The following is a 72089-nucleotide window of genomic DNA, read 5'->3' on the forward strand; positions in this document are numbered from 1 at the left end:
TCCCTGTAGCTGGTCAAATAAATCATCGATCCTAGGCAGTAGATACTTGTTCTTAATGGTCAACTTGTTCAACTCCCTATAGTCAATACACATCCTAAGAGATCCATCCTTCTTCTTGACGAACAACACTGGAGCACCCCATGGCGAGAAACTCAGTCTGATGAACCCCAATCTAGTAACTCCTACAACTGAATCTTCAACTCCTTCAACTCTACTGGAGCCATTCTATAAGGTGTCCTAGATACTGGCTCCGCCCCTGGTGCCAACTCTATAACAAACTCAATCTCCCACTGCAGCGGCAACCCTGGCAGATCTACTGGAAATAAATCTGGAAACTCACATACCAATCTGGTCTCCCCCGGTCTAACCGACACAACCCTAGAGGTTTCCACAACATTCTCTAGGAATCCTTTGCAACCTTCCTGCATCAGGTCTCTAGCCTTTAGTGCTGAGATCATAGGTATTCACGGTCCACTAACTGTCCCCACTAATACAAAGGGTACCTCCCCTTCTGGTTCAAAAGTCACCATCATGTGCTTGCAGTTAATCGTCGCCCCATACTTCGATAAGCAATCCATCCCTAGGATCATATCGAAGTCATCCATCGCAAGCTCAATCAGATCAACAGACAACTCCCTACCATCTACCTCTACTGGTAAAGCTCTAATCCATCTCCTAGAGACTACCAGTTCCCCAGTTGGCAACAAAGTCTGAAAACCCCTAGCATACAAAACACTCGGTCTACATAATTTATCTATCACTGTAGCAGACACAAACAAATGAGTAGCTCCCGATCAATCAATGCAGTATAAGAAAACCCAGCACTAGAAATCTGACCTGTCACAACCGAGGGACTAGCCTCCGCCTCAGTCTGAGTCAAAGTAAACACTCTGGCAGGAGCGAGACTGTCGCCCTGCTTCGGCTCCTCTTTCCTGGCTTATGGGCAGTCCTTCTTCAGATGATTGGCACTCCCACAGACAAATTAGGCCCTAATCCTGTACTCACCCTTGTGTCATCATCTACACCAGGGACATACTTGAAAACTCCTCCAATTGTCACTTCTGCCCTGACGGCCACTAGAAGCACCCCATGCCCTCCTATCCGAACTGGGAGAAACAAAGGAATCTAGGGCCTTCCTCTTCTGCTCACTGGAACCACTACCCCGACTGGATCCAATAAAAGGAGGCACCATCCTCCTAGCATCGCGCCTAACAACGCTCTCTCTCCAAATCTGGTCCTCGGCCCCCTCAGCTGTAAGGGCCTTGTCTACAACCTGAGCATAGGTAGTAGTCTCTGGATCCAAGGTGATCTTTACATCACAGGCGATCATAACGTTCAATCCCCGCACAAATCTATCTCTTCTTGCTGCATCCGTCGGCACTAAATCCGACGCAAACTTCGCCAACCAGCCAAATCTCAAAGCATACTCAGTAACTATCAACCGGTTTTGCGTCAGGTTGATGAACTCGTCAAACTTTGCAGTTTGAAATACAACACTGTAATACTTCTCGTTGAATATGTTTTTGAACTCTTCCCAGTTCATAACTGCCACATTCCTCCTCTGAACTACTACATCCCACCAGATGCGGGCATCCTCTCTGAACCCTCATAAAATCCAGGATAGAGGAAATCATATTCATCCACTGCTCTGCCTGCAGTGGGTCTGATCCACCCTCAAAGGTGGGAGGATGTTGCTTACTGAATCTCTCATATAAAGGTTCCCACCTGTTCTCCACAACAGGTTGAACCGGCACTGGTGCCACAACCTGCTGAACTAGCAACCCAGTGACATGTGGAGGGGCTTGCTGCCTCAACTGTCGAAGTACTACCTCTGTTCATTGCAATCTTGCTTCCATTTCGGCAAACATCTGTTGCCAATTCTGTGGGGCAGGTGGAGGGTCCTGATCCTGGTTGTCATCTTCAGCCCTACTGCCATTGAGTCTCGATGATTGTCGAGGCATCACAACAATATGCCTGCAATCAACTACGCCGCTCATCAGGCAAGATAACAACATCCAAAACCACCTCCCAAATCATATCAGTCAACCTTAAACAACAATCCACATAACATACAAATAGCATATAACACTTAATGGGCCATGCCCTGACATCATGCATATGTTAACTCATTCATCATGCTCAATATGAAATAAGCTGGAAAACAGGGCATTTAAGCACATATTCAAGCATATAAGTCAATCATTACAAACCAACCCTGAGTCGAGCTTGTCACTGACAGCGAGCGTACATGTTCGGTCAATCTCAAGAAACCATAAACCTTGGCTCGCTCTGACACCAAGTTGCAATGCCCTACTTCTTTAGAGTCGTTACTAAGTGAGTTTAAAACGTGCAATCAACTCGCTAATCAAGGTTTTAAGACAAAAGTGTAGTAAAACCATAAACAGAGTCTTATACTTTGAAAATAATTCCATTTATTGAAAATCTTAAAACTTTTAACATTTGGGATCCCAAAATACTGTTTAGAAATATTTACAACTCAAAAATATAACCAGAGTCGGCTAAACGACAAAATCAAGGTTTAGTACAATCATCTCCCAAAATACCCTTAGTCATCGCAACCAGGCAGGCCAAACATGTACACACCGCTTCATGCTCTATGTACTCATGGTTGGTCAACTTTTCCCTTGCCCTTACCTGCACCACAGAGCACCCGTGAGCCGAGGCCCAACAAGAAAACCCCCACAAGCAGATACATATGCATATTTAACATTCAACATGTAATCAAGCCGCCAATAGGCTAAACATGTACGGCCATGTTGTCCCAGGCGCTTTACCGGGCCCTGGGTTCGCGGTCTGTACCATGAGGATATCCCAGGTATCCTTTAGGGTCTCGCCCTGGCAACTCGCACTCCGCGTGCTAAACACTGCTCTTGGCCCCTTGCCGTTCTCGGCCTTGCCGTTCTTGGCCTTTGCCGTTCTCGGCCATCGCCGTTCCCGACTCTTGCCGTTCATTTACATATATGCACACATATCATAATTAAGTAGATACTTAAACACGTATAAACTTAATCAAAGGGGCTACGCCCTACAACACAATCATATAGGGTCGTGCCCTGCAACACAAGCTCTATAGGAACAGCTTTTTTTTGCCTGTGTCCCGAGCTTTCCAAGCACCGATGTCCCGAGCACAGTCCCCTAGTCTGAGCCTCGCTGAAACCCTAGTCACAACGCACCAACAATATCCATCCATCAAGTTCTAATCCTTTAAATAACTTTGGGTCATAATTCTAGTCTCCGGGACCTTGAATTCTATCAATTCGGGTGATAAAATCCATCCCGAGCCTTAACTTTTCGATTCCCAAGCCTAAAACCTCTTTAAAGCCCAAAAATGCACTAAGCGTCGCGGACCCATTAGGCCATGCCGCGGCCCACCCCCAACCAGAGACCTCCAACCCCAGAACAGGGCAGGCGCGCCGCTGCCCGCCCCTCTTCCTGGCCTCCAATCTGTTCTAGAGGGCCACGGCTCAGCAAGAACAATGTCGCGGCCCGACCCTTCGAACCCAGAAAAATACTCCATTTTTACCATGAAAACCCAACCAATTTACCCAAAAATCAATTCAACAATTCAAACTAATCATCACAAAAGTTCAACCACCATCTCAGCAACAAAACCTAACAAGAGTTCATCCCAAATCCCATCTAAAACTCTAGAATGATCTTTCACCTATCCCACATGCAAACTTCTGAAATTCCAGTAGGAAACCAATATAATTCACTCAGTTAAGAGCTTACCTTGTGCTGAGTTGAATCCCTGAATTAGTTCCCTAAGCTCCAAGCTTCTAGCTCCCAAAATCTCAGCTTTAAATCCTTAGCTTCTGGTTAATTTTCACCAAACTCCCAAGAGAAAAGAGAGAACTGAGAGATAGAGAGAGAAAAGGGTCGATTCCTTAGTTTCTAAGTGTTTCCTCACTTTGTTTTATTTAACTTAAGTTTCTAAGGTTATCTCAAAGGCTCGGGGTGCCAAAAGCATCCCCGGGGGCAGAATTGTAAATTTCCCCAATATTCCCTCCTAAACATTCTATCTTCAAATATATCTCCAAATATTTATTTCCATAACCCGATAACCCCATAAAACGTCTAACACCTGAAATACCCCTCGACTCTCCCCGAGTCGGATTTTCGTCCCCGCTGTGACTTTCTGGCTAACAGCTCCCTAGGACTGTCTCGGATCGTGCAACACGGATATATCACAAGTATATCACAATTATTACAATTATCACATTTATGCCCTCAACGGGCTAAAATTACAAACATACCCCTAACAATCAAACGGGGCCCACATGCATATTTAATTCACCTAAACTTGCATCTTGAATCACATACTCATAAAAATTCACATATTATAATAATAAATCACTTATTGCCCTCCAGGCACGCTAATCAAGGCCCTAAGCCTTATTAGCAAATTTGGGACGCTACAAAACCAGAGTTTCGGTTTAGAAGTAAGGTTTAGCAATGGAATAAACAAGAGGTTATAGCTAATTTGAAAAAAGTATTCACCAAGAAGCAGAAGGCTATGTTTAGAAGAACTCATATTGGTCATTTTTTGGATTTGCCAAGTACTGCATGGCAAGCACAGCTTGTATGTAGTGTTTTAATGAGGGAAGTTCATCAAGAAAAAGAAGAATTTGAGTTTTGGTTTAAGCTTGGTGATAAGGTAGCGAGGTTTTCTATTAGTGAGTTTGTATTAATTACTGGGCTAGATTGTGATGGTAGTGTTGATTTAAGTATGTTTCGTGATTGTAAAAGAGGTCTTAGGAAATAATTTTTCCCTGGTGTTAAAGCCAATGACAAAGTTAGCAAAAATGAAGTTAGTAATATTTTTAATTCAAAGAATTTTAATGCTATGGAGGATGACCTTGTTGTGAAGTTGGGGATTGTTCACTTTTTGGCTGGGCTTTTGTTTGGGACCCAGAATGAGACAAGGGTAGACAACACGTTTTTTGGTATGGTTGATTGTGATATTTCCATGTTGAAAAATTTTGCATTTGGCAAACTTTTGTGGCAAAAAACTAGATGTTATATGCGCTCAACTTTAAAAGAGAAGGATGCTCTTTATATGAAGATTCCTAGAAAAACACATTAGTCTCTTGATAATTGGAGTTACAACTGTTTTGGTTTTCCTCTTGTATTTCTTATATGGATTTACGAGACACTTCCAATTTGTTCATCTTTTCTATGTCGGATGATTGGTTCTTCATTTCCAATGATATTGAATTGGCATAGCAAGGATAGTGTGAGTTATCAAGAAGTTCTTGAGAAAGTCTTTATAGATGGGAAGGTAATTTTTTTCCTCTTTTGTTTTGTGTTGTATTTTTGTATCTATTATATTTGTTTTATATTTGTAAGTAACTGGTTACTTGTCATTTTTATAGTTTTTTTTTTATTCCATTTTTAATTATTAAAGTTTTTTGTTGCTATTTATGTTCTTTTTATTTGATTCTCTTTGTTTTTTTTTTAATTTAATACAGTTTGATGTCAATATTGTCGTTCCTAATGTGGAGGAAAAGAAATTGGGTATTTTGAAAATTATATCATTTGAAAGTGTATTCTTCCCAACACCATCACCTATAGATAAAGACATTCCACTATCGGAGGACTTTTTCTGCCAAAGAAGCGTTTGGAGGTTTGTTTTTGTTTTTTTTTTTTCATTTTTTAATTTTTTTTAAAACACTTTGTATATGTGACTATGTTTTAATGTTTTTGTCTTCTTGTTTAATTGTATGTAGGATTATTATAACAAGGGTTCCAAGACCAAATCAAGGAGTTGCCTGTAAAGCTGATTAAAGTCCAAGCTTCCCAAAAGTTGATTCTTGGTGAAGTTGGTTCTTTGATGAAAAGTTTTGAAGCTGATTTTGCTACAGCAATCGGTTTGCTTGTAGACATTAAGTCTGTTGTGTCTGTCAAAACTGATGGTGGAGATTTAGATTCTCAAAATCAAATGGACTTTCACCATGTTTCTCAGGTAACAAGTTTCTTGTGTAATTGTCTTTTCGTATAATATATGTTGTCTATCTTGTTTAAATATTTTATTCCTTTCTTTAGGATTATTTTGATGATGTTTGTGTGGGAGGGTGCCAAGATGTTGAAGTTGGTGAAAAGTTGGGGGCTGATTTAGAGCATTCTGCGAAGATTGCTTTAGATTTTTTTACTCATATTAAGGTATATTGTTTTAATCATATATTGTATAAGGAAGTAGTTTGTTTTTTATATTTGTTATAAATTATATGTTTTTTCTCTTTTGTTTTTGCAGAGTTAATCTAAAGAAGCCTCATTGTTATGCTTGTAGATGTTGAAACCCACAATCAATTGAAGATGATCGTATGCGGGCACCAACAACGTGTAGAACAAAGAAGAGAGTAACTGGGAAACCTTGGGACACCGGGATGGTGCCGGCCGAAGGGACTCCGACAGTCAAGTCAGTAAGATTGTTAACAATGCAATAATGAAAAGGAAAATGAATGACTGAGCTAAGTTACCACCTATCTTGACTGTGAAAATAAGTATGTAATTTCAAAGAGAAAGAGATAATGGATTGTATGTGAGAAGAGTTGTGATGATTCAGATTGATCCCCCCCCCCCCCCCCCTCCCAGTGACTGAGAGTGGCTCTTATAGGCAGTTGTGGAAGAACTTTACTCATGACCCCTCCTTCTCCTTTGGAAGCGCTCTTCTCCCACTTTATGAGGGAGATCGTTATCCATGTGGTCAGTTTGACTAACCATTTCTTAGTCTGTTTGGATGAGTGATGAGACTTAGTCTCGGGTGTGGGTCGGACCATTAAGTTCAATGTCGGGTCATGGGTAATGTTAACTTATGACTTGACCATATTGTTTTGGGCCTATTGGGCTTGGTCTTGTGATCGTACCATTTAGGAGTCAGATAGCCCAATTCGGTCTTATTTGAGCATTCTTTGTCGATAACGTGTGTGCGGACATATGACATTGGACCTGAGCCCAATTTTGGCCTCTACAATTCTCGACTCCTTCAACTCCTACATTTCATGTGTCAAATGAAATGTGGAAGGTTATAAATGAGTCTGCTGAGAGACCATTAAAAGAGAGCAGTTATGTGGAGGATAAAAGTAATTGGTCGATTGTTGTTTATGATTATTTAAGGGTAGCTGATCCTATGGCTATTTTTCCTAAGACAAGAGAGGTGAAGTCGAGTGTTGTGGTCAAGTCTCCTTTCATGACAAAGTTTGGGTCTTCTGAAGATGAAGGTAAGAAAAAAAAAAGACTGTATTGGATAATATATGTCATTTTTCTAATGATCTTGGTCATAATCACACTGAAGAACAAGCTTCTGAGTTTCATAGTTGGATTGAAACTAAAGTCAAGCACAATAACAAGTATGTACAATTTGTTTTTTTTTTTTTAATTTACTCTTTGTTGAAATTGTTTGTTTGATTTTCTAAAACTTGTTTGGTTTATTTGTTTTTTAGGTTTAAGAAATATGATGATAACAAGGTTGAGCCATCAATTGATTTCACTTTCATTTTTATTAATAAGAAGACTTGGTTCTACCGTTTGTATTATCATGGGCAGTTTGTTGATTCATTAGTGAGTTTCTTTCCTTTTATGTTGTGTTTATCATTTTTCAAAAAAAAAATAAATAAATTACATTGATGTAGTTCAATTCTATGTTATGTTGTGATGGGGTAACTAGTCCCCAAGTCATTTTTTGTGTTGCAATGCTATGTGTAACTGGTTACCCCAATGTATACTGTAGTAGTTTAGCTGGAGTAACTAGTTACCACAGTCATTTTTTGTGTTGCAATGATCTGTGTGACTAGTTACCCAAATGCATAATTTTGATGTTTAGCTGATGATAACTTGTTACCCAAAATTTATAATTTGTTGTGTAGCTAATGAGAACTGGTTACCCTTTGTTTTTCAAATATGTTATGTTGTAAGTGGTAACAGGTTTCTTCATAGTTTGTCTTATAAACATTTTTTTTAAAATGCAGCATATTGATGTCATGCTGTATTATTTGAGGAGAAAGGTTAAGTTGTCCAAAGGTTTGAAGAGGAGAGTCTCTACTGCTGATAGTTGTTTTGGCCAAAATATTGTGTTCATGTATGAGAAGTTTAAGAAATCAGGCAATGCTACATTTAACATTGATGACAGTTGTGTTCCTTTGAAGATTATGAGGGGTGAGTCATTGTTTTGCAGCACTCACTGGAATCTACTTGATCATGTTCTTATGCCTGTTAATGTGAAGGATCTTGCTCATTGGCTTTTGCTGCATTTTGACATAAAGATGAGGTTGCTCATTGTTTATGATTCTATGTCGAGGCGAGGCATGAAAATTTGAGTTTACCTGTAATTGAAGCATTTGTTGTAATGCTTCCACTTCTATTGAAAAAGATTGGTTTTTATGATCGTCCTAATATAAATATTGATCTTAGTCCTTATGATATCACTAAGAATGATGCTTTGCAATTGACTATTGCTAGAGGCATTCCTCAACAAGTTGAGTGGTGAGTTTTTTTTTTTAAGTTTGTTTATCTTGTTTGTTTCTGGTTTTGTTTTTATGTTATTAGTTTTTGTTTATGTTTGCAATATTGCAGCGACTATGGGGTTTTTACAACTTATGCCGAGCAATTAATTCTTGGAAAGAAAAATGAGATGCCAAAAGAACTTGATGCTCAGTTGCTTCGCCAAGATATTGCTGTTAGCTTGTATTTTCATGGGAAGAAGAAACAAGAAGATGGATATTTGACTAGCGATGAGTTTAGTGAGAAGCTTTTGGATAGGAGGCAAAAGAGGAGGAAGATTGCTGCATAGGTTTACTTAAGACTGCTGCATAGGTTATTTAGGAAGCTTTAGGAAAGGATATTTGACTATTTTTATTTTGTCTATACTCTAGACTAGATCAGCTTTTGGAAATGATATTTGACTTTTGGAAATGATGACCAATAGTTAGTTGGATACTTGTCTATGTTAAATTGCTACTATTGTAAGACCATGGTTACTTAAGACTATTTTATATATCTTTAGATCTTTCTTGTGTTCTTTATCTATATATATTTACTTAGTTTTCAGGGATATTTTAATGGTCACCAGGTACTTTGTTTGGTCTTCATCTTATATACAAAAGGGTAGCTGGTTACCTATGGTGCTTGATATTTTTGTTATTTTTTGTGGCAATTGTTAGAGAAAAGTACCCAGTTTCTTGTTTTTTTTTTTTTTTTTTGTATTTCTTGTTTTTTTTAATAATTATATATTATACATATTCTATTTTTTAAAGCAACTGAGTTATTTTAATGGTAACCAAGTACTTAGTTTGGTCTTCATCATACACAAGGGGTAACTGGTTACCTTTGGTGCTTGATGATTTTGCTATTCTTTTTTTTGTGGCAATTGTTAGAGCAAAGTACATAGCTTATTGTTTATTTTTTATGTATTTCACGTTTAATAATTATATATAATAAATATACCACTTTTTAAAGCAACTAGGATATATTAAATGTAACCAGATACCCAGTTGGGTCCTCATGTTATATACAAAGTGGTAACTGGTTACCTTTGGTAACCAATTACCCAGAATGTTATGTTTAATTTTTAAAAAGCATGTTTTTTGGGTGTTGGTGGCATAAATATATAACAGGCAACAAAAAAACCAACAATTTATTCTAAAAGGAATTTTATATGTTTGTGTAATCATTCAATGTATTTGAATTTGTAACAAACTTATTATAATACTCAATAACAATTTATGAATATGAAAGTCACTCCTTTAATGAATAAAGCTATGATAGGGTTGTTTTGATGTAATATATCAAGCTATGTATCTTTTGCTCTTTCTGCTTGTTTGCCTTGTCAATTGGTGGATTCCTGCAAGTCTTCCTGTTATGTCCTGCTTGGCCACATTTCCCACAGATGATTATTACTTTTGGTTCCCCTCTTGATCTTATTCTTTTCTTTCTTGGTCTTCCTGCAGGGATTTTTGCCTTTGGAGGGAGCACCACCATGTCCAAGTGTTATGGGAGATTCCATTCATCTTTATGGGGCAAATGATGAACATTTTCTTGATACAATGCTTTCAACGTTTCTGTTTTGTACAACTTTGCACAATAATCATACACTCCCAAGTTTCTCTTTGCAATTACATCTATTGCATGCCCACATGGCATTTCATCTTCTTGAACCTATTACAAGTACATGTTCTATTGTGTACATTTACTGTGAAACTGGTCCCCTTTTCATCACGAACTTGATATTTTATTGGGTTGAAAAACAAGACCTGAAAATATTTTGGTCATGAATTAGAATAAAATAATAAACATTTTATGTACAATTAACATTGAAGGTAACTTGTTCCCCCTCTGTGTAGCTTATTATTATTTTTTGGGCTGTTACGCAAGGTAACTAGTTACCATCCACTGACAAATTAAAGAATAAGTTTAGTTGCATACCTCATACTTCATTTTCGAAATAATGTCATGTCTCAACTCATTTTCTGTTGTTGTAGAGACTTTTGTGAATGTTCCGTTTGCATTATTTGAGTTGTTCCAAACCCACTTTTGAACCAAACTTTTAAGGCATTCAACCAAGATATCAATAGGGAGATTTCTTGCAGCTTTTAGTGTAGCGTTGAGCGATTCTGCAATGTTGGGTGTCATCATGGTATATATTTTTGTTGGTGAGTATGATCTTGCCCAAGTTTCATACTTGCCTTTCTCTAAATAGGGTCTAATGCATCTGTCAAGTCTATCAAGGCCTCTCATGTAGTGTTCACATTTTGTTTTTGTGTATGCTTTTGCTGCAATGAAATTCATGTGTAGCTCTTCTCCATGGCTTCCATACTTGCTTTTCAAATTATTAAGCAAGTGAAACATGCAAGCTCCATGGAAAGCATTTGGGTACACCATATGTACTGCATTGTCCATGCTCTTGTGTCTTTTGGAAACAATAGTCAATCCTGTTAAGGTAACCAGTTACTTTAATAAGATACTAAAAGAAATAGCATGTATTTGTGTAATGGGTTTGGGTAACCAGTTCCTTTTTCTATGTAAACAAGAATATATAATTGAAGCTATCATACCTTCGGGTTCTCCATACGTGTCTCTCAGTTTGGAGAAGAACCAAATCCAAGAGTTATCATTTTCAGAGTCTGCTATTCCAAAAGCCAAGACAAAAATGTTGTTATTTGAATCTAACGTTGATGCTGAAAATAGGGTACCGCCATGTGCATTTTTCAAGAAAGTTCCATCAACAACAATTATAGGCCTCAAGTATCTCCAGCCCTTGATTGTGTTAGAGAAAGCCATGTATAGGTATTTGATTCTATCTTCTTTGTCTGTGAGTAGGTGTGTTGTTGTTCTTGGATTTGCTTACTTCAACATGTAAAGATACATTGACAAATTTTGATATGAATCATCGGGGTTCCCTCTTACTAGACGCAAATCTTTCTCTCTTGATCTCTATGCTTTTGTGTATCCCATGGTTACTCCAAAGTCATCATTCATGTCATTCATGATGTCATTTGGAGTATAATTTCTTTTGATTGACTTGTACTTATTATTTATTAATTCACCAATTATGATGCTTTTTACTTGCCTATGGTCCTCAATAACCATTTCAACAGAGCAAGTGTGACTTGGAATGCATTTTCGTACCTTGAATAAATCTTGATTTCTGTACTTAGATGCTCTCACAAATCAGTTGCACGTGTCATCTATGCAGGTAACCAGGTACTCTCTTGGTTTTGATCCTTTTGTTTTGAACTAGAAGTTATGTAGCATGACATAGTAGCTAAGAGTTGATTTGATTGTGTTCTTGTCCTTGCTCTATAGTGTTGACTCTATAATTAGATATTACTATTTGGATTTCCTCCAACTTCTTTTTTCTTTTTGTATTGTCTTCAATTATAAAATCGGCTACTTCTTCAGCAACGTGAGGTATGTATGCCACATTGATGCCCTCATTTGTTGTACGTAACATTCCTTCTTCAAGTAACTTTTGTTCATTGATGAAAATTTTGTTTGCTTGCATTAATAATGTCTCTACCTCCATTTCTTCTGCTGTAGCTTTCTAATTTGCTAGTCAAAGAAGGTTATTTTCATTGCTTGATTCTTGAACTATAGAGACACACAATTGTAAGTCTGTTATTTTTGCAGCAACTTTTTTCTTTATTTCCATGTAGAACAACACACAATATCACAATTAATTATCTAGAATTTATCAAAAAAATTCAAAATTAATTAAATTTTTACAAAAATAAGTCAATTTAAATGAAATTTATCAATAATTAACAATAGTTATGTAAATTTCACTTATCAACAATCAACTTGGTTTTAGGTTAATTTGTAAAAAAAAAATATTAATTTAATTTAAATAAGATTTATCAACAATTAACCAAAGTTAATTTAAATCCCATTTATTAAAAAATATATATTAATTGGCTGAAAAAAAATTGATATTTTTCAAAATTTAACAAATTTTAAATTTTAAAATCAATATCTAAACTGTTTTTCAAAAATATCTTATGTTGTTACAACTATAAGTAAATATTTTAACCATTTAAAAAAAATATTAATAGTTATAACAACTCTAAAATATCTTAAAACAGTTAATCAAATTCAAATATCCATAAAAATATCTAACTAACAATATTCAAATTTTAAATAATTTAAATATTAAAAACTATAGAATAAAAAAATATTTATATTTTCAAATAAAGATTTAATAAAAATATCAAGAATTTAAAAGAAAATATCTTAAATATCTGATATCTTAATTCTAATATTTTAATATATTAAAAGATTTAAAATTAAGTTGTTAGTATATTTTTAAATTTGAATTTGAATCTTTATAGAAAATATCTAATTATTTAAATCTAACAAAAATATCTTATTAAAAAAAATTAAATGATAAAACAAAAAATATATTTTTGGTTTTGATTATAAATAATTTATTTCCACAAATTTTATTTTTCTTTAATTTAAAAAAAAATAAAAATTTGGATGAATAGTACCCGTGGGTACTGTTCACCGTGTTGGTGGCTGCTGCACGTGCGCGTGCACATGGGCAGCCAGGCGAAATTTTTCCAAAAAAGTTTTTTTTGAGTAATTTTTCAAACCAAAATCATTTTCTAATTAATTTTTAAAATGTTTTACACAAAATAAAACATATATAAAAATTAATAGCAAAGAAAACACTACAAAATAACCTAAAAATTGCTAATAATCACATAAAATCAATATGTTTCATAAAAACATGAAAATCCATCCAATTATTCAAACACATCAAATAATCTAATTTGTAACATGTTCATGCATGAAAATAAAGATTACCAAAGGCTCTGATACAAGTTGTTAGGAAAACTTATACATGATCTTTATTTATTTTCATGTAGATTTAATATTAAACAAATTAATATGAGATAACCTAGAACATGCTTCCAAAATTGAATTCAAAGAAAAACAAAGATAAGAATACTTACAGTATACGCAACGGAATGAGTGAGTCTTTCCTTTAGTTTCTCTAGCTCTTGTATCCTTTCTGTCGCAGAGTATTATCAAGAAACTGAACCGTTCTTCTAATTTCTTCACAGTCTTCCAATGTATCCTTAGAATCACCTAGACTAGTGTGGGTAATTCTCAACACATGAGATAGATACAGAGAGAAGAAGAGAAAATAACAATGAGGCTTAGAAAATGACTTGTGTTGAGAGAGAATATAAAAATATCAGAAAATCTTACTTGTGACTTATCAAACTTATGTTTTGACTTCTCTCTAAGTACTCTTTTTATAGACTCAATTAGGCCATTTAATTTAATTAAAAAATCAATAAAATAATAGTCAATTTGAAGCCCTAGGTCAAAATTATCATGGGCTTTAGGCCCTTGAAATTTCTCATTTGATTATAAGTGTAACGCCCTACTACCTTAGAGCCGTTACTACGTGAGTTTAAAATGTGCATTTACTCGCTAATCGAGGTTTAAAACAAAAGTGTAATTAAATCATAATCAGAGTCATAAACTTGAGAATAAACCTTTTATTGAAAATTATAAGACATATAACATTCGGGATCCCAAAATCATTGTTTAGAAATATTTACAACTCAAAATTTAGTTAGAGTCGACTGAATGACAAAATCCAGGTTTTGTACAAACATCTCCCAAAAACACTCCTGGCTATGGCAGCCAGACAGACCGGACATGTATGCGCCGCCCATAAACTCAAGCCAACACCAGGTCATACAAGTACGGCCATGCCGTCCCAGGCACTTTACCAGGCCCTGGGTTCGCGGTCTCACCCTGGCAACTCGCACTCCGCGTGCTAATGCTGCACCCGGCCCCTTGCCGTTCTTGGCCTTCGCCGTTCCCGGCCCTCGCCGTTCCATTATTTACATACACATATGATATAGCTAAGCAGAAATCTAAACACATATAAATTCAATCAAAGGGCCATGCCCTGCAACACATTCATATAGGGCCGAGCTGTAACGCCCTGGATAGCCAAGACCGTTACACTGTGTGTTTATTAAGCGCCAGACTTGCTAGTCAAGTCATTTAGTTAAAATCGTGTTACTGAAACTATAAAAGAGCAAGGGTTAAAAATGGTTTGGTCTCAAAAGCCACATTTTCATTAAGAAGCATCATTTGTTTACACGGGATCCCAAAAATATTAAGTTTAAAGACTGTTTACAAAAGACACAAGGTTTATGTACAATATCAGGCCATATTAAGGCAAAACAGATAGTTCGGCAATCCCTGTCCTGACCCACTCCTCGACCATGGCAGTCGAACAGCTGGCTATGTACATTCAACCCCGCAGCTCTCCACCTCAGGATTGGTCCAACTTGCCCTTGCCTTTACCTGCACCACGTAGCACCCGTGAGCCAAGGCCCAGCAAGAAAACACAACAACAGAGCATAAGCAATCAACAGATAAATCAATATCCCACACGGCATCACATAATCTCATCCATATAATCATCCAGTATAATCAAGTATTCAACATACTAAACATATCAACTCATATCATATATCACTTCACAAATGATAACTAGGGCTAGCGCTCTCAGGCTGCTCCCTCCGTTATCCCACTGACTCCGGCCCGCTTAAACCGAGTTCAGTGAATATTAAGCTGTCCTCGGCTACCAGTGGCCAAGCCGCGCCCATTGCGCAAATATTATGTACGGCACTCTTAGGCCGCTTTTACATGTCCCATGGTGTAATACCATCATTGACACGATACAAGTATCGGGAGCACTTAGTCCCGTCACAAACTTATAACCGAGTGCAGTTCTCTTACCTTTCAATTCACTAGCTTTGATCCCTCGACTCCTTGAGCACGATCCCCCTCGAGCCCTAGCGCTCACCTAAACACAATCATGGCCCAAAGTCATCATCAATCCTCAAGTCCAAAACCTAGCCTCGGGGCCAATCCCGAGCCCTCGGGAAGTCCTAGTTCCACCAAACAAGGTGGTGGAATCAAACCCCAAACCCTAGGTAAAAAACCCTTGCAAACAACCCTAAAATCCCCTTCAGAAAGCAGGGTAGCGCTATAGCGCTCATGGGAGGGCGCTACAGTGCTACAAACATAAGCAAAATCCCCTCAGCAAACTTGGCCTAGCGCTACAGCGCCCAAAGGCTAGCGTTGTAGCGCTAGTCACAGACAGATACCACCCCCAGTTCTCCTTCTTGTGATTTCCTCGAACCAACCTCAACCAAAACTCTTCCAAATCTTACCCAACCTCAAAATCAACCTTATAACCATGCTCCACTCATCCCAAGCACCCCAAATACCTAAAACTCAAGCACATGCATCCCCAAACTCAAAATTCACCATAGCCACTCCTAAACACTAAAACTCAGCAGAAACCAGTTGAACAGCAAAGTTAGAGCTTAGAATTTATACCTTTGATGGGATTTCGACCACAAGTTGCCTCTAGACTTCCTTGGCATGCTCCTCCTCAGCCTTAAGCCTGAATTCCCTAAGGTTTCCATCCAATTCAACTTAAACACCATAGCTCAAAAACCAGAAACTGAAACTGAAGAACTCTAAAGTCTTACCTCAAGTGTTAGTGAATCCTTGCTAAACCTCTGCCAATTCCCCAAACTTAGCTTAGAATCCTTGATGCTTAGTTTATCCCAGCTCTCCTCTGAGCTTTGTTCCAGAAACCCTCAAGAAACAGATGAAGGAAATATAAACCGACCTAGGAAACTCTCTCTGTTTTCCCCCTTTCTTTTTCCCTTCCTTTTCCTTCTTTTTCAGACTTCTACACTTCTCTACAATTCCCACTAACATAAAGTCTCAGTAATTCCCATATTTAGAAAGCCAAATGACCTTAATGCCCTGCCCTTTATTTCTAACCCTTTAATTCACTTAGGGGCATTCTAGTCATTTTACCCCAATTCCCGCTAACTCCTCGAGTGTCTCTAATATTTCCCGCTTAACTCTCGATGCCTAATTAATCACCAATAACATTCTTCAATGTCAAGATAAAATCCAGTATATTCGCTAAATTCCCATTTATACCCCTAAGCTCACCCCGAGCCGGGTATAAATCCCTGCCATGACTTTTTCGCTACTTTGCTCACTAGGATCGTCTCGAGTCACAGATCACAGATATATCCACATAATAATGTGGTCTCGAAAATTATCAAATATATCAAAGAAGTTATGCCCATAATGGCCAAAATTACGATTATGCCCCTCTAACCTAATCAGGGCCTACATGCATACTAATACACATATTCATGCATCTCAAATATTCAAATAATCATATAACATGCTTTAAATCATAATCATGCATCTTAATCATTAAAACCACACATAATTCCCATTATGCCCTTCAGGCACACTAATCAAGGTCCTTAAGCCTTATTAGCGAATTTGGGTCCCGAGCTTTCTAAGCATCGATGTCCCGAGCACAGTTCCCTAGTCTGAGCCTCGCCGAAACCCTAGTCACAACGCATTAACAATTTCATCCATCAAGTTCTAATTCACTAAATAACTTCGAGCCATAATTCTAATCTCCGGGACCTTGAATTCTATCAATCCGGATGATAAAATCCATCCCGAGCCTTAGCAATTAAGTTCCTAAGTCAAAACCCACAAGTCACCCTGCACCTTGAGCTAGGGCTGCGGCCCAACCCCTCAAGGGTCGCGACTAGCCTCAAAACAGAGGCTAACACCTCCCTAGAAACACACACGGGCTGCGGCATGCTTGGCCAAGCGCCGCGGCGCGCCTCAAGCTCCATGGCCTCCCCAGGCCTCGCGTGCACACGGGTCGCAGCATGCCCCTCCTAGGGCCGCGACCCTCGCCTCCAAACCCAGAAAAACACCATTTTCCCCTACATTTCCTTCGAGCCAACACTTCCAAAATCACCTCAACCCAACACTTAAACCAAAAATTCACACTTAAGCAACCTAAACATACCAACAAACTCAAGAACCAATTCCTACACCCATCAAGAAATCAAAACCAATCTTTGAATCCAAACCATGCACATCCTAAGAAAACCAGCAGGAATTCAAGCAAAATACTTATAATTTGAAGCTTACCCTTGCTGAATTATGCTTCTGTGTTAATCCTCTAGGTTCCAAGCTTTAATTCCTCAAGACTACCAGCCCAATTCCTTAGCTTCTAGTTGGTTTCACCAAAATTTCCTTTGATATGCCTTAGAGAAGAATGGAGAGAGAGATGAGAAGACAACTCCAAGAGAGAGGGAAAGAAAGAGTCAGTTTCTGAGAAGTTTGGGAGTTTCCTATTTTTGTTTTTGTTTTATTTAACTTAAGTCTATGTGGGTTCCTCAAGGCTCGGGGTACCAAAACGTCCCCGATGGCAAAATGGTAAATTTTCCCAATATTCCCTCCTAGAAATTCTAACCTCAAATATATCTCCAAATATTTATTTCCATAACTCGGTAACCCCGTAAAATATCTCATACCCGGTATACCCCTCGATTCGCCCCGGGTCGAATTCTCAACCCCGTTGTGACTTTCTGACTAACGGCTCCCTAGAACTGTCTCAGATCGTGCTAAACAGATATATCACAAACATATCACATTTATCGTATTTATGCCCTCAACGGGCTAACATCACAAACATGCCCCTAATATCCAAACGGGGCCCACATGCATATTTAATTCAACTAAACATGCATCTCTATCACATATTCACATAAATTCACATATTATAACAATAATTCACTTATTGCCCTCCAGGCACACTAATCAAGGCCCTAAGCCTTAATAGCAAATTTGGGTCGTTACAATAAGCCTATTGAATTTAAAATTAAGGCCTGCATTATTTTCTATTTATTTAATTAATTAAATAATTATTTATAATTTAAACCTTGATTTAAACTTATTTATTAATTTAGATACCAATTTATCTTAATTAATAAATATGCCATAATTTCTCTTTTCTTCTAAAAAATACATAACTCTGTGAAACTATCCAAAATTGACCTGGTCAACTTTGATAATTCTAATTGATAATTAAATCAATTAATTGAGACTATCTAGATGATTTTATCCAAGGTACAATGAGGACCATGGGCTTATGAAATCAAGCTCCAATAAGTTATCATAAATCTAACAAATAAATTTACTAACTTATTAATTCTTCGCGACTCCACTATAGACTCAGAATTGCACTCTTGAATTCATAGAACGCTCTATAACAAATATAGATACGCTATTAATTATCCATTTTTACAACCATAATTGTCAATCAATCCTCTATAGACGGTCTACAATGAGATAGGACTAAAATATCGTTTTACCCATCATTGTATTTTATCCTTAAAATATATTAATTCCTTGTAAATGATTTATCAGTAAAATAATTTAATTACTGAAATGAGATCTCTATCATTTAACACCTTGAACCAAACTAAAAGGAAACCATCGTTTCACTTGTTCATCAGAAGCTATAGATGTTCATATCTATGATTAACACTCCCACTCAATTATACTACCGAGTTCCCAAGATGTAAGTATGAGCTAGTCCGTAGGGTAAGCTGGTAACGAACAAGTCAAAGAACTCAAATAATATAATCAGTTAGAATACTAACCACTCAGAATTGAGATTGAATTGACCTATGATCAATTATATGATATGACTAGAATAGATAATAACAGTATGTTTACTTATCTTATCAACTATCAATATCGGTCCTGTCCGATGTAACAAATACATCTGATCTTATCTACTTTGCTAATGTTCTGGAAAGAACATAACATTGTAATGTGTAAGTAGATCATATCGTAGATTGACAAGTCAGTGTAAATTTTGTGCACAGACTAATCTTAGGACTAACTTATTTTGAACATATAATCATATTTATATTCTACTGTGATTGCGTCACTATAAATAAGATTAGTTATATACTCGAGATTTAATAGAAGTTTATATTAAACAAATAATCATGAAAATAAACACATGTGAGCAAAGTGATTGACCAAGTCAAAAAATGATTTATATTACTTTATTGATAATAAAATGAGATTACAAAGAATTTGAGTTTTTAATTAGGGCATAAAACCCCAACATCTTCTTGATCGGATCTTGATGCACGTCGCCGGAGGTGGAAGTGGTAGCCAGAGTTTGGGTAGTGTGGCTGAAGAATCGATTTGTTGGAGAAGATTTTGATCAAATCAAGCTTCAGCAGAGGAGTTTTGGTTGTTAATGACGATAGTACCCTCCTTTTGCAAATGTGTTTTTGTTTATTTTTTAGTTCCAATGTGTGAGAGCACTTCCAATGGATGCTCTACTCCATTCTTTAAAATACCTATCCAAAATACACATTTTTCTATTTTACCTTTAAGTTTTACATTATACCGTACATCAACTTCTCTATATATTTCTATACATCATTTAAATATTATATCTTTAAACATATTTTATTAATTAAAGTAAAATAAAATAATTGAAAAAAAAGAAATAATAAATATATATACTAAATGGGAGAGAGAAAGCTTATAAAGAAAAATAATAATATTAAAATATTATATAAATGTTATGTAAATGTAGATATGGATTAATTGGAGTTTGTGCATAACTATTATAAATATATGTATAAAAGAGCTGATGGAAAATATTTTTGTGAGTTTTAGCTAAATATTATAGAGAAAGTGTATTACAAAATACACCACCAAAACATATTTGTTTTTATAATTTACCTCAAACTTTTACATTATACCATATATCAGCTTCTCTATTTTTTCTCTACATAATTTAAATATTATATTTTTTAAAAATATTTTATTCATTTTAAGAAATAAAATAATTAAATATAATAGTATCACACTTATATATATACAAAAGTTTATAAAAAAAATAATAAAATATTTATAGCTTGATGAATAGTGTTTCACTACATATAGAGAAATACTATTCATTTAGATAAAAAAATATAACTTTACATCACCCATTGGAAGACTATTTAATATTTTTTTCTCTATATTATATAGAATTAAACAATTTACCCCCTCCATTAGGAGTGCTTTGATAACTTTTCCATAATCTAAATTTTTTTATACAAATCAAAGAAAGTTTAATTCCCATATTTTTACACAATAATAGCTAAAAAGCCATATTTATGAAAAATCTCCATGTAAAAAACTCATCAAATAGAGTTAGAATAAGGCCCATTACGAGTTATAATAGAAAAGAAAAGAGGAATTTACATGAAATATGGGAAAATTCAATAAAATTTGATATATATGGCTTTTTTTTTGTGTGCATTTTTTATGGTTTTTTTTTTGTTGCTTTCCTTTTTTATGGGTTTTGTTTTCCCATATTTATCAAAATATTTGTTTTGTATCCCATATTTTTTTGTATAAGTTTATTTATTCTGTATGGGCATTTTTGTGAGGGAATTTCTGTCTTTTTTTTATTATTTTGGGAAACATTTTTGTAAGAAAATTTTAATTGAGTAGTTGTTTATTATGCATATATGTGAATTTTTGTGAGGGTTTTTCAGTCATTTTAAGTATTTTTATTATTATTATTTTTTTTAAAAAAAAATTTTTTGTAAGAAAATCAATTCCCAGTATGCATGCAGGTACTTGAGTACATATACTCTATCACGTTTTTATCTGCATCACGTTTTCTTCATTATATTAGTATATTTTATTCAGCATTTGGCAATGGTGATATTTGTTCTTAGTTTTCGTTCTGTTTTAGGGTTTATTTGAATTAATCGTTGTGGATTTTGTGCCCTCTGTGTGTGTCTTCGTCTCGGTGAGTACCTGGTTTCAGGTGTGTATTTTCCGTTTGCTTCAGTATCACATTTTTTATATATCGTTTGGTTCGATTTTTTTCTTTCCTTCAGCATTTGATTTTTTGTGTTGATTTCTTCTTTTTGTTCTCTTTTTTAGGATTTTTATAAGTTTCTCGTTGTGGATTTGTGCCTCTTTGTGGTGTTTTCGTATCGGTGAGTACCCGGTTTCAGGGTTTATTTTTTTAATGTATATTGATTGTTAATTTTGCTTTGTATTATCTATTTTTCTGTCGTGGGTGGTTGTTTTTTAATCTGTGTTAATGGTGGTTTTTATTTTTGGAGCACGATTTTATCGTTAGTTTTTTAGTGGGGTTTTTGTCAGTTTTTTTTTGGGAAGTTTATGGGTAGTTATTTGTAATTTGTGCTCTATATATATGTATATCTGTTATTCTTTTTCATTTGTGTTGTTTGTTTTTTTTATGCAGTGCATTGTATATTTTAATTTTCGAATTTGTGTGATGGATCACTCTGGTGAAACCGGTGGTGTTTATGGTTCTGAGAAGAAAATTTCTGGTATAGTAGAGGATGAATCGAAGAATGTAGGGGATGATATTGGCGAGATTCTTCATCGAAGGAGTAACATTACACATCTGAAGTTTGTTGCAAGGAAGAAGAGTAAATCCCCTTCCTCTGTTGCAAGGAAGACAAGTAAATCCCCTTCCACTGTTAAACAGACAAAGGATTCGTGTGCATCTGGTAGTAAGGATGCTGGAGATGATTCTCATGAGACTAAACATGTTGTGGTATGTGTTTATTTATTTAAGTATAATAATAAAAAATTGTTCATCTGTTTATGTTTCTGTTATTGTGTTTCACATTCGGTGGATTCTGTTTTTTTTTTTTTTTTATGGTTGTGTATCTGGTTTCTTGTAGATTTGTAGTTATTTTGCATAATGTTCAATTATGTTTTGTGTTTGTTTTATTGTTATTGTTGTGTTTTTTTTGTTGTTAAACTGTTTTTTTTTTTGTACCTGGTTATATGTGTACCTGGTTACTTTGCAGATAACAGTGAACGATTTTGCTTAATGAGTTTGTAACTGGTTACCTTAGTGAATGAATTGTTTTTTTTATATATATGTATATTTCAACCATACAAAGTTAAATACATATAAGTGGTTTTATAAATGTAAAGTACTTATCAATTTTTCATATTTATATTTTTTGAAACTGGTTACATGTTTAATTTTTTTTTTCTGCAGGCTCATTTAAAGATAAACCCCTCCAAGAGGTTTGGTAGTAAGGTTCAACATTTTAATGACAAGAGTGTCATTACTGACTTGAAATCTAAGTTGACGAAAAGTCAGAAATCATTGTTTAAGAAGACGCCATTTGAGCACTTTTTAGAAGTATGTGATATTCATTTTCAAACTCAACTTGCCTAGCTTGTGTTATTGAGAGAGGTGTCTCATGAGAGGGAGGAAGAGGAAATGTGGTTTAAGCTTGGTCGTAGAGTGTGTAGGTTTTCTGTTGAAGAGTTTGCTCTAGTTACGGGTCTTAGATGTGATGGTGATTTTGATTTAAGTTGTTTTCAAAAAAAGAAAGTTTTGTTTAAGAAAAAAATATTTGGCCGTTTTGTTGGTAAGATGTCAAAGTCTGAATTATGAAATGCTTTTATTAGTAAGGATTTAGTTGATGATGAGGATGTTGTCAAATTGGGTATAATTCATATCTTAGTTAACTATTTGTACGGCTATACTAGTGAGAAGTTGGTTGATGATTTCTTTTTTGAGATGGTTGATCGAGATTTTTCTGAATTAGCAAATATTAGTTTTGGCAAGTTTGTATGGGATAGGAGTTTTCATTATTTGAAAACTGCTTTAAAGGGTGGGAATAAAATCTTTGATGGACTTTTCGTTGATGGGAAGGTTGGCCTTCACCCTTACAAACTTCTTGGGTTTCCAATTGCTTTTCTTGTATGGATATATGAATGTATATCTGAGTTGAGTCCTGAGTTTTGTCAACGGGTTGGGAAAAAATTTCCACGTTTGTTGAATTGGAAGAGTACTGATAATGTCTTCTATTCAAACTTGGTGGGAAAAGTTTTCAACAATCAGAAGGTATAATATTTTTGTTTTGTAACTGGTTTCTTGCTAAATTTGTTTTATTCATTTTTGGATTTGTGTTTGTGTACCTGGTTTCAGTTGATGGTAACCAGTTTCTTGATTTTTTATATATATTTTTTTAATTTATTCAGTTGACTATCCTGAATGTCTATCTGTCTTCTGAGGAGAGGAAGAAACTGGCAGTGAAGAAGTTTAAGTTTGAGCCTCTATACTTGCCGAAGGTGTGTGCTGAAGATGGAGGCAGTAGTTCGGCTACCCAGGTACTGGTTAGTTTTGTTGTTTGTTTTAGTTAAAAAAAATATTATTTTGTTTTGAAATTTATAGGTTTCTTTTTATGTTTTTTTTTTTTTGCTGTTTTGTAAAGTATTTTATTTTGTTTTTTTAGGTTGATGGTGAAAAGTTGAGATTGATTTGTGAATCAATCTCATCAATAAAAGCAAGCCAAGAAACTATTATTAGTGACATTGCAGTTATGAGATCCGAGTTCATGGGGAAACTCAGTGATTTGTCTGCAATGATTGCAAAATTTGTTGCAAAAAATTCTGAAAAAGTTGCAAATACAAGTGATGAAAGTGTTGGTTTTAATGAAGGGGAAAAGCCAGCTGATTTTGATAATGTTTCCAGTCCTATTTCTGATGATTCTAAGGTAACTTGTTTGTTTTTATGCTTTATTGTTTTTTTTTAACCATTTTTAGTTGTAACCAGATTGTTTTTTTTTTTTTTGGGCTAGGATTGTGGAATTGATTCAGCTGAAGAGTTTGATGGTAGTAAGGTAACTGGTTTATGTTTCTTAATAGTATGTTGTGTTTTTGTAGTTGATTAGTGTAACCAGTTACTGTTGTAACCAGTTTCATTATTTATTTTAGGGTGTCGAGAAGGGTTTAAATGAAAATTTTGATACTGTTTATTCTGGGTTGGAGTTGTCAAATGTTGTGGGTGGAGATAAGGTTTTGTAATTTATTTTTGTTTTTGTTTCTTGTATTATTTTATTTAAAATTGAATTTGTTGTTATTGATTTTCAAAGAAGCCTGAGTTTAGTTCAGTTGGTTTAAGTTTTGAAGAAGTATATGTGGATCCAGAGATTTTGAATGTTATTGATAAAATTGTTAAGTATGCAGAAGGAGAAAAGAGATTTAGTGGGAGTAAGGATGATTGGAAAGTTGTGATGGTTGGTGATGATGATGAAGTTCCTGTTGCTATTGAAAAGAGGGAGCCTAAACCTAGTACTCATGTCAAATCTCCTTTTGTTACTGAGTTTGGTTCTTCTGAAGTAAAAGAAACTGTGAAGAGGAAGGGAGAGGAAGTGGTGATTGTTAGAGGATTGCTTCCATTTGAAGATGAAATTGGGCAGAATGTTTCAAAGAATGAATACTTGGATTATATTTCTTGGATTGAGGATAAAATGAATTTTAAGAATAAGTATGTTTTTTTATATTTTGTTTAATATTATTATTCTTTATATTTAATTGTTTGTTAATATATATATATTTTTTTGTTTTGAAGGAATAAGAAATTTTCTGATGTCAATAACATTATCAATCCACCAATGGATTATTCTTTTGTTAAAATTTCTGAGAAGATGTGGTTTTACAAGCTTCAAACTTGTGGGGAGGACCTTATGGACACTGTAAGTAACCAGGTTCTTGGTATAATGTTTATTAATTAGTATTTGTTTGTTTAGATGTTTTTTTTTTGTTGATCATGTTTAAGACAAGTAATCAGGTTCCTTTTAGTACTATGTGTAAATTGTTTTTAAATTTTGGGTAGTAACCAGGTTCGTGTAGCATTGTGTGTAACTTGTTTTTTTTTTATTATATATTGGCTAGTATCCAGGTTCTTGGTATAATGTTTATTAATTAGTATTTGTTTGTTTAGATGTTTTGTTTTTTTTGTTGATCATGGTTAAGACAAGTAATGTGTTGTTGTTGTTTTTTTTTTTTTTTTTTCAAATATGCAAAGTTAAAATTATATTGTGTAACTGGTTTCATAAATGTAAATCAGTTTCTATTTTTACATTTTTCATGATAATTTATTATGCAGAATATTAATATTATTATTATTATTTTTCGTATGTAACTGGTTACTGTATTTATTTTGTTGTTATTTTTATATTATTTTGTAATATTTGAATTATGTAATGTTGAACTTTTTTGTGATGTAACTGGTTTCATGTGTGTAATTAAAAAAGTTTTGAAACAAGTAGTTTGAGTCAAGAATTTTATCAGGAAGTAATTTGCAGATTCTTTGTGTAAATATTTTGCATGTCGTATATTTGAAAAAAGATTTGCTTACCTGTTTGAGAAATCAGAGAAATTGATGGTTTTCTGCTTTTGCTGATGTGAACGAACGTAAAAGCAGGGGATGTAATCGGAGAAGAAGATCTGTCGGAGAAGAAGAACTGCCGGAGAAGAAGAAGAAGATCTGAAATTGAATTGAATGTTGATGACTGGAGAAAGATGATGTTACTGTCGCGATATTTACCAAGAGGAGACGATGATGAGAGTAGCAGCCACCAATTCTTGATCAGATTTTGATCGGAAACAATGGAGAATATGAAGCTGTGATCGGAAAAAATGGTCGATGAATTGCTGTACGCGGACAAAAAATTTCTTGATTGGCAATGGGCGAAATCTTTTTCTTGATCGAAAATTATGGGAATCTGGTTTGTTAGTGTATGGGAATTCCATATTTATATTTTTGCATTAACTGTGTATTACCATATTTGGCTTAATTATTTTTTTTGTCCATGTATATTTAAAGTTTAGTAAAGATTCTCATATTTATGGAAAGTTCTCAAAAGAAAAATGGGCTTAGTTCTGTAAAAAGGCCCAAAAGACATGGGCTGGCTCAAGAACATGTGACTGACGTTGTAACAAACTAATCAAATATTTATTTTAAAAATCAAAGTAAAAAGCAGTAACAAATCAGTGTTCCCGCTTCTTTGAAATCGCTAAGTCATTTTCAGTAAAGTTTTGACAATGGCGAATGACATAGCTACAACTGAAATTCGAGGCGAGGTGCTGAATAACTCAGGTACTTCTATTTCCGTTTTCTGTTTCCCGATCTAAATAAGCTTTTCAATCGAAGCTTACTTTTAAAGACCAGTTTGGATCATAAGAGAAGAGCTTTTGGATTTGGATTTGAACTTGGTCATTTTATTTTCAAATTTCAACCTACTCAGTATATATATGTGTGTGTGTGTGTGAGAGAGAGAGAGTTTGTGATTGTGAAATGAATTGGGTGAACAGGTGTTGGTGGGGTTTGTATGATGAACAGTACATGGAGAGAGGAGCAACACCCATCTTTCATAAGTTTCATCTCGACCTTCCTAAGAGCAAATTCTTTCCGTCTTAACTTTGTTGCGATTGCTCCTGTAATTTCCGCACGCATAATTTTCACACCACAATCACATAAGTGTTTTCTATGTTACACCTCAATCGTTAATGCATTTTCATTCTAGGATTTCATTTTCAATTGTGGCGGTTCTTCTGTGGCCTTCATCTTTGTCACCAAATGGGATGGCACTAATGTCTCTCCAATCTTTGGCAGGTGAGTAAGATGGTTCTGCCATTGTTGCTTCATTCTCTTCTCTTTCTGTTTCATGGGATTTTTCGTGTGCAGAATTCAAAAGTTGAAGATGCAGTTCGGACACCTCTATATTGTCATGACCCTTTCTACCAAGGAGCAAAATGACTCTTTTGTTCGTTCCTACTTTACGTAAGTTTTAAACAGTTCAGTGTCTCAATTGGGTTTCTTTTCTTTTTTTGGTTAATACAAGGAGTTATTGGTTCTATTTGAATCTTCTATGAAGATTTCAAATGGAGCTTGGCAAACCAACATTTATACCAGCTCGAGATGTAGAAATGGGCTTTGAGAAGATTGTAAAGATAGCTCACTCCTTTGGAGGTTAGACAATTTTCTCAAACTTATCAACTTCATTGAGTAATTCCAATTGATTTTTTCTCCCTATATTACTAATATAAAATTCAGTATGCAAGCGACAAGATGCCAAGACGAAATTGAAGTCTGAGGTTAGTGAAAATATAGTTCTTTGTTTAATAAGTACATTGCGTATAGCCATGATATTTCATTTGTAGTTTGGCATTTCTTGTTTTTAAAGAGAAAACAAACAGTGCAAGGAAGGGACTTTTTCCTGAAAGTGGTCACATCCATCCCGGGAATTGATAACCATGACGCAAATGCGGTAACGTATCTAAAGATTGTGAAATTTTATGAAAATGCTTTTGTTTCTGTGCCGTGTTTCTAGTTTACATGCATTAATTCTCTACTAAATGTTCCGGAAACTTTGCACAATTTACCAAGAGAAAGACATATATCAGTCATCATTGCTAATGGTTATAAACTTGGGCTATGTTCAGTAGGAGGGATTGAAGATAAGAACAAAATTGTCTCTTGTTTAGTATGAGGGAGAAGTGGAACAAAAAGATGTATCGTAATTGTAGAATAAGTCTTTCCAATGCAAGGATTGAAATTGTTAAGATTGAGACCTCTTCTTTGTCTCATTTCTTCCTACAAACAAACACGAGTTTTTAGGTTTTGGATAAAATGATTTTAGAGAATTGATGAGATCCTTGCCCATTATAGCATATTTCCGTTGTGGGGTGAGGAGCTATCTAGGAAACGTTTGTAGTTTCCATTTAAGTTCCAAGCTGCTTATTAAATTTTAAAACATATTTCTCTTCTGCCAATCACAGCTTAATCAAGCTATTGGTTCGATCGAAGATATTGCCAAAGCATCCAAGGAGTATGTTCTGGAAAACACGGATCTTTCGGCTGAAAAGGCAGACGTAATTTTTAGGTTTTTCAGGGATCCAAAGTTCTACTTAGGCCCAAAGATCAATTGATACTAGAAACGGTTTATGTTATTTTTCATTGACTGTCAACATTTCCTTGGATAACTGTAAGTGTCATTACCATCTTATTTGGTTTTTTGTGTTTTTCTTTTTTCCGACATAAATAGAAAAATGAAACTAGTGAGAGAAAAAAAATAGTCAACTTCATTTATCTTCTGTTTAAGAATCTAATCTACCAATTCTTAGCATTATCCTTGCATTATCAAATAAAGAAATGTATGTGCATTTCGATAACGTCACAAGAAAAGAAAAACACTTGTTTTAGGAGTAAATCAAAATTACCATAGCCTTTATTGACAAGTACGATTACAATTTCTGGTGACAATTCTTACTATGCGCCAACAGAAAATTGCAGCATTTTTAGCTTAGCCGCCAATGTAATGCATCCATCTCACAAACCTACAAATCTACGTAATAAAAACGGATGAAAATCCATGAAAACTAGAAGAACACAGCCCGCGCCATCAAATATCTTGAGTTGCAAGGGTAAAACGTGTGTTTAATACTGACCAGAAACAGAGTTTTGCAACTATGACGGGGCACCAAGGTAGGAAGCAAGCCGCAATATGTCACTGAAAACTCCACCAGCGGTAACTTGAGCCCCTGCACCTGGTCCACGGACAATGAGAGGCTGAGCCTTGTACCTTGTCGTTGTGAAAGCAATTATGTTATCCGATCCAGACAACTGGGCAAATGGATGATCTTTCTTGTACCTTTGCAATTTTACTTCCCCTTTCTGATTAACCACATCCACCACTCCCACGAATCTCAGTACCTACAGATATCACAAATTAGAATGGTGAAAAAATAATTGTGAAAAGAAAAGAAAAAAACCAATCTGGCTAATATTTCTGATTGGTTTCAAAGAGCAGCTAAGTTGTGCCCAAAATACTAACTTCTCCTTCATCCTCTGCTACTTGTCTTTTATTAGCCAAGTCGTAGTCAAATTCTGGCAATTTTTCCATGAATTCCTCAGATGACGCACAAGCCTGCAATTAATCATCAGAAAGTTTCATGTTGCATGTATAAACTTGGCACTAACATCGAGATTGAAATGACTGCAATTAGTTCTTACATTCAAGGGTTCTGGTACGAGGCTTTCCACTGGGATATCAGAGAGTTCCAGCTTCAGACCAGATTCTCTAGCCAGAATTATCACCTGCCAAACAGATTCAGTTTCAGGAGGCTAAACTTTACCACAAAAGAAATGACGGACAACATAAAGATGAGCAGTTTGCATAGAACTTTCAAGTGGAGGTTGTAACAGATATAACAAAGGCGCTATATGCAATTGATGCTACCTTTCTCCTAAATATACTTCTAAAACTATCCCTCAACTTAGTTTTCTTATCTCTTTTCCCAGCCAATCTTCCACTTATTTAACCTTCCCTTTGCCGTCTTCCTCTGTTACATTTCTCAGTCTTCTCCAACCTTGGAAACATTGCTTATTATCTTTGGGTTTATTACTCAATAAAGTTCAGCAGGAACCCTTTTTTGTTATGTAAACTCCCTTAAAAAAAATAGAGAAGAATTATTTTTTTTTAAAAAAAAAGGTAGAGTGAAAAACATTCACCGGAACATATAGTTAATGTAATTTCTCACATATCACATATTCTATATATATATAATATACACACATTTCTGACAAAGTGAGAAATTACTTGGGCAATGCCCCGGTGCAGGACCGTGCTTTACTTTCAACTCACATTTGGAAAGTATGATTAATTTAAATAGGATTAGATTAAAAAAATACAAGAAAAACAATATAAAAGAATGAATGAGTTGTAAATGTATATATACACATATATATAATATATATTTATGGGATTAGAAGCGAAGTTGTAATTTTTCTTTTCAATCCAAATATATAAAGATAAGAGATTGGATAGAATAAAATTATTTCAAAATTTTCGAAGGAAATAAGTATGTCATACTATAGGGTTGATTCATTTTTTTTATATGTTCTCCAATTTCAGAACAAAATCACACAATAAAATTATTCAATATATCCAATTCAATCCTACTCTCCACACATGACATCTTAAGGTGCACTAATCACAAGTTGACCATCTGTTGAACTTAGGATGCATCCAAAGATTCTCCATAAATTGAAACATATAATTCTACAACCTATAATTTCATGGAAACTGTAATTTCATGGAAACTGTAATCATCACTAAGCTTGCAACCCTTAAATCCTAATAGAAGCAGTCCTAAAAACCTAGAGAAATTCAGTTGTAGTGTTGTATGTATTAAATTGGTAACTAATAAAATAAGGTGTGAAAAACAACGTAGCAATAGAATAGAGTAACCCACTATATATAGGTGTACATATGGCGCCTTTGGAATAGTTTTCAGAAAAGTAATATTTTTATATTTAATATAATAAAATTACAAAAATGGGTCTCTTAGTAAAATGACCTATATTTAGTCATTTTGCACTATGATCTAGTTTTGATAATTTTTTGCAAAATGACATCCGACATTCCAGTCAGCTGATAGAAATTTTTCAGACAACTAGTCAAAAAATTCAGACAGCTTGAAATTTAAGACAAAAGTCATTTTGCAAAAAATTATAAAAACTAGACCAAAATGCAAAATGATTTAAAAAAAGAAGTCATTTTCACTGATTACTCTTACAAAAATATATAGATGTACATAATTTGTACAACTTGAAATTTTTTATAATGAGAAAACTGCCAAATTATTTAGAAGAAATATTTTATATCATTTCATAGAATGACTAAAGGCTTGAAATATTAAAAAATAACTGTTAATACTAAAAAAATAATATTTTAAAATAAGAAAACACATATAACATATATTTAAAAAAATGGAAAAGGATAGGAAAAGATATCTATAATAAAAAAGAAATAAAGTAAAAAAAAAATTGAAATTCAAAAACAGCATTTTTTTAAGACCTTTGAGAAGCAAGTGCCAAGTGATATCTACATGTTTTCTAAAACCTTAAAAATCCATCTAAATACTTCCAAAGAGTTACTTTTAAGCTCAATATAGCTTTATGGCAAACAGGCCCTCTTATATATCAGTGGGGGAAAAAAATTCACATCACTACTGACAAGTCCATTCTACTAGACAGTACCTTTCTGCATACATCAGTTCCAGATAAGTCGTCCCTTGGATCTGGCTCAGTGTAACCTGCCTGCTTTGCTTCAGCCACCACCTCACTGAAAGTACGCTCACCTACCAAATTGTTGAAGATGTAACTTAGAGTCCCACTGCGACAATCAAAGAGACAAGATTATGTCAGACAAAGTGTATATACTTTGAATTGTGAAAGTCAGGAACTCACTTGAACAATGAAATTGTGTATGTTTAAGCATTTCAATACACCTGAAAATGCCTTCAATGCGCAATATTTTGTCTCCAGTCTCAAGAAGGCCTCGTAATGTACTGATAATTGGGAGACCAGCTCCAACTGTAGCTTCATAGAAGTAATGAGTGTAGGATTGCCGTTGAAGGGCTCTCAACTTCAAATACTAGATGTCGGAATAAAATTAAAAATTACCCTCAGAAAGAGTGATTAATAAACATTTGAGAGAAAAATATGATGTGTACATAAGAGAACAATATAAATTCAATTTTCTACATCGTTTGACATGATCAATTATTTTTCTTCTTATAATTGAACATAAAAGTTTTTAAACATTTACCTGATCTAATGGTCCTGAATTTGCCTTTTTGTTGGGGGTGACTACATGAATTCCTTTCCGCAACCACTCAATGTAATAGCCTGCAATAGTAGTGTCAGCCGTACAGTCTACCAAAACCGTATTGGGAATGAAATGATTCCCTTGTACATGGCGGACAAATTTGTCCATGTCTGCAACTTCTCCTTTCTGCTTTTGAAGTTCTCTCCATCTGGATAAGTTAATGCCCCTGCAAAATGGAGATTATTGTAGAACGTAAGGAACATTTACATTCATATGATGAAAACTGATAACTGCCATAACCAAAATGACAACTCTTGTTGAGAACTTAGTGTGTATCTATGTTTTATTAACAAAAGAAGAAAGGAGACATGCCCTGTTTAATAACCTTAAAGTAAATTTTAAGCATAATGGGAGCTATGAAAAATTCATTGAAACTCTCAACTTACGAATCGCTCAAAAGCATAGTTCGTGTGCCAGTGATACCCATGACTCGTAAATCAATGTTAAATTCTTCCTTCAGGGTTGCTGCCTGCAGTAAATGAGAAGAAGAATAAGAATACAATATAAGGCGTTTAAATTGCACTATTCTCCAACACTTGATCATAGAGAAAGCAAAAAAAAAAAAATTATGAGGATCAATTCTCGTATCTGGATGATTATGAAAAGTTATATCTGGATCAATTCTCGTAGGTGAGAATAAAGTGTAAGAGAGAGCTTGTGTAGGTTAGCTTAAATATTGTTATGTATTGAGCCTTGGTTTTAGGAGAGAAACAGGTCTCTCAAATACATGGTTATTACTGTTTTTCAATTTCAATTCAATAAAGCACCATTTCATTATCAATCAGCCTGCTGTTATTGTTGGGTGCCCCTGAGTATAACATCATGAACGGCGAATTTTTGTTCTCGAATACAAACCTCATTGTATTAAATTTAGAACATTAGAATAATTACGAGTAATAAAAAGATCATATGATCCTGAACAACTTATATTATCAATATTTCTCATCACTCATATTTTTAATACATCAGATCAAGTACTTTAACTCTTTTCTGTATAATATTCAACCAAATATAAAAAGGTTATCATCCTCCATAAATCATAATCCACAATTCACATCCTAAAGATTGCTATCTAATGCATGTTTTAATCTGTTATTATCTTTCTTGTTTTTGCTAGTGTTGACGCGGTTCTTCGGCAACAGGTAATTAAGAGAAGAAGAGAAAGAGATTAGTACTTAAAAGTAGAACCGCCGCAGATATGAAATCTTTGTGAAAAGAACTAGGTGACCTTAAACACGTTTTTAAGTGGTTCGAAGGTTAAAAATCCTTCTACTCCATTAGTCAATATTATTGATCTTTTCTGGGTAATTGGTTTACCAAATATATAATTCTTACAAGACTATTTTTTCCAACCCCCTGTCAATTTCCAGGGTCTCCATATTTATAGGAGAAGGCACCTGGAAATTGGTAGGGAGGTCATCCCGTGACCTTACCATTTGTCATATCAAGTCTGTGATATTCATGATTACTTCCTAAACCTGACACACAAGTGTGGTCTAATCAGTATGGAAGGAGATAATGGGCCGCACGGCCCAACCCGTCCGTGGGTGTCTGAATACGCACGTTCCTGCGGCGTGTCCGAGAAGTCAGGAGGATATCGGACACGTGATGGCAGGATTATGCACGTTTATCTTGCGTGTTGACTTCCCATAGGGTCAGAGCTTCCTGAGAAGCTCGCTACCGGAGCAATCCATAACCCGAGCCGATCCGTCAGTGGTCGCCGGATGTTGTTCCCAGCTCCTGGGACAACAAGAGGGAGCAGGAAACTCCATCCCCTCGAGCTAGAAAGAGCCCGTCCTGAAGATAAAGCCTCTGGCCTGTGGGAGCGTCGGGCTAAATCATGTTTAGTCCGAGTATCGTCCTGCTAAACAGTCCGTGGGAAATCCAGGGCGTACATCTGCCCCCCAAGCTCTTGCTCGTGGTCCATGACGTCAGACATGGGAGACCACAGTAGGAGCTTTTAGACTTCTCCCACAACCCTTCGCATTCCGTGCTTTTCGCATGCGTCTGATACGTGAAACGCCGTGGGTGGCGACGGTACACTCTACGAGAACCGCATTAAATGGCCTGGCCTACTGTCCAGCCGTCGTTTCACATTTCGAGTGGAGGGTCTCCCAGGAGCCTTTTACACGTGATCCCCCCTTGTATAAAAAGGGGGTGGTCATCCCACGCACGGACCACCTTACCATTCAGAACCTCTCAAATTTCCTTATTTTCTCTCTGACCTTCCGAAGAACAAAACCCTCATTTCCATTGCTCTCATCTTCTCCGTTCACGAAGCTTAAGCGTGCGAGTTCCTTCACAGCCTTGGAGACTACTGTGCCAACGAAGCTCCTACCAGCGCAGCAACCTCGCTCACCATCCAACCCTATACTGTAAGTCTTCTGTCCCTGTTTATTTTTGAAAGCATGCCACTGTAGCCTAGGTAAAATTTTTTACTGTAGCCACATGCAGAGGTTTTCTGGGTCGCGCGGATATGGAGGGTGATGGCCCTTCTTTGATTAGGGCACACTTGCCATGGGACATCGCCTTAGAACATGGGCTCCATGATTCTCTCTTAGGAACAATTTCTGGGTAGGATCCTTAGGAACTTTGGGTGCAAAAACCGGGTAGCTTAGGGAATACGCCTTAAAAGCGGTTTTGCCACGCCTTGCCTGTTGAAACTTTCCCCCCAAGGCAAAATTTTTTTATTTATTTATTTATTTTTTTTACTCTGAGCCATCTGACACACGAATTCCGAGTAATCTGGGATCTGTTGAGGGCACAGGCGCGTGTTCCTTGGAACGCGTGGCACCACTCTCCACGGGCTGGGCTTACCCCAGCTCGTGTACTTAATACTTGCCTCACTCTCCTGCTTGAGTCGCCTTTTCTAAAGTGTTTTCTTTTGTTCGATAGGCGACCAGATGGCTCCAAAGAGAAATCTGCCACAGAAGAATGTGGGAAGTTCGGCCTCCCAGAAGGATAAAGGAAAGGCGGTGGTGACCAGCTCGCCAATTCCTTACTTTGGACCGGCGGTGGAGAAGCAGGCCGAGGTGGCTCCTGACGCGTTTTTCGAGGCGGAGAGAATCGTCTCGAAGATAACCAGCCAGGCAAAGATCACCAAAATCTTCCTTAACCACAACATTCCTCTGGGGAAGACCTCCGTGATCGCCCGACCTGCTGCGGATGGGGAGAGGAGCTGCACGCCGCTCGATGAGTCGTTCGCGGCCTGGAGCGGGGAACACTTCAAGGCAGGGGCCTTCCTCCCCCTGGATCAGTATTTTGCTGATTTTCTGAACTATGTGGGGTTGGCCCCATTTCAGCTCCCCCCCAATTCCTACCGTCTGCTGGTGGGACTGAAGTATTTATTCCAAAAGCATGAGTGGGAGGTCCCCACTCCTGCTGATATCTTATATTTCTTCTGCCTCAAAGCCAGCCCGGACCAGCGGGGGCGAGGCGACGGGTTCTATTACTTAACCCGCTTCCCTAACACAGCAGCAGTGATCGAGCTGCCGAGCCATCCAAACGACTTCAAAGACCAGTTTTTTATGTCTACTGGGTTCCGAAACTGCGATCATCATTATTTCAACCGCCCTCGTAAGTAATCCTCCATTTAGCTCGCCTTTTAACGGTTATCTTATTTTAGCTCGTCCCTTATTCCAATTCTGATTTCAACCAACCTTGCAGCCATCTACTCGAGGACCGAAAAGTCCGTGACCCTCGGGGGTCAATACGATACACTGGCGAACCTGCCCCCCAGTGAGAAAGACTACCGCGTGCTCGTGACAGACGAGGCGATGGTATTCTGCAAGCTGATTTTCCCAAATCAGACTTTGAATTTGAAAAGGCCCCGGGGTCCTCCCCCAGCCCGCGACAACAGGCCGACCGTCGCGGAGGAGGTCGCAGATGACGAAGGCGAGGAAGAAGGTGAGGAAGTTCCTCTGGTGAGGAACAGGAAGAGGAGCTTGGAGGTCGCCCAGGGGATGAGCGAGGAGAGGGCCCAATCCGGAGCAGCCGCGGGTCCTTCCGGTCAAGGTAACTCTTACTTATTTAAGAACGTAGATAGGGCCACTGCAGACCCCCGGCTGGTTAGGTTCAACCCTAGGCAGCTCGTCCATCGTCACCCAAGGAATCCGAACCTGGACACGCTTCTGCTCCACTGCGTTGACCAGCTCGTGTTGGACAACCAAGAGAGTCGGCCCAAGGGTACCGTAGTAGTAGATAATACCCTAGCCTTTAGGTCGGCCATTTTTGAGGAGTACGGGACCAATTTACGCACGTGGCCTGCACTCCAGAGGGGCGTCTACGCTCCGGGGATTAGGCAGTACGTAGAAGAGTCCAGCCCCGATTCAGAACCGGACCTAGAACCTTCGCCAGTTCGTGAGATAATCGTCCTAGGCTCTTCCAGCTCGGGGGGTAGGGCTCCCTTAGTATTTGCTTTCTTATTGCCTTTATTTCTGTATGATTGCTGATAACCGTGTTTTTTGCTCTTTGGCAGAAGAGATGTCTCAGCCTGGGAATAGTCTGCGGGGCGTTGTGTTTGGTGGGAATCCCCCAGCGGGGCCGAGGTTAAAGAGGCTTCGCGAGTCCAAGAGCTCGACGCGGTTCTTCGGCAACAGGTAATTAAGAGAAGAAGAGAAAGAGATTAGTACTTAAAAGTAGAACCGCCGCAGATATGAAATCTTTGTGAAAAGAACTAGGTGACCTTAAACACGTTTTTAAGTGGTTCGAAGGTTAAAAATCCTTCTACTCCACTAGTCAATATTATTGATCTTTTCTGGGTAATTGGTTTACCAAATATATAGTTCTTACAAGACTATTTTTTCCAACCCCCTGTCAATTTCCAGGGTCTCCATATTTATAGGAGAAGGCACCTGGAAATTGGTAGGGAGGTCATCCCGTGATCCTACCATTTGTCATATCAAGTCTGTGATATTCATGATTACTTCCTAAACCTGACACACAAGTGTGGTCTAATCAGTATGGAAGGAGATAATGGGCCGCACGGCCCAACCCGTCCGTGGGTGTCTGAATACGCACGTTCCTGCGGCGTGTCCGAGAAGTCAGGAGGATATCGGACACGTGATGGCAGGATTATGCACGTTTATCTTGCGTGTTGACTTCCCATAGGGTCAGAGCTTCCTGAGAAGCTCGCTACCGGAGCAATCCATAACCCGAGCCGATCCGTCAGTGGTCGCCGGATGTTGTTTCCAGCTCCTGGGACAACAAGAGGGAGCAGGAAACTCCATCCCCTCGAGCTAGAAAGGGCCCGTCCTAAAGATAAAGCCTCTGGCTTGTGGGAGCCTCGGGCTAAATCATGTTTAGTCCGAGGATCGTCCTGCTAAACAGCCCGTGGGAAATCCAGGGCATACAGCTAGGAATATGAATTTTATATCAAAGAGATTCTCTGATAGGCCTAGTTAAACAAGAACTCTGCGAAATCAAAACAAAAAAAGTATCCCAAGTGCTGGTTTATATCAAAGCAGTGCTCAGAAAAATAGTCAAATATTGGTTGGGACACTAGAAAACAAGATTAATAATAAATAACCACAACAGATTTTACTATTTTATTTTTCAGTTAATGATAAAACAGATGCTAGCATACACACGAAATAGAGCAAAAGTAATAAAAATGGTAATGAAATACGAAAGACCTATCTAAAGAAAGCACCTGGTCCCTTAGTTGATCAAGTAATGTGGCACCAATCAATCCAGGCCCAATTATTCCCATTGCTATTGTGGTTCGTGATAGATAAAATCTAGAGTGAACAGCTCTTAGGGCCCTTATACAGTCTTCTCGCTTTACCACTACTGTAATATTGTACTCAGAACAGCCTTGAGCTATAGCACGAACATTGATATTTGCCTGCAATCAAACACAAACTTGGATCAAATTGTCTAGGGAATTAAATGATAACCAAAGACATTATTCAATGCAAAATGAGGTCGACAATAATGTTCTCTGAATTAACAATTTACAATTTTTATTAGTATGTCTAACATGATCTCATTTAAAAAAGATTTTTTTTTCGCAGTAGCTTCCAAAGTCACAATTTTCTAACCTTGGCCAATGCATTGAAAAGAGTAGCACTAACACCAGGAGTACTTGCCATCTTCTGGCCAACAGTTGCCAAAATGCTACAGTTTGGGATGACGGCAACCTGAGAGGATAGATTAAAAGATAGGTTAATAAAGCATTGAAAAAATTGTCATGAAGTGATAAGATGTATTTTACTCATATTTAAATATTCAGAAATTATTTCAAAAGGAGATAATCAAAACTATTTAGTATTTAAATTTATACTTCCTATTTCTTAGTTAGATTCCTTAAACCTAGGGTTAGATTGTTAGTTGGTGCTAATTTCTCTATACTGAGATGTGTTGTAGAATGGCCTTTTAATAGGCATGTAACCGGAATATCAGATATCAAAGTCTATCAAAGATCAATTATTTTAATCTCTTTTTCCACATGATATCAGAGCAATCTTTCTGACCTAAGCCATAGCCTGAGCATCCCTTTCTTCCTTCCTCAACAATGGCCAAAACCAGTGACCAAACTACAAGAGCATAGTTCATCTACTTGTCCCAGCCTTTCCCCGAAACTGTTTTAGCATTTTTACCCTTTGATAATCCTCCTCTTCAAACCACCATTCACAAACTAAATGGCCTCAATTCCTACTGTGGTCATGATCAACAATCTTGTATCTCCGCGGCAAAGGACATCTGGGATACCTCACCGACAACATTCCACCACCTGATTCTAACCATGCTGCCTATTCCAAATGAGATTTTGAAAACTCAATGATCATTGCTTGGCTAATCAATTGCATGGAAGCCGAGACTAGACGTGTGAGAGGTTGTTCGAGAGACTTTCTCTAACTTAGAAAACTCAGCTCAAGTTTTTGAACTTAAGTCTGCACTCCCAGACTAGAAACAGGGCATCGCTCTGTGACGGAGTCCCATAGCATCTTGCATAATTTATGACAATAAATTGATCTTCCACGATAATGAATGAAACTGATCTGATGATTTCGTTATGACAACAAAATGATGGACAAAGAGCATTTATTCACTTTCATTACAGTCTCAATCGAGACTTGGACAAGGTGCATGGTCAAATTGAGAATTGTTTTTCGTTCAAGACCACGTAAAGCATTTCAAATTCATAGTGATGTGTGCAGACCTTCTTGTGTCCAAAATCCAACAAACACCCAAAGGTTTATTACTTCCATTGATGACCATACATGTTTGAGTTGAGTATATCTCTTAAAAGAAAATTTTGATGTTGCAGCAACGTTTAAAAAAAATTATTCCATAATAAAAAATCAGCTTAATTCTAAACCTCTTGTCCTTGATTTTGATAATGAATCAGAATATTTTAGTTCTATCATATGAGAATTTTTAATTTCTAATGGCATTATTCACAAAAGTTCTTGTCAAGCACTCCCCAACAAAATAGGATTGTCAAGAGGAAAAATCGACATCTTGACATAGCCCGAGCCCTTACGTTTACTACCTATGTTCCAAAGCAATTCTAGGGGGGAAGCTATCCTAACCGCAACATATCTCATTAATCAAATGCCATCTCGGGTATTAATGTAAGCCCCTATCTCTCTTCTTCTTCATTTTTATCCTCAAACTCATCTTCTCTCAAATTTACTACTCAAAACATTCAGATGTACTTCCTATGTTCATATCTAGGTCCTCACTGTACTAAGTTTGATCCTGGAGCCCACAAATGCATCTTAGCTTGAGAGGGGTGTTGGAATATATGTATTTTACTAATATTTAAATATTCAAAAATGCCTTCTAAAGAAGAAAAATTTGTGCTATTTTCTCTCTACTGAGATATGTTGTAGAATGGCCTATAAATAAGCATGTAATCTGATATCAAAAGTCTATCAGAGATCAATTATCTTAATCTCTTTTTCCACAATAATACTCCCCATCATTATAAAGGAATTATAGAAGACCACGAATGAGACAATTTATTTCCGCATAACAATATCTAGAAGACCACGAAATCAATATAAGACAACCTACTTAAGCAAGATAACAGTCAATGTGCTGTCTCAAGAAATTCAATAAAAAAAACATAAGAACCTGAGAAAGGCGCCCAGCATCCAAAGCTTGACGAAATCTGGACTGCAAAGCCTCAGCAACAGCATTTACCTCCTTCTCAGGCACAGCAAAGCACACAGAATGCTCACTACTAGCCTACAATAACCAAATTTGCAAGAACCATATGTTAACTTTATTTCAAAGTGATGTTAAGTGGATACAACTTACAAGACAGCACCTGAGATATCATGATAACATTGGCCCCCACGTCCTTTACAGCACCAAATATGGCACTAGCAGTACCAGGAACACCAGCCATTCCGGTTCTGGCAAGAGACCAAGGTGTTAAAAAGACAAACCTAAAGTAAAAATAGCACATTGCCTGTAAAGATTACAAGCAGTAAACCACAGCATGCAACTCACCCCTCAACATTTACAAGGGCCAAATTGTCTATTGTTGCAAACCCTTTGACAAGGGACTCCATGCTCTGACCATCTTCATCAATAACAGGAGGGCGGCAAATCTTTGTTCCAGGTGCAGAAAGGTTGAAAATATTCCTTATTATAATTGGAATATCGTATTTCATCACAGGAATGATTGTGCGTGGGTGCAAAACATTGGCCCCAAAATAAGACTGTACAGATATAAAGTCCATATTAAATATATCATATATGAATGAGATGAGAACCCATGACATTGACAATAATGAGTAGTAAAGTTCACCATTTCCCAAGCCTCTTGGTAAGATAATGTCCTCAGAATCACAGCTTCACTAACTGCACAAGAAATCTTGTTTGTCGTTTATGTTATGGCACTTTGACACAATAACCACCACAATTAGCAAGCAACATAAGATTCTATTAATGTAGGTTAGGTGGCTTGTTGTTGACAGGTATTTAATTGAGAGTAATTGCAACAAACCTTTTCTGGGGTCTGCACTATACACACCATCAACATCAGTCCAAATGGTAACTTGACGGGCTCTAAATAGAGCACCCATGATAGCTGCAGAAAAATCACTTCCATCTCTCTTCAATGTAGTAGGTATATTTTGAGGTGTGCTAGCAATAAAACCAGTTGCAACAATCGTATTGAATGGATTTTTTGAATACCACTTCTCAAGTCTTTGCCTAGATTCTTCATAATCAGGATCAACTTGATTAGAACTAGTAGGGTTTACAATAAGAACTTCCCTTGTGTCCATCCATCCACAGTCTACTCCAGCCTGCAAGAAGAAAATAGAAATATATATATATTGATTATAAAGCGAGAACATATGCATTCAGCACCTGCTACTTAAATAATGAGTATAAAATCAACAGACCTTTCTAATAACATATGACAACATCTGAGCAGACCATAGCTCTCCATGTCCCACAACAAAATCACTAAAAGATTCAGTTGCATGACCAGCTGCAAAAATTAAGCTAGTAAATTAAAATGATAAATATAATGCTAATATAAGTTTAAACAAAATTAAAGACAAAGTAAAAAATATCTGAACTAAAGACAAAGTAAAACATATCTGCCAGACCAAAAGTCAATGAAAGTTGTAGAGAGCAAAAGTCAAGTTGATGGATATCATCACAAATCAATTGACAAGTAAAGAACAGAGAGATAAATCTAATGGTATTACCAATATATATTGCTCGAAGCATTGCCTTTAGGTTAGTGATGTCATGATGCAATCTTGATAGGAAAGTACCAAGGTCATCCCCATCAAGCAGATCTAGTGCCGTTAATCTATGCTTTTCTAAAACAGCGTCCAATGCAGATAAATAGGACTCATCCCGTGACTGAGCCTTGTTGATGAGATCGTACATCATATCTGTTACTTTAGACATGGCTGAGACAATAACCAACTTACTATCTGAATCATCAGTCAAAACTATATTTGCAACATTCTTAATTCTTTCTGAGTTTCCCACGCAGGTGCCACCAAACTTGTGGACAGACCAAACACCAGCTTTAGAAAGCTTAACTATTTCAGGGGACGTCTCAACTGGCGTATCTGTCAATAAATTAAGGGAAAGAAATTATATGATGAGATAAATCTTTTAAACAAAACAACAATACACTGCTTGTATTATTATAAGAGAAAGTAATAAGGGGGAGTACAGAATCGTACTACGATAAGATAAAATCTTTTAAAAGATCACAAGGACGATTCTTAAGAGAAGACAGAGAATGAACCTGTAACCGAGGCAAATATTTTAGTTGTTGATGTCACTTTTCTTTTTCTTTCCAACTGGGTAATAACATCCAATCTGAAACATTCAAAATAAGTTCATCAAATGAAAAATAAAAAATAATAACAAAAACCCTTCAAATCACAGAGAAACAAAAAAAAAATATTAATGAATAAATAAAAACATATATAAAATAAATAATAAGCACCTCACAACTTAATTCAGAATGAAAACCAAAGCACCAACCACAATCAAATACTACAAGGAAGCACATGCTCCAGTAGTAACTTGCTACTGCCTCTGGAGCTTTCAAACCTTACTCAATAGTTCAGAAAGTTCCGGAAACACAGACAGGATTAAGAGTACCATGCATAACTCTGGACATTACCGTTACTCTTCTTACACAAACAAAAGTATATTTGTAAAGTTTGGGCAATTGTTTTTTGAAATTTTTAATTTTGGCATTTGTTGCAAAGAATTTGGTTCTCACAAATTACAACACAAATATTTAAATATGCTCACACACACCCACAAAATATGTGGATTCCATTTTCAGCAATCTTTAAAACTCCAAAATCAGAATATTCTTACGAAAAATTAAGCTATAGTCACCGAAATTTACGTATCGTTAAAAGAAAAAACTTTAATTTCAGCTGTTGAGGAATCTTTTTAAAATCTAAAATCAATGGCCATTCATAACAATATACTTAGTTTCTTACATTCAATAAAGTGAAGGCGAAACAAGTAAAAGCTCCATAATTGTAGTTTCCATGGCTAAACCTTCCATGAAAATGGTTATAAGAAGTAGCAGCAGTACCTGCCAATAGGAGAGCGATGAAGAGGGAGATAAAGCGTTCGACATTGCGAGGAGCAGATCTTCTTGTGCTTCGCTTCATGAGGCAATGCTTTAGGAGAAAGAAAGTTTCCACGGTTAGAGATCGCTGAGGAGAAAGACGCCATGGCTGAGGCTGAGCTCTTTCCCACAGAAGTGGTTTTGGGTTTTGGTGGTGCTACTCAGTGTTCGTTTGGCGGCTTCTGTGTTTATATGCCAGGTGATTGATTGTATGAACGTTGTGATCACCTATGTCGCATTATGCCTGGGACAGCAGCCAACCTCACATTCTATTGACACGTGGCAGTTGGAGTGGCCTCTTTTGATTCCTAGTGCAAGTGCAAGTGCACGGTTAGCGACTGATACCATAAACTTTTTTTTTTTTTTCGTATACCTACTTTACTTTTTGAGGAGGGCTATTCAGCACTATTGAATTTTTAAGACCATCCACATGTGATTCTTTTGGCAAGTCCACCTAATCATCTATTCCACGTAATAAAGAAAAAACTATTTATAAAAAAGATCATTTACCTCTTCTATTTTGATCAGAGTTCGGGTTTTTATTTTATTTATATATAATCTAGAACTTTCTTTAGCAATGAAATATTATTCCCAAACTTGAATATCTACTTCATTTTCTTCTAGGTGAATGAGATAATCTAAAACATTACGAGTAAATGGAAAGTCTTCACTCATTCCTTTTTTTTTTTAAAAGACTTCACTCATTCCTTTTAGTTGTCTTGGATTCTTGAAATATGGTTTAGTTTCATGATTTCTTGCTTTGGATTGGGAAACCTTATGTATTTGAGTATTATTTACTTTTTCGTTTTCATGAATGATTAACTTTGTGTTACTAATGGGTCTGATTTTTTTTTTCTTCTTTGTTCAAGATTCATATTTTGGATATTTTAGTGTCTGGGACATCAAAATTGAAAGATCTATTATTTATTTTTATGAAGTTGGCCAAATGAGAGAGGCTCAACATATATATTAACGAAAAAGCATGGGTACAACTGTACAAGAACACAAGGACGACAGAAGAACAAATAAACATGAAGATAGAAAAAGAGAAGCAGAGACCAACCTGCAAAACAACTAAGTTACAAAAAAATGACACAAGGCCAAAACTAACCAAACTAAACTAGGTCGGCAACATAAAAAACCATATAACAGTATTACAGTAAACTCAAACGAACTCAACCATTAGCATGACAAATTTAGTCATCAAAACACAAAGTAAATAATACACAAAACACTAAAATATCCAAAATTTGAATCTCGAACATAGAAGAAAAAAATGTAATGCTTTACTAATTTAAGACGGTTACACTGTGTGTTTAAAATAATATTCAACTCACTAAGCAAGTTATTTGGACTCAAAAGTGTGATTAAAAATTTCTTAAAAGTTTAAGTATTAAAATTTTTAGTTAAATGATATAAACTTCTTTATTAAAACTTTAAATGTATATAAGGGATCCCAAAAAGAGTTTACACAAAGTTTAATTACAGTCAAATGTACAAACATAGTCAACCTAAGCTACAAAATAGACTTCTACTCTAAGTCCCTCAACAGACCAAACATGTACATGGTGCTTTAAAGCTCCCAACTCATGGTTGGTCGACCTTCCCATTGCCCTTACCTGCACCATACAACACTCGTGAGCCAAGACCCAACAAGAAAAGTTCCACAAGACATACATAATAATCACAACATGTATATATATAATAATTCATAGGATTGATAAATCATATCACATATATGTCACTCATATAAATAACAATTTGCATAACTCATAAGTCATAGCCACATATATTCAATAATCACAAAGGCATTCAATACCAACTGTATCAAGTAATTTGCATCACCAACACCATATGTACGGTCGATGTCTAGTAAAGTACGTCTCTCGGCACTAAGCTTACAGTAATAACTGCATACTCACTGAGCAAAGTGTTGGAAAAAATTAAGTGAATGAGAAATTGACGCATAAAATGGTAATGATTCAACAAATCACTTTGATTAAAGATGATATTACCTGAATATTGTGTGATTTATTCAAATTGATTTTGGCAAATCATTTTAGTCAAAATTGAGATATCAGAATATTGTGATTGATTGCCAGAAAATCACTTTGGGTAACAAATGATATTACCAGAATAAGTGTGATTAATTCTGATTGATATTCAGAAAATCACTTTGGGTAACTACTGATATTACCATTGTAACGTCCTGCGTTTTTGGGTACCTTTAAACGACTTGGGTCGGGATTTTTTTCCCCGAGTTAAGAATATTATTTTAAATAATATTATATTTGTTTGGAATTTATTTCCATGAGTAATTGCTAGTCAAATTGTGAATTTTGTGATTAAAAGTCAACATAAGACTTTCGGTCTTGGACCGACACAAAAACCCTGATCGGGTAAAAATCTCGGAAAATAAAATGAAAAACTATGGCAAATATATTTTGGGCATAAAATACATTCATAAAAATTAAATTTTGGTCAAAAATAATAAACCTAAAGGAAAATGGAAATTTTAGGGCATTTTGTGTTAAATGCTTAATTTTACCGAATTGAGGAATTTTATTCCACGAATGGACCTTATGTTAAATTTTATTGTGTGATTAATTAAATTAAATGTGAGAGACATTTTATTTAATTATTATATATTAAGTTTTGTTTTTAAAACTTAATAAGAGTGAAAAATGTTATAGGAAGTCAATTTAGATTTTTCTTCTTAGCAAATATTTATTAACCTTTATATATAAAAAATAAAAAATAAAAATAATTACATATATAGAGAAAGTGGTGGCCGGCCATGTGGGGTTTTAAATGGTGTGAACAAAATTAAGTTTTAAATCCCATTTTAAATATTAGGCTTAATGGCAGGTGGATAGTAAAACACTCAAGTGTTTTAGGATATTTTAGAGTAGTCTAAACACTTCTAACCCCCCCCCCCCCCAAATCCGACCCCCTCTCTCTCACAATCACTCTCATCTCTTTTGAAACTCTCTCTCAAGTTTTCTCTCCATCTTCAACTTCAAGAACACTAAGAAAGCTTGGAAGCCTAAGCTTTGGTCTAGGAAGGGTTTCCTAAGGTAAAGTTTCAAAAAACTTGACTTTGTAAAGTTTTTGACCATAGGTCTTTCAATAGCTAATTATCTATGTTGTTGGGGGGAGTTTGTTAAGCTTTTGAAAGAGTTTTGAAGGACTCAAAGCTAGTAGGAACATCAAAACCTAGAGCAAGAACAACAAGAGGTAAAAAAGTTTACTTTTTGGTGGTTGTTATTGTATGGATTTTATTTTTAAGCATTATTTTGTATATTTAATGCTTAAAGTTTCTTATTGGTGATGTAATAAGGTTATGATAGTTGTTTTATAATTTTTATGATGCTAGTGTACTGATTTTTGAAAATAGGGACCAAAACCCCCAAGGGTTTTGTTGGAAATCCTAAAACAAAATACATATTTTGAGCTGTGACTTCCAAGGGTTCAAGCATCCACTATATATTGATTTTGTAAAATTTTATTGTACTGTGATGTTGTTGAGATTGAGTACATAAAATTGAGCTTTTGAAACACTAAAAAATGTTTAAAGATGAGTGAGTTATGCTATTTCAAAGTTGAAGTAAAAAACAGTTTTTTCGTATTCTTAATTTTGGGACCAAGTTTGGACAGCCATTGTATAGGGCAAATAAACCCTGTTTTTTCTAAAATTTGGTGGACATATTCTTGGCATAACCTAGTATTCCACTGTAAAATTTGGTAACAAAATACTGAAATGTTTGAAAGTTATTAAGTGTCAAAGTTTGGAAAAATTAAGGACTTAAAAATAATGTCATTTTTACCTCATTGTTGGGAAATAATTTCACCAATAAAAAATGTTCCTTTCGACTTAAGATTTTACAAAGACCTAAATGGCATACCAAAAATGGAATTGGGAATTTTGGTAACAATTGGGTAAATAAATTTCAAGTTATGAACTAGCAAAGTATGTAGTTAAAAATGTGAAAAATAGAGTTTTCCACACTTAGTGTAAAAATAAGATTTTGGAGCTTAAGATAAAAAGTGTAAGTTTGCTTATTGCAAGATAAAAACTTGGTAAGTCTTGAAAACATATTTTGACCTGAAATACCACTTTGAGTTTAGTGTGAATTATTTTTATTCTTTTTAAAAATAAAAGATTTAATTTATTAATAAGTTAATAAATTAAAAGAGGGTTTAAAACCCTATATTTTGATAAAATAATTAAGTAAATTATTCTTCTAGTAAGTAAACTTGATTAATCGATTTCGGAAAATTAACTAGTCAAGATGAGAAATTTTTAAAGGTTTTGCTAATTAAGATAAATTAAGCTATTTTCTTAAAACGATTTTTAGAGATTAAAACCTTAAGAAAAATAAAAGGAAACTTAAGAGTTATTTTCTTGAAAAAAATAATTAATGAATTTAATTAGTATTTTTTGGATATAATACTGGCTAAAATCTTCTATATATTTAACTGACTTGTTGAAAGTACGCGTTAATATCATTTCCTTTAAAGAATAAGATTTTTTGCGGATTGTGGGAATACCCGAGCCTAGATATCGAGACCATAGGATAGGTCTCCCCGAGACTTATGGTTTAGTCTCAAATATCTTTGTATGAATTTCCTTAATGGGTTTAAATCTAAATAAGGATCATTAATCCTTACAAATAATTTTTAAAATGATCAAACTGCCCAAAATAATAATGATGAATTATGAAGCGCCATTATTAATTCGAGTATATTGTATGGATAATTACAATATTGGCTAAAGGATAACTGGACTATATATTGGAGGGTGAAATCCTGCTGAGAGCTAAGGACTCTAAATAAGTCAACTTATATTGTGTGGTTGCAACATGAAACGACTATTGTATTGTATGTTAGTATAGGGACACATGCACATATATACACTTTCGTAGAAAGTTGCTTAGAGACGTTAGTCTAGTGGGTGCTGATTTAGAAAATATGAACGGTAGATATCCGACATATCCTAGACGGTCGATCCTCGTCACACTGTTTGATTTTATTATGTTCGGTCCATTACCACGACGAGTGGCCAAGAGGTGAGGATTGCTAGTTAAACCTAGGGGCGCCAAAATGAATGGGACCTAGGGGCCCTCATCCTTACTTAATCAGTGAACGGTTAGAACCCGAGCAAGTGCTCTGATAAGTTATTCCCGGATAGTAGCCGTGAATATTGGCCATTTAGTGAGAGTGCCTAGAGATACTAGGGGTTGCCAAGTTTGAGTGAGGCTTAACACCCTAGGGGTAACTGCTCACCAGCACCACTGATTAACATAGAAGTCTCTGTAAAACCGTGTAACTTCGATTACACTCTTGGATAAGTAGCGATGCCCTAGGTAACACGATAGTTACCCTTGATGGGGATATTTATTGGCTAGATCTTAGTGTTGAGACTCGTTTCTCTCTTATAGATTAACATTTATGCTGGAGGGCGTGTTACGCCCTAATTGTTGATAAGAAATAGTTGTGATATATTATATCTACTTGCTCTGGGATTTTCTGAGTGTAGGTATTTATTTGTTGATAAGAAATAGTTGTGATATAATATATCTGTTTGCTTTGGGATTTTCTGAGTGCATGGATTTATTTGTTGATAAGAAATAGTTGTGATATAATATATCTACTTGCTCTGGGATTTTCTGAGTGCAGGAATTTATCTGTTTATATGAAATAATTTGTCGTTGGTTATTAGGCATGACCATAAGTTTGTCAGGACGCTTTTGCGTTCTTGAAATTGATTGTGTAGGGTCTGGATGGATCCGGAACCCTAATTCTCTGCAAGCTTTTGTTTTAAAGTTGAACTTACTAAGCGTTTTCGCTTACCTAGTTGTTTCCTGTTGTAGGTAAGAACAAGGGCAAGGCAGAGCAATGAGCACTGGATTCTACCTTGTGAATGTACATGTGGACCGACCTTTTAGGAAATCATTTTATTTTTGGAAATGTTGTGTAATTTTCCTAAACTAGGCTCACTCTACTCTTTATAAAATATGTTTGTAATTAAATGTTAAGTATGGCCATATGACTTTTTAAAAAGTTTTTTTATACGGGTTTTTGAGACATTTTGTTAAATGAAAACATTTATATTTCCGTATTATTGAGTCTTAAAAATCTGGGTCGTTACATCCAGAATAAGTGTGATTAATTCTGATTGATTTTCAAACTTAAGATTTCAGATTTGTTGGATATTTTGACATTAATGCACTTGATTCAAACATATTTTCAACTCTCAATGAAGCCTATAAAAGGAGGCTTCTCCTCTCATTCTAGGACACACAAATACAAAGTATCACACACAATAGTCTTGGTCATTTTCTATCTTCAGTCTTTGTAGTATTTTCTGGTGATATAGGGAAGGTTTGTTTCTAGTTTGGCTAAGCAGACACATTGGTGCTTTCGTTCTGTTTGATAGTTGTTGTATCCCGGGAAGTGGTTGCTCACGAATCCTAGCACCGTTCAGGTAGAGGGGGCAAATCTGCTTTAAGGAAAGCGTGTTTTGCGTGCCTCGGCTTTGGTTTATTCTTTGCATTGTATTTTTTGTATTTCCATTCTTCAATTAAATATATTAATATATATGTTTCGTTCTTCTCCACTATATTATTTCTAACAAACTTAAAGTAGATTTTGACTCCTTAGGGAGAATGAACAGATTGAAGGGGTAGAAACCAATTATGAATTTTTCTTTGTTCGCCCTGATATTCAACCCGAGTCTTTTATGCAGCTCGAGTACAACTGGCTAGCTAAGAACAGTACTAAAAGGATCTACCAGTTGATATCTCCTCTGCGAAGGCAGTGCGACTCCCCAGGTAATCACACGAGCTGAGGAATACGAAGCATGAAGACACGATCTAGAGATGCATATAAAGCATCGCATCCTAGACGCAAGCTGGTGCTATGTCCAGGTCAGGGTACGCTGAAGATCTGCCATTTCCAGGAGCCTTTATAAACCCGGATACGTTATATATAAACGTGCGTGGTCATACATTACATGTACGTTTATCCCCGAACTCTCGGACACGCAATATAAACGTGCATGATCAAACATCACATGTCCGATTATGCCAGACGACCCATGATCATTTTTACCTAATGATTAGACCATACCTTAATGTAAATTATAATATCCATCATTTGTGTAAGACAAGTGACAAGAAGGATTTGTATTCACGTGATGACCTCGGCCCCTATCCTGGGATGGTTCTTCTATATATACCAAGACCTTGTATAGGGAAAGGGTTGGGTTTTTTCTCTGTAACGCAAATACTCTGCCAAAATATAGAGAGATATATAGTAATAATATTGACTCGTGGACTAGGGGGATTTTAGACCCCGAACCACGTAAAAAGGAACGAGTGTTCTTAATATTTCTTTATTAACATCCCTAAATGTTATTATTCTTATTACGGTTTATCCTTAAGCACTAATTTATTCCAGCTAATTACGTAATAAACTGTTGGCGAAAAACCGCGTCAACACTCCTCATCTATAATTTCTCCATGCAGTTTAGCTACCTGAAAGTAGTTGGTCATCTTGATGAGCATCACGAAAGTGCTGAGACGATGCCATTCGAGCATTGGAATATTTCTTTGTAGCCTCAAATCGAGTCTGCACATGCTTTGCATCGAACATGTCTTGGAGCTGATCCATGATTTCATAGGCCGTCTTGACAGTCTCCATCTTTGTCTTGAGAGTGTTGACCATACTAGTCAGCATGTAATGTCGTGCCTTGTTATTAGCTGCCTGGCAACGCTCATATTTATCTCTTGCAGACTTGGGAGCTCTTTCAATTGGAACTTCTAGGGATTCCTCAGTCATGATGAACTTGGCGTTGTCATCAATCAACACTATGTTGATATTCTGCTTCCACTTAAGGAAGTTTTCTCCATAGAAAGTTGAGAAAGGATGGGAGTAGACACAGCCATACTTAAAACTACAAATTATCAATAAAATAGAAATCAATCACTTTTGCTCAATAGAGCTTCTATTCACTCTAATTTCAAGAAATAGCTCAACATATACCATAAATATGTAAGATATGGAAAAGAAAAACCAAAATAATCATATCTTTATTTCTTTAGGTTTTTAACTAATCTATGATATTCATGTCCCAGTTGGCGAGAGTAAAAAAATATCATTAGTTAAATAGAGTTGTAAACTCATTTAATAATGGACACCATTATTAACAACCTACTATTCTATCAAAATAAGAAAACAAAATCTCTTATTTTATGAGCTAGACCCATGGTTTCGATAATCATAGATTTAGTCCTAGTAGTCACCGTAGGGGTGAGTCTAGTAGAATTTGACCTATAATTATTTATCTTTCGAAATTTAACCTTGTCAAAATAACTAATGAACACATTTCGTAGGGGGATGAATCAAACCGTCTCGAGGCCCCATTAAGCTATTGACATTGTTAAACCAACGGTGGATATCGAATATTATTCTTAAAATAAGCTCATTATTTAATTAAAAATAGTATTTTTATTATTAATTTTCCTAAAATTAATTACCATGGTTCTCCAAAAAATTGTAAAAATAAATTTTTTTAAAACCAAAGTCCTATAATTTTTTATTAATTCTAAAGTGTCACATTGAAACAAATTCAATTAAACTATAATTAATTTATTGCTAATCAATATTTAGGTTTAACTATTATAATGAACCTATACAATTTAGTCTAACTCTGGCAAATGGGCCTTAACAATTGAGCTTGTATGGAGGAGGGCTGGGTCCAGTATGTCGTTCCCACTACTAAGACCCCCATACTTCCATACAAGGTCAAAAAGACAGGAATTTAAACATTCATTTTATTAATTGTTATTAATTGATTAGGCTCAATCTAATAATGCAAAGCAAATTGACATTCATAAGAGAAACCACCCACAAGAGAGGAATTTAAACTTTACATATTCAATTGGGTCCAAATAAAACCTAACATTTTATGAAAATTTTATTTGAGTTTTCCCATATTTTTCAAACACAAAAATTGGGTCATTATTATACTTATATTTAAAGCCAAAATGCAAAAAATAACTTAATAATGATGCTTGATATGTTACTGATTGGATGAGCCTAACATGTTACTATATGAGCATGTATTATTAAATTATGCAAATATACCACAACAATATACTATTTTGCAAAAATACCATAATTAATTAACATAGAATTCATCAGACAAAATTCAATATAGTTAATTAAACTTGTTGCAAAATATTAAATTAACTAAAATAGAATTTATTAAATAAAATTCAATTTTATTAATTTATTTAAACTAGGCTGTTAAGTTGTTAGGATTGACAAGATATTTTATTTTTAAATATTTTAATAAATTTTAAAATATCAAAATATATTTTACCTAAATTTAAAATATCTAGAATTATCTGATAACCAATTTCAAATATTTTAAGCAATAAAAATATCTTGAATAATCAGTTAACTAATTCTAATATTTCATTTATAACAAAATAAAAAAATATCTTGATTATCAGATAACAAATTCAAAATATTTTAAAAAATAAAATATCTAAAATAATCAGATAATCAATTTTAAATATTTTAAACTTAATTGCACAAAATATTCAATTTAAAAAAAAAATTTGTTTTTTGTTTTTTTTTTTGTGAAAAAGTGCCGCCGCAGGGTCCGGCATCGACGCCGTACGGATTCGTACGGACGTCCGTACGACGGGGGTCCCGATGACTTTTTCATGCGTGCCCAGTAGGCACACTGCTCAATCAGTCCAATTTTTTTTTTTTTTTTTTAAATATATGCAGTTTTTCAATCCCAAAACAAGCAAAAAACAACCAAATTATTGCTAAATTTACATAAGAAAACATAAATGCACCAATGTACCATCCAATTAATACCCTAACATATCAATCAATTTCATACATGTTCATTAATGAAAATAAAGATTACCAAAGCCTCTGAGGCCAGTTGTTGGGAAAACTTATACATTATCTTAATTATGTTCATGTAAATCTTATAATAAACAAATTAATATAAGGCAACTTAGAATATGTTTCTATAATTGAATTTAAATAGAGATAATGATAATAACACTTATATTATATGCATCCGAATGTATTAGTCATTCATTCAGTTTCTCTAACCCTTGTATCATTTCTGTCACAAGGTATCACCAAGAAACTGAACCGATCTTCAAATTTCTTCACAGTCTTCCAAAGTATCCTTAGAATCACCTAGACTAGAGTGGGCAATTCTCAACACATGAGATAGATACAAAGAGAATAATAATAGAAGAGAATATTGAGGCTTAGAAAAAGACTTATGCTGTAGAGAAAATCTAAAACCTAGAGCATCAAGAATAGATCTTCTGATCTTCTCAAACAAGTGATTTCAACTCTCATTTAGCATTCCTTATCTAAGCTCAAATTAGGTCATTTATTTTAATTAAAAAATCAATAAAATAATATATAATATTAGCCATTAGGTCGAAATTCTCATAGGCTTTAGGCTCTTGAAATTTCCCATTTAATTATAAGCCCATTGAACTTAAAATCAAGGCCTGTAGAATTTATAATCGATTTAATTAAATAAATAATTATTTAAATCCTTTCTCAAATTAATTATTTATAATTTGAACTTTGATTTTTTACTTATTTATTAAATTAAGACACCAATTTTTCCTAATTAATAAATCAGTCATAAAATCTCTTTTCTTCTCTAAATTGTATAACTCTGTGGAACTATCCAAAATTGACCTGGTAAACTTTGATAATTCTGATTGATAATTAAATCAATTAATTGGGACTATCTAGATGATTTTATCCAAGGTACAGTGGGGATCATGGGCTTATGAAATCAAGCTCCAATAAGTTATCTTAAATTTAACAAATAAATTTACTAACTTATTAATTCCTCGTGACTCCACTAAAGGCTCAGAATTGCACTATTGAATTCATAGAACACTCTGCAACCAATATAGATACGTTATTAGTCATCAATTGTTACAACCATAATTATCACTCAATCCTCTATAGACGGTCTACAATGAGATGGGACTAAAATACCGTTTGACCCCTTGTTATCCCCAAAATTTGAAAACGATGACGTGGCAATAGAAGTGACAAATGGCAAGGAATGGCTGGGTAATCAGGCTTAGGAATGATCCAGTAGACTGGTGAAGATTTTTGACTGACCAGTCATGTGCTTGACCGACCGGTCATGTGCTTGTCCGACCAGTCAGGTGCTTGTCCGACCAGTCAGGTGCTTGTTCGACCAGTCAAGTGTCATGACCGACCAGTCATGTGCTTGACCGACCAGTCATGTGCTTGTTCGACCAGTCAGGTGCTTGTTCGACCAGTTAGGTGCTTGTCCGACCGGTTAGGTGCTTGTCCGACTAGTCAAGTGTTTGGCCGACCAGACATGTGTTTGGCTGACCAGTCACTTGTCTTGGTCGACCAGTGAGGGTGTGGCCGACCGGTGAAGTGTTTTGACCCTTCAGTTTTCCTTCTGGGTGTGATGTGGACCGGCTAAACAGAACAGTGCAACGCAAAAGATCCCAGTAACGGCTTTAGCTAGAATCAGTTATACTTGCGCGGGAATCTCTCATATTATCCTAAAGAATCGCATATTGTTGTATTTTAGATGTTATTATTAATTAAAATATTGAAAGAATAATAGAAAGATCCTGATTATGAGGGACTGCATTTGTACGATCTTGGGCTTATAAATACAAAGCTCATGGCATCAGAGAGGGATGGGAATTTGACTGAGAGAATATTTGAATCTTGAAAGAAATATTGTATTCTTTTCATCTGCACTGAAGAAACTCAATTGATTCAGGTTCATCTGATCTTGAGTGTAGATTCATAATCATAACTGTAAGTGGACTAGGCTATTACCAACACATTGGGGCTGAACCACTATAAAAATTGTCTGTGTCGTATTTTTTCTCTTGAAGGTTTTTTTTTTCGTTTTGACGTCTACACGTCGTTGGCCAAAAACGCGGTCAACATTTTGGTGCTTTTATTGAGAGCCTAAAGAGAAAAACAGACAATCACCGTAGCATTATGGCGCCTAAGAACACCAATGCGGCCTCCAAGAAGCCAGGTTCCTCTAAAAAGCCTGCTAGAGCAGAAGGTCCTGGTCCTCAAGACCATGAGACTGAGCCTAGAGTCTTGCTTGAGGACGTGACTCCAGAGGTTGAACAGCTCCAGGAAGCCATGGGGGCTTTCCAGGAGGAAATGTCACAATTTAATGCCCGACAGGAGTCATTTGCTGAAGAAATGGCTAGACAAAAGGCTGCATTTGAGCAACAAAGACGAGAGATGGACGCCAGGAGTGAATAGATCATGCGACGACAAGAGGAGGCCGATAGGCGACATCGCGAGGCTGCACTCACTCTGGAGGCAGCTACGCAGCTGGCCCAGGCCAATGCCCAAGCTGCAACACGAGGAGCAAGGACCACAGAAGCTGGTCGAAAAAACACTGACAGACCCAATTCTCGAGGACCAAATAGAAGCGGTAGTAACTTACTTGGTCGGGAAGAAGATGGGATCCGATTGGGCACTGCCTCAACCCAAAGGGGGAACTCCAGAACCCCCTCAAGGAGCCACCGACCAGAAACTTCCAAATCCGGAAGTCACAAGTCAGGCAGTAAGAAAACTCCACCTGAGCAGGAGAAAAATAGAGCTCCTCGAGGTAAACAAACTTCACACTTCAAAGACGGGCATGGTCGTGATGAAGCTGATAGTCATCACACTGACCAGTCAAAGGAAAAGAATGACAACAACCAGCGAGGAGGAAAAGACCGCCCAGCACAGACAGGAAGGCCACCACTACATCACAACCAGCAGCGTAGTGGCAAGGAGCATGTCCCGCACGGCAAACCTTCCGAAAAAACTCGGAGCACAGTGTTCGATCGGTTAGGAAGGCATACCTCTCAGAAGGATTTAAGAGATGTCATTGCCAACAGGAGAAGGACTGTCCCAGTCGAAGGGCGAGATCCGAACCGACCTACCAGTCAAGTAGAAATATTTTATGATGGTGCGCCGGATAGGAGCGCCCGACCAGGCGATCCCGAAATTGAGTCCCAAGCTGTGGCCCCAGGCATCCAAGCCCAGCTTGATGCGCTGACAGCAGCAGTTCAAGGTTTGTCGAAACGACCTTCTGCAATCGATCCAGTAGACCACAGGAGTGGCAGCCCATTCTGTGCTCGAATTAGAGCAGCCCAGTCACCAGTGAAGTATAAAGCACTGGTACTCCAGTTTATACAGAAAAGTCATATCCGATAAGGCATGTGGGGAAATTCGAAGACCAAATGTAGCTGCTCGGAGTGAGCGATGACTATCGCTGCAGAGTTTTCCCCACAACATTATCCGACACTGCCCAAGAATGGTATTGGAAATTTAAGCCAAACTCCATTACTTCTTGGGAGAGTTTCAGGAAAGAGTTTTGTAGGCAGTTCAGCACTGCTCGAACCCCTCCAGTTTATGCCAATCACTTGGCAGATATTAAACAAGGGAAAGATGAATCTCTCAAGAACTACATACAGAGATTCATGAGAGAAGCCAACCGAGCAACTGCGGTTGGAGATGAGGGGAAGATGGTGGCCATTTCTTCTGGCATAATTTATTGGAGTCCTTTATGGGACAGTATTCATCGCAACCCAATTTCGACGTTACAACAATTTCTTGACCGGGCGGACAAATATATGAAATTGGATGACGCAATTGAGAAGGGAGAGAAAGGCCTGAACAATCCGAGCGGATCAACTGATCCTCCCAAGAATGGTGGAAATGAACAAAGTGGTGGTAAGAAACGTGGAAATAACGGGTCTGACCGCCACAATGAAAAGAAGGCTAAGTCGGGACCAAACGACAAGCCAACTAAGTATGAACCTCGATTCACCAATTACACCACTCTTTCGTCCAGCCGAGCAGAGATATATCTCGCAAGTCATCAGGAGGTCCCCTACCGGAAACCCCCACCCATCAAGAAGGAGATGAGTAAAAGAGATTTTAATAAGTTCTATCGTTTCCATGGAGACTATGGTCACGACACGAATGAATGCAATCATCTCAAGGATGAGATAGAGTTTCTCCTCCGGTCGGGGAAATTGAAAAAATATCAAGCAGAAAAGACCCAAGGAGAGGGAAGTAATAATAATCCTGGGTTTAAGCGATAGCGGTCTCCACCCTTACAACCCGAGCCTGTGGACTTCACTCTTGACACCATATGTGGAGGCCCGCATCTGGCTAGGGATAGCAATAAAGCAAGGGAGAGATATGCTTAAACCCTTCGACATGAGTTGGATGCAGCATCGACGTCTGAGGTCATGACTATAGAGGAGCGGCCTCCGAAGAACCCACAATACGAAAGTGAGTCCCTCACTTTCACTGAAGATGATGCACGACACGTGAGATATCCTCATAATGACCTTCTCGTCGTGACAGTCCAAATAGTAAACATGAAGGTGAAGAGATGCCTGGTCGACACGGGGAGCTCTGTGAACATCATCTACAAATCATCCTTTGAAAGGATGAAGCAATCTATCAATGACTTGAAGCCATGCTCTCAAGTCATTTATGGATTTACTGGAGAAGGGCTGTCACCGGCCGGAACAATCAAGTTTGTAGCGACCCAAATTTGCTAATAAGGCTTGGAGCCTTGATTAGTGTGCCTGGAGGGAAATAATTGTTATACTGTATTAATATATGTGAAGTTATTGAAAATGTGGTTAGAACGCATGTTTAGGTGATTAAATATGCATGTGGGCCCCATTTGGTTGTCAATGGCATATTTGCAATTTTAGCCCGTTGAGGGCATAAATGTGATATATGTGACATAATAGTGATTTATTTGTGATGCACGTTCCGAGACGATCCTAGGGAGCTGTTTAGTTAAAAGTCACAACGGGGTCAAATACCCGGCTCGGGAGGAGCCTAGAGGTATTTTGGGAATATTATTAAGTGATCGGGAATTATTGAGTAGCGGTTAGCAATAGCAATAGTTTAGACATGTCGGGATTAAAATGGGGATTTTTAGGCAAACTTAAGGATTTAGCGGGATGTGTTAAAAGACTAAATCGCCCTTGGGGACGCTTCCGCCACATTGTGTGGGGATCCGGGAGGTCCCGAGAGCTCAAGATTGGTTCCGGAAGATGTTTTTGAATTGGTTAGTAATGGGAGTGTTATTTATGTGTTGTGACTAGGTTCTCAGTGAGGCTCAGATTAGGGGACCGTGCTCGAGGGTTCAGTGCTCAAGAAGCTCGGGACACAGGTAAGAAAGGTGTTGTATCCATAGAGCAGGGCAAGGCCCCATAGTTGTGTTGTAGGGCACGACCCTATATGATTATGTGTTGGGTGTAGCCCATTGATTGTGTTAGTATATGCTTAAGTTATGTTTTAATTATGCTGTGTATGCATGTATGTAAGTGATCGGCAAGGGCCGGGAACGGCGAAGGCCGAGAACGGCAAGGGGCCGGGAGCAGCGTTTAGCACGTGGAGTGCGAGTTGCTAGGGTAAGACCCTAAAGGATACCTGGGATATCCTTACGGTGAAGACCGCAACCCAGAGCCTGGTAAAGCGCCTGGGACGGCTTGGCCGTATGTATTTAGCTTGTTGACGAATTTGTTATATGCTGAGTGGTTTATGTGCATATGTTGTATATCTATTGGAGTTTTCTTGCTGGGCTTCGGCTCACGAGTGCTCTATGGTGCAGGTAAAGGCAAAGAGAAAATCAACCGACCATGAGTATGGAGAGCGTGAGGCGGCGCGTACATGTCTGGTCTGCCTGGCTGCCACGGCCAGGGGTATTTTTTTGAAAGTTGTTTGTAAAGAACCCTATTTTGTCGCATAGTCGACTTTAAGTACATTTTGAGTTGTAAATATTTATAAACAGTATTTTGGGATCCCAAATGTTAAACCTTTTATGATTTTTAGTAAATGGAATTATTTTCAAAGTTTAAGACTCTATTTTTGGTTTGATTACAAGTTTGCCTTAAAACCTCGATTAGAAATTTTAAAAGCACGTTTAAAACTCACTTAGTAACGACTCTAAGGAAGTAGGGCGTTACAATTTGGTATCAGAGCGAGCCAAGGTTTATTAGTTCTGGAGATTGACCTAACATGTACGCTCGCTGTCAGTGACAAGCTCGACTCAGGGTTGGTTGGTATGGTTGATTAATATGCTTGAATATGTGCTTGAATGCCCTGTTTGCCTGTTTGTTTCATATAGAGTATGATGAATGAGTTAACATATGCATGATGCCAGGACATGGCTCGTTGTGTGTTATATGTTATTTGTATGTTATCTGGATTGCTGTTTATGGTTGGCTGTTGAGATTGGGAGGTGGTATTAGATTTTGTTATCATGCCTGATGAGCGGCGTCGTTGGTTGCAAGCATATAGTTGTGATGCCTCGACAATCATCTAGACTCCACGGCAGTCAGGCCGAGGATGACAATCAGGGTCAGGACCCTCCACCTGCCCCATGGAATTGGCAAGAGATGTTTGTTGAAATGGAAGCAAGGTTGCAGAGAATAGAAGAAGAACTTCATCAGCTGAGGCAGCAGGCCCCTCCACAGGTCACTGGGTTGCCAATTCAGCAGGGTGCGGTGCCAGTGCCGGTTCAGCCTGTGGTTGAGAACAGGTGGGAACCTCTGTATGAGAGATTCAGGAAGCAGCATCCTCCCAGCTTTGAGGGTGAACCAGACCCACTGCGGGCAGAGCAGTGGATGAATATGGTTTCCTCTATCCTGGATTTCATGAGGGTTGAGGGAAACGAGAGAGTTGCCTGTGCCAGTTATATGTTTAGAGAGGATGCCCGCATCTGGTGGGATGTTGTGGTTCAGAGAAGGAATGTGGCAGTCATGACCTGGGGAGAATTCAGGAATATCTTTTACGAGAAATATTACAGTGTAGCAGTCTGAAATGCAAAGGTTGACGAGTTCATCAACCTGACTCAGACCGGTTAACCGTGACAGAGTATGCACTGAAATTTGATCGATTGGCGAAGTTTGCGCCAGATTTAGTGCCGATGGATGCGACAAGGAGAGATAGATTTTTACGGGGGCTGAATGTTATGATCGCCCGTGATGTGAAGATCACCTGGGATCTAGGGACTACTACCTATGCTTAGGTTGTGGACAAGGCCCTTACATTTGAGGGGGCTGAGGATAAGATCTAGAGAGAGGGCGCCGTTAGGCGCGATGCTAGGAGGACAATGCCTCCTTTTGTTGGATCCAGCCGGGGTAGTGGCCCCAGTGAGCAGAAGAGGAAGGCCCCAAATTCCTTTGTTCCTCCCAGTTCTGATAGGAGGGCACGGGGTGCTTTTAGTGGCCGTCAGGGCGGAAGTGACAACTGGAGGAGTTTCCCAGTGTGTCCTCGGTGCAGACGGCGACATCAGGGTGAGTGCAGGATTAGGGCCTGTTTTTTCTGTGGGAGCGCCAATCATTTGAAGTAGGATGCCCATAAGTCAGGAAGGAGGAGCCGAAGCAGGGAGACAGTCTCGCTCCTGCCAGAGTGTTTACCTTGACTTAGACTGAGGCGGAGGCTAGCCCCTCAGTTGTGACAGGTCAGATTTCTAGTGCTGGGTCCTTGTATACTGCATTGTTTGATTCAGGAGCTACCCACTCGTTTGTGTCTGCTAGGGTGATAGATCAACTATGTAGACCTAGTGTTGTGTATGCTAGGGGGTTTCAAACTTTGTTTCTAACTAGGGAACTGGTAGTCTCTAGGAGATGGATTAGGGCTTTACCAGTAGAGGTAGATGGTAGGGAATTGTCTGTTGATCTGATTGAGCTTGCGATGGATGACTTTGATATGATCTTAGGAATGGATTGGTTAGCAAAATATGGGGCAACGATTGACTGCAAGCGCAAGATGGTGAATTTGAACCAGAAGGGGAGGTACCCTTTGTAGTCGTGGGGATGTCTAGTGGACCACGAATACCTATTATTTTAGCATTGAAGGCTAGAGACCTGATGCAGGAAGGTTGCATAGGATTCCTAGCAAATGTTGTGGACACCTCTAAGGTTGAGGTGGTTGGACCAGGTGAGACTAGATTAGTGTGTGAATTTCCAGACTTATTTCCAGCAGATCTTCCAGGCTTGCCGCCGCAACGGGAGATTGACTTTGTTATTGAGTTAGCGCCAGGGGTGGAGCCAGTATCTAGAACACCTTACAGAATGGCTCCGGCAGAGTTGAAGATTCAGTTACAGGAGTTACTGGATTTAGGGTTCATCAGACCGAGCTTCTCGCCATGGGGTGCTCCAGTGTTGTTTGTTAAGAAGAAGGATGGAACTCTTAGGATGTGCATTGACTACAGGGAGTTGAGCAAGCTGACCATTAAGAATAAGTATCCACTGCCTAGGATTAATGATTTATTTGATCAGTTACAGGGGAGTACAGTGTTTTCTAAGATTGATCTCCGGTCAGGTTACCATCAGTTAAGGATTAAAGAATAGGACATACCAAAGACCACTTTCCAAATGAGGTATGGACATTATGAATTCCTGGTTATGTCCTTTGGATTAACCAATGCCCCAGAAACTTTTATGGATATGATGAATAGGATTTTCAAGGATTATTTGGATAAGTTCGTGATTGTATTCATCGATGATATCTTGGTGTACTCTCAGTCAAAGACAGAGCACGAGCAGCATCTGCAGTTGGTTTTATAGCGGTTAAGGGAGCATAAGTTATATGCTAAGTTTAGCAAGTGTGAGTTTTGGTTACCGCAAGTCACGTTTCTGGGTCACATCGTCAGTAAGGAGGGGATTCTGGTTGATCCAAGTAAGATTGAGGCAGTTAAAGACTGGCCTAGACCGAGCAATGTTCCTGAAGTGAGGAGTTTTATGGGTTTAGCGTGATATTATCAGCGGTTTGTTGAGGGGTTCTCCAGAATAGCTACGCCTTTGACAGAATTGACAAAGAAGAAGACCAGGTATGTCTGGACCGACAGATGTGAGAACAGTTTTAAAGAGTTGAAGCGGCGACTGATCACCGCACCAGTATTGAGTCTGCCAAGAGATAATGAGAAGTTTGTAGTTTACTATGATGTTTCCAGACAGGGTTTGGGGTGTGTGCTGATGCAAGCTGGTAAGGTGATAGCCTATGCATTGAGACACTTAAAGGAGTATGAGCAGAGGTATCCCACGCATGATCTGGAGCTGGCAGCGGTGGTATTCGCACTTAAGATTTGGAGACATTATTTGTATGGTGAGAAGTGTGAGATATACACCGACCATAAAAGTTTGAAGTATTTCTTTACTCAAAAGGATCTAAATATGGGCTAGAGACGGTGGCTGGAGTTGGTTAAGGATTATGACTGTGATATCCTATACCATCCTGGGAAGGCTAATGTAGTGGCTGATGCATTGAGTCGGAGAGGCCCAGGATAGTTGTTCAGTTCAAGACAGATATCTGATAAGCTGGTTGAGGATATGACTAGAGCTGGAATAGAATTGGTGGTTGGCCGGTTAGCCAACATCACTCTTCAGTCTACACTCCTTGAGAGGATCAAGGAGGAGTAGGGGAAAGATTCCCAGTTGAGAGGTCACAGAGAGAACGTCTTAGTTGGAGCGATTAAGGACTTTTCTCTTTCAGAGATGGGGTTACTGAAGTACAAAGGTCAGATTTGTGTTTCGATGGATTCTGTTATCCGACAGGAGATTTTAGATGAATCGCATACCACTCCCTACTCTCTACATCCGGGTACGACGAAGATGTACCAAGATTTGAGAGCTTTATATTGGTGGTCGGGCATGAAAAGGGATGTGGTGGATTATGTGGCCAAGTGTTTAACGTGTCAGCAGGTCAAGGCTGAACATCAGAGGCCAGCAGGGTTGCTGCAGCGTCTAAGGATTCCAGAGTGGAAGTGGGAGGATATTACCATGGACTTTGTGGTTGGTTTGCCGAGAACTGTGGGACAGCATGACTCGGTGTGGGTGATTGTGGATAGGTATACCAAGTCAGCCCACTTTTTGCCTGTTAGGACGACTTATACTGTGGAGTAGTGTGCTGAATTATATGTGAAGGAAATTGTTCGACTTCATGGAGCTCCGAGGTCGATAGTGTCTGACAGAGACCCCACCTTCACCTCCAAGTTTTGGGAGAGCCTGCAGAAGGCTATGGGCACGCAGTTACAGTTTAGTACTGCTTATCATCCTCAGATAGATGGACAGTCTGAGAGGACGATTCAGATATTGGAAGACATGTTGCGACTTTGGGGGATCTTGGAGTATGTATCTTCCTTTGATTGAGTTCTCGTATAATAACAGCTATCAAGCGACTATCGGAGTGGCTCCGTATGAGATGCTATATGGGAGGAGGTGTAGATCACCTATTCATTGGGACGAGACAGGTGGGAGAAGTTATTTGGGTCCTGATATGGTTAAGAGGATCAATGAGGCGATTGAGAAGATTAGAGCGCGAATGCTCGCCTCCCAGAGTCACCAGAAGAGTTATTCAAACCTGAAACGCAGGAGTGTGGAATTTCAGGTTGGTGACCATGTGTTCCTCAGGGTTTCACCTCTGAGAGGAGTGAAATGGTTCGGTGTTCGGGGCTAGCTGAGCCCTAGGTTTGTTGGACCCTTTGAGGTTCTGGAGCGGGTTGGGGAGGTAGCTTACAGGTTAGCAATGCCTTCAGATTTATCAGGGGTTCATAATGTTTTTCATGTGTCCATGCTCTAGAAGTATGTATCATATTCGACACACGTACTGAGTTATGAGAGTTTGGAGCTGGACCAGGATTTGTCCTATGAGGAGAAGCCGATTCAGATTCTTGACCGGAAAGATAAAGTTTTGCAGAGCAAGACCATCGCCTTGGTGAAAGTGTTGTGGAGAAACAACAAGGTTGAGGAGGCGACATGGGAACTTGAATCAGATATGCGGGAGCGATATCCCGAGTTGTTCAGGTAATTTCGAGGACGAAATCTATGTAAGGGATAGTTGTAGCGACCCAAATTTGCTAATAAGGCTTGGAGCCTTGATTAGTGTGCCTGGAGGGAAATACTTGTTATACTGTATTAATATATGTGAAGTTATTGAAAATGTGGTTAGAATGCATGTTTAGGTGATTAAATATGCATGTGGACCCCATTTGGTTGTCAGGGGCATATTTGCAATTTTAGCCCGTTGAGGCATAAATGTGATATATGTGACATAACAGTGATTTATTTGTGATGCACGTTCCGAGACGGTCCTAGGGAGCTGTTTAGTTAAAAGTCACAACGGGGTCAAATACCCGGCTCAGGAGGAGCCTAGGGGTATTTTGGGAATATTATTAAGTGATCGGGAATTATTGAGTAGCAGTTAGCAATAGAAATAGTTTAGACATGTTGGGATTAAAATGGGGATTTTTAGGCACACTTGAGGATTTAGCGGGATGTGTTAAAAGACTAAATTGCCCTTGGTGGTATATGAGGACTTGGGGTAACTTAAGGGGTAATTGGGTCTTTTAGCAGCTGGTTGTGTTGGGATAAGGTTGAGGGAATTTTAGAACAGTTTAGAAAAAAAACAAAGGAAAGAAAAAAAAAACAGAACTTCTCAGCTCTCTCTCTCTCCCATGCGATTTTCTTCTCCCTCTCCTTGGTGGTTGAAGACTTGTTGAGTTTTGAGGATTTTGGGCTAGCGGATTGAAGATTTTGGCTGCTGTGGTTAGGAAAGTTAGCTTAAGGGTGTGCTAAGGTAAGAGGTAAAGAGTTCATCTCTGTTTTCTTTGAGTTTCTAAGCTTGATTTTTAAAGATTGATAATGGAAGCTAAAAGTTGGTTTGTGGCTAGTTTGTGTGGGAATTCAGTTTGGGAACAAGAGGAATTAGCTTGGAGTTGGTTTTGGAGGAGGCTCAGGGGCGAATTTCTACTTGAGGTAAGGGTTCATGCATCTCTGTTTTGTTGAGTTGCTGTGGTTTAAGTTTTACAAGTTCTGGTTTAAGTTTTAAAAAGTTTTAAACCAATTTGTGAATCATGGGTTTGATTGTGTGTCTAGGCTTGTTGTTGATGTTTTTGAGTTGTTAGATGGTTTATATGGAGTTTTGGATTGAATTTGGGACTTAGGTATGCCTTGGTATTGATTTGGGAGTGTTTTGGCTTGGGAAAATGTTGGGGAAAAACCCAGAAATCTGGGTTTGCGAAGGGGTGCCGCGACCCTGTTCTTCTGCGCCGCGGCGCTAGGTTGCATTAGTGGACGGGGGCCTTTCTGGGCGCCGTAGACCTCATAGGGTGGCGCCGTGGCGCTAGGCCATTTCTGGGCAGGGGGAATTTCAGTTTTTAGGTTTTTGCCCAGGGGGCTCGGGGGACTCTTCTGCCACCTTGTGTGGGGATCCGGGTGGTCCCAAGAGCTCGGGATTGGTTCCAGAAGATGTTTTTGAATTGGTTAGTAATGGGAGTGTTATTTATGTGTTGTGACTAGGTTCTCAGTGAGGCTCGGATTAGGGGACCGTGCTCGAGGGTTTAGTGCTCAAGAAGCTCGGGACACAGGTAAGAAAGCTGTTGTATCCATAGAGCAGGGCGAGGCCCCATAGTTGTGTTGCAGGGCATGGCCCTATATGATTATGTGTTGGGTGTAGCCCATTGATTGTGTTAGTATATGCTTAAGTTATGTTTTAATTATGTTGTGTATGCATGTATGTAAGTGATCGACAAGGGCCGGGAACGGCGAAGGCCAGGAACGGCGAAGGCCGAGAACGGCAAGGGGTCGGGAGCAGCGTTTAGCACGTGGAGTGCAAGTTGCCAGGGTAAGACCCTAAAGGATACCTGGGACATCCTTACCATGAAGACCGCAACCCAGAGCCTGGTAAAGCGCCTGGGATGGCTTGGCCGTATGTATTTAGCTTGTCGATGAATTTGTTATATGCTGAGTGGTTTATGTGCATATGTTGTATATCTATGTGGAGTTTTCTTGCTGGGTTTCGGCTCACGGGTGCTCTATGGTGCAGGTAAAGGCAAAGAGAAAGTCAACCGACCATGAGTATGGAGAGCGTGAGGCGGCGCGTACATGTCTGGTCTACCTGGCTGCCACGGCCAGGGGTATTTTTTTGAAATTTGTTTGTAAAGAACCCTATTTTGTCGTATAGTCGACTTTAAGTACATTTTGAGTTGTAATATTTATAAACAGTATTTTGGGATCCCAAATGTTAAACATTTTATGATTTTCAGTAAATGGAATTATTTTCAAAGTTTAAGACTCTGTTTGTGGTTTGATTACAAGTTTGCCTTAACACCTCGATTAGCAAGTTTAAAAGCACGTTTAAAACTCACTTAGTAACGGCTCTAAGGAAGTAGGGCGTTACAAAGTTGCCAGTCACAACAGGAGATGCTCCCAAACATGAGACAGTTATGATGGAGTTTCTGATAGTTGACTGTTCGTCAGCTTATAATGTGGTCTTTGGTCGACCACTACTCACAACCTTGCATGCGGCAGTCTCTATATGGCACCTTTCTATGAAGTTCCCGACCAGTGTAGGCATAGGTTGCGTCTGAGGAGACCAGAGAGAAGATAGAGAATGTTATAATGCCTCGGTGGCTAAAGCACGAAAGGGGGCTAAAGAAAATAACATGATTGTATGTGCAGATAGAGAGGAGGTAGAGGAGATGGATGTCGACCAAAGCTTTACAGTCATAGCCGATTAGGAAGAAATGTTTGAAGAGTTTGGCCAAGAAAGCATTCTTGGTTTAAGTGAAGAACAAGCCCCATCCAGTGATGAAGTCACCAAATAGGGCATTGCCCAAAGCGAGGGAATGGACTTTGATCATCGCTTTGGGGATTATGATAGTGAGGTGGGACCTACGGAAGAGTTAGAGGAGGTTCCAATAGATGAGAATGACCCGACCAGAGGGGTCAAGGCTGGAAAAAAGCTGAAGTTAGAAGTAAAAGCACAACTGGTAGAATTTTTGCGGAGGAATCAAGATGTCTTCGCCTGGTCGCACAAGGATATGGTGGGTATCTCACCAACTGTGATCAGCCACGTGCTCAATGTGGATGAAAGCTATCCAGCAATGCAGCAGAAGAGAAGGCTGGTTGACAAGGATCGAGCAAAGGCTCTCAAGGAAGAGGTGGAGCGGCTAAAGGAAAATGGGTTTATAAGGGAGGCATATTACCCTACCTGGGTTTCAAACCTAGTATTAGTGCCCAAGTCCAATGGAAAGTGGAGGACTTGTGTGGACTTTACTGACCTGAATAAAGCATGTCCAAAAGATTGTTTTCCTTTGCCAAGAATAGACCAGTTGGTGGACGTGACCTCTGGTCATGAAACTTTGTCCTTTATGGACGCTTACTCAGGGTATAACCATATTAGTATGCATCCTCCCGATGAGGAGCATACCAGTTTCCGAACAGACATAGGGCTGTACTGTTATAGGTCATGCCATTCAACTTGAAGAACGCAGGAGCCACATACCAACGTTTAGTGAATGGCATGTTCCGTGACTTAATCGGTAAGAACATGGAGGTGTACGTAGACGACATGCTGGTGAAGTCAAAGGAAGCTGAAGGACATGTACGAGATTTGGAGGAATGCTTTGCGGTATTGAGAAAATACAGCATGAAATTGAACCCCCTCAAATGCTCGTTTGAAGTAAGTTCTGGAAAATTTCTTGGGTTTATTGTTAACTCGCGAGGAATAGAAGAAAATCCAGAGAAGATAAAGGTGCTCACAGAAATGAAGTCTCCAACCAGAATTAAGGATGTGCAAAGCTTGACTGGGCGGATTGCTGCTCTAAGCAGGTTCATCTCTAAATCAACAGACACATGTGTCCCATTTTTTAACTTGCTTAGAGGAAGCAAGAAGTTTGAATGGACAGAAGAGTGTGAGCAAGCTTTTCAAGCCATAAAGGAGCACTTGGCTCAACCTCCTGTTCTTTCGAAGCCAGTTGATGGGGAAGACCTCTTTGTTTACCTAGCAGTCACAGAGCATGCTGTTAGTGCTGCTCTAGTGTGAGAAGAAGAAAAAGTGCAGCGTCCGGTGTACTACGTTAGCAAGCGACTGATAGGAGCAGAGTCCAGGTATCCCGTGATCGAGAAGTTGGCCTATTGCTTGGTACTTGGATCCCACAAATTGCGATCGTATTTCCAGGCACATCCCATTAAAGTGCTTACCGACCAGCCCCTACGTCAAGTCTTACAGAAGCTAGAGTCATCTGGTCGTCTACTTAAATGGGTGGTTGAATTGGGCCAATTCGAAATCAAATACCAACTGAGGTCTGCTATTAAGGGACAAGCTTTGGCAGATTTTATTGTTGAATGTACTGGGATTGCTGATATTCCCGACCAGCAAGAGCGTGTGACTGGGTAGAGAGAGGGTCTTCCTATTTGGCAACTTTTTGTTGATGGGTCGTCAAACGAACATCATTCGGGAGCAGGAATTATATTAGTCACGCCGGAGAAGCACCAAATTCACTGCGCATTAAGATTCAAATTTAACGCTTCTAATAATGAGGCAGAGTATGAAGCCCTCCTAGTAGGCTTGCGCTTGGCTAGGGATGTTCGTGCTCGGTCGGTTGAAGTAAACAGTGATTCCCAATTGGTGGTATACCAAGTCTTAGGGGAATATCAAGCAAGGGGCCTACGCATGATGGCGTACTTGAATAAGACCAAGGATCTACTAGCACAATTTGAAGAGTATACTATTAAGCTGGTACCACGGGAGCAGAACTCTAACGCAGACGCTCTAGCAAAATTAGCTAGTGCAAAAGATGCTGAAACTTTGAATATAGTACTAGTGGAATACTTGGCAGAACTGAGCATTAATGAACAAGAAGCCATGCCCATCACAATAGTTGACACTTGGATGACATCCATCATTACTTACCTTGAGCAAGGAATCCTCCCAGATAATCGTAATGAAGCTAAGAAAGTTATGAGGCAGGCTGCTAGGTATATTATGATGGATGGGGTGTTGTATAGAAAAGGGTACTCTTTGCCACTACTAAGATGCATAGCACCCGACTAGTCGAAAAACTTATTGATCGAAGTGCACAAGGGGTTATGTGGAGATCATGCTGGGGGGCAGAGTCTATCTAAAAAGATTTTGCGGCAAGGATTTTTCTGGCCTACCATGAATGAAGATTCCATGGAGTATGTGAAGAAGTGTGATAAATTCCAGAGATTTTCTAAAGTACACAGGGCACCTCCGAATGTCTTGAAGCAAATGCAGAGCCCATGGCCTTTTGCGGATGGGGCATTGATCTGATCGGGAAACTACCCAAAGGGAAAGGAGGAGTACAGTTTGCAGTAGTTGCTGTGGATTATTTCACCAAGTGGACCGAAGCCGAACCACTAGCAACGATCACCTTGAAGAAAGTGTTAGATTTTGTGGTTAAGAATATAATATGTCACTATGGTCTGCCCAAGAAGATAGTCTCTGACAACGACACTCAGTTCGATAGTGACTTATTTATCGATTTCTGCACTAGGCATGGCATTATGAAAAGTTTCTCCTCAGTAGCGCATCCGCAAGCCAATGGTCAAGTTAAAGCCGTGAATAAGACTTTGAAGGATACTCTAAAAAAGCGTCTAGAGTGAGCTAAGGGTGCTTGGGCGGAAGAATTGCCAGAGGTCCTTTGGTCATATAGGACTACTGCCCAGACAGCAACTGGTCATACCCCTTTTTCCTTGGCATATGGGTATGAGGCCATGTTACCTGTTGAAGTAGGCCCACCATCTCATCGGAGAACCATGTATGACCAGGAGGAGAATCACCAATTATTAGCTGAATCCTTGGATTTTCTTGAGGAGAGATGAGAAAAAGCAAACTTGAGAGGTTCTGCCCATCAGCAAAAGGTGGCCCGCTATTTTAATTCCAAAGTTAGAGATCGAAAGTTCCAGGTCGGAGATTTGGTCCTCAGAAAGGTGTTCATCAGAGACCCAGCAGCTGGAGTACTAGAACCAAACTGGGAGGGACCGTATCAGATTGAGCAAGTTTTACCACCCGGCACTTACAAACTTTCTCGATTAAATGGAGCGCTGATCAGGAACTATTGGAATGGCGAGCACTTGAGGAAATATTATCAATAAATACTGCTTACAGAGTAGTAGCTTTGTCTCAAGTGTTTAACTTGTCATTTAAGTTTGTTTGTGAACTGGCTATTTGCTAACTAGTCATGTTATTTTTGAACAATTTTATTTTGATTGAGACTCGTAATTATACACGCTTTGTCTTTTTTTTCTTTTACGAGTAATAAAAGAGATCACGCGCAGTGCGGTTGAATCTTGCTACAAATTTTGCATATGTGTTGATTATTCTTACTTTGGCAGTGTTCAACTGTCACTACATCTTAAAACAAAAAAGGTTTTCTAGAGGAAAGACCGGGCAGTGTTCAACTGGTCGGTATCCATCAGATGAACGACCAACGTTTAAAATAGTTGCATGTTTCTGCAGTGTTTGACTGCTGAAATATCCTCTTTATATTCAATGTGTTTCACGCATAATAACTGCTCGGACAAATTCGGTCAAGTAGCTAGTGATCAAGGATTTTTCAACCCTCAATCACTTGGGGCGCACATAGGGTATACTGGTATACAAATCAACACAAGCAATAAGAACACGGGCAAAGATATTTGTTTTCAGGCTGACTTGTAAATCTTTGAAGTCAAAAGGGCCGTTAAGCTAACTTGTTTTACAAATCTTAAGTAACTTGGAATTTTTCAAAATTTTAAGTTAAGAACAACTATTCGTGTGTAAACAAAACGCTATGCTCATAAAATGTTAGAGCAATAAGAATGTGAGAAAGTATGCTTAGTAGCAACTTATGAAATGTTTAGAATTTCTAAGTTAGAAAATTAAGTACTCATATGAAAATATAAGGCATCTATGTGATAAAACTTTTAAATGACTTAAGTCTAAAAGTGAAGTGTTCATGCCAATAGCTCGGCCATACGAGCAAATACAATAGCAAAATATAAAATAAATGTCTACTAGTCAGGTAAGGAGTCATTTGGGCGGATAGAGGCTCACTGGTCGGCTATGGGGCTCCCTGGTCGGGTTGTCACTCAGGTTGATCAACACCTTCCTCGGCATTAGTGGTTTCTTCCGGTCGGAACGATAGCGTGGGAGAAAAAGGTGTGGTACCAATAGGATTAGCTGCCTCCTCAGTAGCCTTTGCCTCGCATTTGGCAAGCTCTTCTGTTTTGGCCTCCTCTGTGAGAAAGTCAAGGTTGAGGGGTTTGTTCAACTTCCACACCTGGTAGAAGCAATTGAAACAAATCTCCTCGTAGCGAGCGAGATCGACTTCCTTTTCTCGCTTCATCTCCTCATTCTCGCGAGTTAGTTTCTCTACCGATCAGTCAACGTCTTGCTAATTTGAAGTTGCTTTTGGTTTTCATCAGCTAGCTCCTAAAGAGAACCATCCCGCTCGGCAATGGTCTTCTCTGCCTGCTCAACCTTGGATTTGAGATCCTTTTCCAAGGAAGTTAAAGTCTCTACTTTGGTCTGGACTTCCACCAGTTGATCATTTAAGACCTTGATCAATTCCTCATAGTCTACTGCTCGATGCTGAGCATGGTTGATAGTGATAAGCGACTGCATGGAAAACAGGAAGTTACTACAAGTAAAAACAATTAATAACAAACTGTCTTGTGATAAAATACTTACATTCATCAGTTGAGCGAGCCCCCTTTGCAGGGCAACTTTAACACTGAGCCGAGGCAGAGATTCAAAGCTCTGAATGGTTGAAGCATCATGAAGAGTTTGCTCAAACAACTCTTTCCCAATGTTGCCAGCGATGTGAAGGGGCTCACTTAGGCCAGTCGAGCGAGTGGGGGTAAAACTCGCAGAGGGAGAAATTGATGCGGGAGTCAGCTGCGGGATTGTGATGAGCTGCTCGGGTTGTCTTCCCTGGCTGGTCGGGGTTGTCCTTGGGACTTTGTTTGGAGGAGTTGAGCCACTTCCCTCTCCAGATTTCCTCTTTTGGGTAAGGGTAGTGTTGAATTGCTTGAACATATCTGAATCTGCAACAGAGTAAACACAAGATTTGTTAGTAAAAAGTGGAGCAATATGTAGCTAAATACTTTACTACTACCAGGCAACTATATAAACCCCGTATAACCAAGTTATTTAAAACCAAACATCAC

The 72089-nt window shown here is 37.8% G+C and overlaps 3 protein-coding genes across 3 annotated transcripts; 1 reads left to right on the forward strand and 2 right to left on the reverse strand.

The window, feature by feature from the left end:
- Positions 1 to 10005: 10005 nt before the first annotated feature.
- On the reverse strand, positions 10006 to 11295 carry LOC133779294 (uncharacterized). The gene is made up of 3 exons (XM_062219270.1): positions 11070 to 11295; positions 10441 to 10946; positions 10006 to 10173 (listed from the first exon to the last, which is right to left on the reverse strand). The coding sequence occupies exons 1-3, from the start codon at positions 11293 to 11295 to the stop codon at positions 10006 to 10008; spliced, it is 900 nt and encodes a 299-aa protein (XP_062075254.1).
- A 14858-nt stretch (positions 11296 to 26153) lies between these two features.
- LOC133777514 (protein PARTING DANCERS) lies at positions 26154 to 28280 on the forward strand. The gene is made up of 8 exons (XM_062217162.1): positions 26154 to 26365; positions 26581 to 26705; positions 26793 to 26881; positions 26954 to 27049; positions 27144 to 27238; positions 27323 to 27363; positions 27453 to 27536; positions 28048 to 28280. The coding sequence occupies exons 1-8, from the start codon at positions 26311 to 26313 to the stop codon at positions 28195 to 28197; spliced, it is 735 nt and encodes a 244-aa protein (XP_062073146.1). The 5' UTR covers positions 26154 to 26310; the 3' UTR covers positions 28198 to 28280.
- A 133-nt stretch (positions 28281 to 28413) lies between these two features.
- On the reverse strand, positions 28414 to 43206 carry LOC133777513 (bifunctional aspartokinase/homoserine dehydrogenase 1, chloroplastic-like). The gene is made up of 19 exons (XM_062217161.1): positions 42988 to 43206; positions 42175 to 42248; positions 41618 to 41992; positions 41306 to 41394; positions 40903 to 41206; positions 40705 to 40757; positions 40404 to 40615; positions 40219 to 40306; positions 40023 to 40136; positions 37982 to 38080; positions 37591 to 37785; positions 32327 to 32409; positions 31881 to 32106; positions 31561 to 31706; positions 31310 to 31445; positions 29282 to 29365; positions 29103 to 29195; positions 28717 to 28981; positions 28414 to 28613 (listed from the first exon to the last, which is right to left on the reverse strand). Exons 1-18 carry the CDS (start codon positions 43128 to 43130, stop codon positions 28736 to 28738), a joined length of 2760 nt encoding a protein of 919 aa, XP_062073145.1. The 5' UTR covers positions 43131 to 43206; the 3' UTR covers positions 28414 to 28613; positions 28717 to 28735.
- Positions 43207 to 72089: the final 28883 nt, after the last annotated feature.

Source organism: Humulus lupulus, chromosome 5, assembly GCF_963169125.1.
Source record: "Humulus lupulus chromosome 5, drHumLupu1.1, whole genome shotgun sequence".
NCBI classification, from domain to species: Eukaryota; Viridiplantae; Streptophyta; class Magnoliopsida; order Rosales; family Cannabaceae; genus Humulus; species Humulus lupulus.

Excerpts from the sequence above, each read along its gene's own strand:
- LOC133777514 (XM_062217162.1), top strand. The coding sequence starts at position 26,311 with ATGGCGAATGACATAGCTACAACTGAAATTCGAGGCGAGGTGCTGAAT. Across the intron at positions 26,882-26,953 it reads GTCTCTCCAATCTTTGGCAG|AATTCAAAAGTTGAAGATGC; the intron begins GTGAGTAAGATG and ends TTTCGTGTGCAG. Across the intron at positions 27,364-27,452 it reads AGACGAAATTGAAGTCTGAG|AGAAAACAAACAGTGCAAGG; the intron begins GTTAGTGAAAAT and ends TTGTTTTTAAAG.
- LOC133779294 (XM_062219270.1), bottom strand. The coding sequence starts at position 11,295 with ATGGCTTTCTCTAACACAATCAAGGGCTGGAGATACTTGAGGCCTATA. Across the intron at positions 10,947-11,069 it reads CACGTATGGAGAACCCGAAG|GATTGACTATTGTTTCCAAA; the intron begins GTATGATAGCTT and ends TTACCTTAACAG. Across the intron at positions 10,174-10,440 it reads TTTCGAAAATGAAGTATGAG|GTTCAAGAAGATGAAATGCC; the intron begins GTATGCAACTAA and ends TACTTGTAATAG.
- LOC133777513 (XM_062217161.1), bottom strand. The coding sequence starts at position 43,130 with ATGGCGTCTTTCTCCTCAGCGATCTCTAACCGTGGAAACTTTCTTTCT. Across the intron at positions 41,993-42,174 it reads AATATTTGCCTCGGTTACAG|ATACGCCAGTTGAGACGTCC; the intron begins GTTCATTCTCTG and ends ATTTATTGACAG. Across the intron at positions 32,107-32,326 it reads ACTATGCTTTTGAGCGATTC|GGGCATTAACTTATCCAGAT; the intron begins GTAAGTTGAGAG and ends TCCATTTTGCAG.